This window comes from Eschrichtius robustus, chromosome 13 (genome assembly GCF_028021215.1).
Source record: "Eschrichtius robustus isolate mEscRob2 chromosome 13, mEscRob2.pri, whole genome shotgun sequence".
Taxonomy (NCBI): domain Eukaryota; kingdom Metazoa; phylum Chordata; class Mammalia; order Artiodactyla; family Eschrichtiidae; genus Eschrichtius; species Eschrichtius robustus.
In genome coordinates, this window is record NC_090836.1 from 12,438,850 (window position 1) to 12,510,540 (window position 71,691).

General features: G+C 40.6%; 3 protein-coding genes and 1 non-coding gene across 4 annotated transcripts; 2 read left to right on the forward strand and 2 right to left on the reverse strand.

Annotated features, from left to right (window-relative positions):
- The first annotated feature begins 5,582 nt into the window (after window positions 1-5,582).
- Window positions 5,583-5,657, forward strand: TRNAA-AGC (transfer RNA alanine (anticodon AGC)). The gene has a single exon. It is a non-coding gene; the product is annotated as a tRNA-Ala (tRNA).
- Window positions 5,658-7,841: 2,184 nt separating this feature from the next.
- ERP27 (endoplasmic reticulum protein 27) lies at window positions 7,842-28,818 on the reverse strand. The gene is made up of 7 exons (XM_068561202.1): window positions 28,540-28,818; window positions 28,066-28,163; window positions 26,212-26,349; window positions 14,285-14,401; window positions 10,590-10,715; window positions 9,260-9,457; window positions 7,842-8,455 (listed from the first exon to the last, which is right to left on the reverse strand). The coding sequence occupies exons 1-7, from the start codon at window positions 28,631-28,633 to the stop codon at window positions 8,408-8,410; spliced, it is 819 nt and encodes a 272-aa protein (XP_068417303.1). The 5' UTR covers window positions 28,634-28,818; the 3' UTR covers window positions 7,842-8,407.
- An 854-nt stretch (window positions 28,819-29,672) lies between these two features.
- ARHGDIB (Rho GDP dissociation inhibitor beta) lies at window positions 29,673-47,566 on the reverse strand. The gene is made up of 6 exons (XM_068561360.1): window positions 47,465-47,566; window positions 38,397-38,580; window positions 37,613-37,696; window positions 35,618-35,694; window positions 32,387-32,450; window positions 29,673-30,356 (listed from the first exon to the last, which is right to left on the reverse strand). The coding sequence occupies exons 2-6, from the start codon at window positions 38,572-38,574 to the stop codon at window positions 30,157-30,159; spliced, it is 603 nt and encodes a 200-aa protein (XP_068417461.1). The 5' UTR covers window positions 38,575-38,580; window positions 47,465-47,566; the 3' UTR covers window positions 29,673-30,156.
- Window positions 47,567-59,864: 12,298 nt separating this feature from the next.
- On the forward strand, window positions 59,865-66,762 carry PDE6H (phosphodiesterase 6H). Its single transcript, XM_068561926.1, is given in 4 exon segments — window positions 59,865-59,965; window positions 62,556-62,708; window positions 63,847-63,887; window positions 66,438-66,762. Coding segments are annotated over 4 exon segments (372 nt in total). The 3' UTR covers window positions 66,515-66,762.
- Window positions 66,763-71,691: the final 4,929 nt, after the last annotated feature.

The window sequence follows — 71,691 nt, forward strand, 5'->3', positions numbered from 1 at the left end:
GTCCAATATGTTGGGCTAATTTTGAAGAGCATTTGGATTCCTAAGAGTCACTTCCTTTTTGGACTTTGTTATTGTAAAGTTTAACTTTCCATGTCTAGACTAAAGAGACAGATCCTTTCACATGCTTCTTTGTGGACAATCCATGCCCAACCCTTCTAGTGGAAAATCATTTTACTGTGACAGATGATAAAAGGCTAGATGTCTTAAAAACAAAACCCATGACAGTCTTTTAAGAGCTGAGCAGAGGAGTAGCTCTGGTGGAAGGCACAGCTGCTTGGAGAGGTGACTTTTTCCTTAACGCGATTCCTATTCCCTTGGAGTTTCTTCCTTTCCATACAACAGTGACCACTTCGCTCAGATATTAAAGGCTCGATCTCTCCATAGGAAGAAAAAAAATAAAGCCTTTTATCTTGTTGGATTTTTGAGTATCTGTTTATTTAAGGATAAACAGAAACATGGTGAAGAATTTGTGGAGGTGCATGAGAAATTAATATTGGCTTCACAAATGAAACAGCCTTTGCTGTGGTTTGGGCTCTATTCCATTTTTGGTGACTAAGAGCTGTAACTATTATATGGTCTGTTCTAAATGCATCCCTTTTAAGATCTTGCTTGATGGTTATCACAGCTTTCCTCATTCATTCCTTACTTATCTAGCAACCAAGTCCTTTTAAGTTTATTCTTAAAATTATCTCTTCTTGGAACTTGAGAAAGTTGTGTTTAAAACCGGATGTCTTGAAAACTATGTGAAAATTGTGTTTGTGACTTTTCGGAAATGGCTTGTGCTAAGATACTAAAATGTAACTAGAATCACACAATTAGAAAATGGTGACTTCCTCCCTGAGGAAACGCTGATGAACTTGAATATTTTGTAATTTAGCAAATTGGAAAATGAGACGGTGGAAGGAGAAATAGAGGGTCATAAGTTGATGACAATTCTAAAACTGTCACCCTTGGTAAATTGCCATTTTAACACTTGGTCTAGCTTCCATAATTATATCCAGCCTTAACCTCACTGACTGCCATCCTTTTCCAAATACTAGCTGGCCCCAACACAGCAATAGTTCTCTGACCCTTTAGCCCTTGCCTTACAAATCAACATCCCATCATTGGCGAATACCATTCTTGCATTTCACAATCACGTAAATACCACAAACCACCTGCCTGCCCACAAACACCTAACATTTCCACTTATTGACTGACTTAGCCTCCTCCCCTCTCCAGCCCTGGTATATTACTAGTGGTGTGAAGGGAAAAGAGCAGGTGGAGTGGGCAGAATGAGTCAATCCAGGTAATTATTTCCCATTTTCATTCTGTGGCATGTTTGCCTAAGTGCAGTGGAGTGCCCTATGGGACCAGTAAGATTCTCATGATCATGGTGATAAAAGTGGAGAGTGCAGGACAGGGCCAGAACTTTCAATATACTGTTCAGTATGTATCTGCTTCCTTCTGGATACTTCGTTCCCTGACTATGCCCCTTTGTGCTAACCCCTCATACTAACTCAACCTGCCTCAACATCTCCCCCATGTCATCATCAGGAACAACATCCTAGGAAGAGGTAAAGATGGAGGGAGAAGTAGAGACAGAGACCATGAATTGGTAGGAAAGTCATAAAGGATGGACCTCAGGGTTGGTAATTATTAGCAAGAAAGTGAACATACCAGAGGGAATGAGGAGTAGGAAGTGGAGACAGGAAGGTAAGGCACCATTGACTCTGAACATAAGGGGAAAGATATTTAATAAGTGATATGATAGTGTTTATGAAATTTAGTTGGTATAAATAAGCATTGTGGTCAGAATTGAGAATTAAATCTAATGTTAGCTTTTGCTCACTCACAAATTACTATTCAAGTCTTCACTTTCCCTTTGTTGAGTATACATCATCATCATCATTAAAATATTTGAATACTTACTGAGTACATTAGAAATTCAGACCATGTTGGAAGAAGTCATTGAGAGGACGTTGACCTGTGAGCTGGACCTGGGCAACTGGAGGCTCCTTACCCCCTTGCCTGTCCTTGGAATGTACGTTCTGCCCACTGTTCTCATAGCTGGAGCCATTTCACGGACACGGCCTTGAGAGAGTAACGTGTTGTTGAGGCCATCTGGACAGTATACATGACTGAACCTTGTTAAGATCTCTATATAAACTTTTAAGATTCTGATGGGCAGGTGCAGAGATCTACTAGTATCTCGGCCACCCTAAACAAGCCTTAGATGAAGTCCCCTTGCTGATTAAAACTGCCACCTACTGATCTGGAGTGCTCTCTTTCTTCTGTCTCTCCTTGCTCTTAGTGTGCAGGGGTCAATTTTAGATTTCACCTGGGGAGCTCTCAAGTTTGAGAACCAACAGACCAAATTCCCAGTTAACTTCATATTTGTCCTCTACTGGGAAACCAGATGGCTGGGGATGGGAAGCGGTGAAGTCAACATTACGGGGTCTACTCTGATTCCTGAAACATCTTCACTGCCTGGGAGACACAATAAATGCTTGATGAAAGGATGAATGGGTGAGTGACTGAGAGAATGAGCAGTCTTGTACTGACCCTGGAAGCCTGCTCTAACCCTTTTTGTGAAGATAACATGAGCAAACATTCACCCCCAATCCCAATTCAGTGAAGTAGCTATATATTTTATTTGATAAAATAAATTTATTCTTTCCTCATTCTTTTGCAGAGCATTGGTACAATGATTATGGTAGCCTGAAAGAAGATACTGTGGTGAGCCCATCACCCCCAACTTCTTTAGATCAGAAGCACTCTTCCCGCATGTCTGAGTCCATTCAGGCTGCAATAACAAAATACCACAGACTGAGTGGCTTATAAACAACAGAAATTTATATCTCATGGTTCTGGAGGCTGGAAGTCTGAGACCAGGGTGCCAGTATGGTTGAGTGAGGGTCCTCTTCTGGGTGGCAAACTTCTAATTGTATCCTCACATAGTGGAAGGGGAAGGAAACTCTCTGGGATCTCTTATAAAGGCACTAATCTCATTCACAAGGGTTCCACTCTCCTGACCTAATCACCTCCCAAACAGCCCATCTCCTAATACCATCACATTGGGTGTTGAAATTTAATATATGAATCCTGGGGTCACACAAACACTCAGACTATAGCACCCCAGCTGCTGGGTGTGTTGACAGATGACAGCTCTTAGCAGAATTCCCACTCACTGACTTCAAACCCAGAGATTGTCCTCTGCTAAGGAGAGTCACCTTGCCCACAATCACACCCTTTCCTGTGTGTGGCTTTCATCAAATGATCAACATCAGGGTATAAAGGCCCCACCCCCATTCTCCAATTTGGGATAATTCTGCAAGGACATTTCAGCACCAAATAGCCCCATGGGATGATCTGGATATTGTGTGACTATATCACATCCCAGCTTTTCCTTCTGCCCAATCCTACTTTCTTCATTTCCTCATAGGTCCTAAGAACAACCCCCAATAAACTTTCTGCAAGGAAATTCAGTCTCAGAGTCTTCTTTCTGGGAAACATGACCTGTAACACTACATTTTAAATTAATTAATTAATTTATTTATTTATTTTTGGCTGGGTTGGGTCTTCGTTACCGCGCGTGGGCTTTCTCTAGTTGCGGAGAGCAGGGGCTACTCTTCGTTGTGGTACGCGGGCTTCTCACTGAGGTGGCTTCTCTTGCTGTGGAGCACGGGCTCGATGTGCATGGGCTTCAGTAGTTGTGGCATGCGGGCTCCGTAGGTGTGGCTCACGGGCTCTAGAGTGCAGGCTCATAAGTTGTGGTGCACAGGCTTAGTTGTTCTCCAGGATGTGGGATCTTCCTGGACTAGGGCTTGAACCATGTCCCCTGCGTTGGCAGGTGGATTCTTAACCACTGTGCCACCAGGTAAGTCCAACACTACATATTTGTTAATTTTTAAATTCTTACTTCACTACAGCTGGAATTATGGCAAATCTCATCTATTTTTTCTTCCTCAAGCCCAGGCTAAAACCATGTTACTGTATTAAGACTAGTAGGTCTAATGTAGAAATTGAATCCTGCTATTAAGACTTAGTGCAACTGTTTGGACAACGACACATTAAAGTCTGGATTCCACACAATTTTTCAGAACCTATACATGTAGCTTAACCCCCTCATCCTTCACTCTCCCTTACCTTCTGCTCCTAGAGTCACTCAGATATTTCACTGTGAAACTCACAGAAACAATGACCTCTGGTTGCAGAATGGAAAGAAAAAGAATGACACCCTGGCCTATCTTGGAAATGATTTGAATGAGGGTGAATCTCATGCCTGTTTACAAAGGTATGATTTTAACATTCATTTGTTTCTTTGATTTCTTGAGTACCGTTTCTTCAAAGGTTCAAAACTCAAAAGAAGTTTTAAACATCCTTCTTTTTCTATTCTTAGGTCTCTGTATGTAAAAGTGCTGTAATTAGGAGCATGCGTCAGATATATCCCACTTCCTGTTCTATTTTCCTTGCTTAGGAAACCAGATCCTTCCAGAAAGGTGAAATAAATAGGACTGGTTCCAAACTCAATCGTGAAGTAAAGTTTGTCCATGATGAGCCTCTCCCCTTTTGTGATAGACTCTGTCCCTTTGTTGTTTCTCTTCCCCAACTCCGGGGCTCCTCAGCCCACTGCCAACCTCCCATCCATCCCTCTCCATAGCACCCCGTTCTCCTTTATCCAGCTTTCTCTGTCCTAAAGTTCTCTGAATCAGTCTGATGGCTTCCATGCTGCCTGTTGCCACTACAACTGAAACTTCCCTGTTCTATAGCTCATCACCCAAGGCCAACTTTTCTCTCTTAGGAGGCAATTTTGCCTCACATACTTGTAGTTGATTAGTAAGTATTTAAGTGAATGAATGAATATATGAATAAATGAACTGTTCTCTAATAATGCACCACTTGGTATCCATCTTATCCCTACACACCCAAGGTATACGTGTATTAATAAGGGCCTGATAAAGACAGTATGCCTTCCTTTGTAGCATGACCAAACTAGGTGAGTTGGGAGAGAAATCTCACGACAGGGTGAGTGTGAGAGGATTGTATTAACCATATGTTTCTGATGCTTTGACATCTGGGGCCTTGCTGACCCCAGAGAGATTGCTCCTCCCAGAGCTAGCCAATCCTAGAGGTAGTAAACAACTCGTCTGCTAGAGTTTCTTTCATATGCAAACTAACAAGTCCATGCTCTGTACCCATACCACCTCCTTTACTGAACTCTCACAAGGCTTTTACACTCTAGGACAAAATCCATTTGCCCTAATAACACCAGGGCCATGTTCAAGGCAACTAGGGACAGCTTCTATGGCCCAGAGTCTGCAGAATTTATTCAAACCAGCCAATCCTGCTTACCCTGCCTTGACTGTTCCTTCCCACAAAAGCCACAGTGAAGGCTCTTGCCCATATTTACCCCTTGTTTCTTCTGTCTCCTGACCAACGCTGGTGTTTCCCCATGTGGCCCTTTGTGACATGGCATGTGCCCTCCTCTTGGGCACTGTGAGTAACAAACTATCTTTTCAATGGCCATCATCTCCTGATCTGTTGGCTTCACCATACATGGATAATAATAAAGCCTACATTTAAAAAATTATTTCAAGGAAGGAGGGGGTGTAGCTCAGTGGTAGAGCACATGCTTAGCACACATGAGGCCATGGGTTCAACTCCCAGCCCCTCCATGTTTGATTGATTAACAAAAACACAAAACTTTAAAAGTTATTTCAACTACTTCTCCTGAAGGAAGCCTTTCCTTTGCCATAAGTTCTGACAATTGGAGAAATGACCATTACCCAGAGAAGATAGGGTAGCATTAAACCAAAAAATAAAAGTAATGACAAACTTAATATGTATTATCACTCTGGGATCTCAAAAAATCCTATGAATTATTATTGTATTATCTTCAGTGAACTGAAGTTCTAAGATAGAAAGTGGTTTTTCCAAGGTCACACAGCCACAGGCACAGAAGAGGTGAGACTCAAATACAAACTTTCCTGGCATTCCTCTGACTCATGCCCTCCTCCCACTCCTGCCTTCTGTTGTAGTCTTCCAAACCTTCTAATAGATTTTACAAAGTTCTATTGTATAACATCACCACTTCCTTCATCCTCTAAGGAAAAAAGTACGGCAGTCTTGCCAGCTAGGACCAATAAATGACTCCACAATGAAAAATAGCTGTGATATATCTAGATATTTCAACAATAATATGGCCTTGGGAAAATGAATCTAGCATCTTAGGAAGCTATTACTCAAAGACAGAGAAGATCTAGAGATGACAGAAGTTTATAATACTAAGTCTGATCTTTAGTGAATGAATGAGAACCTTTATAAATCTCTTCTTTTGAAAGAAGTTCTGTTCTTTGGTCATAACTCCTGTACAAAGAACAAGATTGACTGTGAAGAAGACAAACAAAAATATCCTTCAGTTCTGGAGAAACATAAACTGAGAAGGAATAATTAAATTAAATACCATAAAGATAAAAAGGCACATACAAAGTACTATGTATAATAAAATCGCTATTTGAAGGTAATCAGGCAGAAAAATACACTGTAAAAATGTAAGACCTATGGTCAGTGGTGACCATAGTTATTAGGGGGAAGACTTCAAGTAAAATAATTGAAAAATTAACTCGATATTGAATAAAATATAGCTCATGGGAATTTATGTTTTAGCGTTTACCAAATTCCTACGATAGTCTGGAATCCCATTATTTTAAGCAAAGAAAGAGGGAACTTTGAACAAGAGGGAAGAGAGGAAATAATAAAGTCAATCAAATGACTTGGAAATTTTTTTAAAAGGTGAAAAGTTTGGATTATGAGTATGGAGGAAAGAAGATTGGATAAGAGGGCTTAAGACCAACCAGCAAGGAGTTAAAGGTACCATTTAGTGATGGTGATTGGCAGCTGTTAAGAATTTCCACTCAGTACAGGTAAGAAGAAACGAGCTTGTGTGGCTACTGGACCTCAGCTGGATATCAGGAAGAATTTCCTGACTGTAAACGTCAAGAGTTCTGGTTTGCAGTATCAAAGGGAGGCTTCTGGGATGTGCCTATCCCAGGAATATTTTTCAGCCTTAAGCAGGAAACTGTTTGGGTGGTTTTCAGTAGACCTGTGGATGGATGGGATGGGCTTCTCAGAATCTACTGGTCTCGTGTTGCCGAGGGGTGTGCCATACACAGTTGCCTTCACAGAGTCCATGCCAACAGCTGACTCCCAGCTAAGGGGCCATGGAGTTTTCCCCCGAGGAAGGAACAACTAAGTCTTTCAGTCTCTGTTTCAGTCTCTTGGACCAGTCCTTAGGTATACACTGTAGTTTTTCAGCTCTTCAGCACTTAGGTACTTTGCTTTGGAGCCAAGGGCCTCCTGGGAACAATGTCTCATCTGTGTGTTGACAGTAACAGCCTGTGGGCCAGAGACACTCAGCTAAACTCTCCCTCCATCCCACAAGGGCTGGATTGCACACTTCACCTGCAGTAATCCACGTTTAGCCAGCCCCAGCTCGCCCCTGGGGCCAAGTTCCCCCCTACCCCTTCTCCAACCTTTTACCTAATTTGATTCCCATAGCTCCTCTGCCACATTTATACCGATCCTCATGCAAGATGGTCTCTACCAGCTCCCATCCCACCCACAGTGAACGATAACACATTAGTGGCTCATGGCCTGACTCTAACAGTAGATACAAAAGGGGGAGGTCCATTCTGCTGAGTTGGGTGGTAGGGTATTTATAAGAGGTTTGGTCTGCAAAGAGATGCCAGTCTTTTCCTATAACATGATGGCCTTTTATTTATCATGCAGCTGTTGATTTACATGGGGAGTTAAGAACTCGAAACAAGCATAGAGTTTTTACATGGTCTGTTTCTGCTGAGTTCAGAGACTTGGAAATATCATTTGACTTCTGGCAAAAAGACAATTTCAGAAAGGCATTTAAAACCATCTTTTTGTCCTTGGCCCTGAGTCAGAGAGGGACATGGGCTTATGAGGAAAGCAGAGTTTCAACCCTCAGGCAACCCTACAAGAGGTTGTGTGTAAGTCGCGTGCAGTATACGAATTCAATATCAAATGACACACCAGAACAATCTCCCTCTAGGAATTTTGCCCCTTCATAGCAGTAGCGCAGTATTTCTCATAAAGCCTCCATCCAGTTGTATGTATGACAGTGCATGGGCCTACTCAGTATGAATGCAGAAGAGAAAATCGGAAGTGTAGTGAGAGAGTAGAGGAAATTTAAAAGAAAGGGAAAGTAGAGTCAATGAGATTTTAAGGAACAAACTGGGGCTGTGTGTGTGTGTGTGTGTGTGTGTGTGTGTGTGTGTGCGTGTATGTGTATGTGTAAAGCCTGGTGATCCTGTTTACTGTCTCTGAGGTTTCGGTCACCCCTTTTTATTCGGCATAAAGTAGCTACTTGGTCCTACGCAGAAGAAGCAGGGAGAAATCAGAGTTCCATCTTTGATGTCTTTTCTTCTGATTCATGATTTTCTCTCTGAAAAACACCATGAGACTGATATTCAGATGTGGAGTCCACTCTTGTTTTTGAACTCTGAGATTAACAAATTGAGCTATTTAATTCCTCCTGAAAGTCCTAAATCCATCTTCAATTTTTATCCCATGAACTCCTCATATGGAATTTACTTGTTTCCCACTGATGTTGTACACAGAATGGTAAAATCCAAAATTCAGCTCCTTTGAATATGCAAGACATTTCCAAAAATGTTTTTGGAGTTCTGTTCTCATGACTATATCTTAAAAAGCATCCCAACTCTGACCACCATATCCTCCTATCCCTTTACTCTTTTCTTTTTTTACACTGATAACATTTTTTCACCTTTAATATTGATAAAGATCAGGAAGCTTGAGAACACACTGTGTGGACAAAGTTTGGGTAAAACAGACTTTTGTTTATATGATTGGGGGATGAGAAACAGCAAAAAACTGGAAACAATCTAAATGTCTATCAATAAGAGAATAGTTAAATAAATCATGGTCCATCAATACATTAAAATTCTGTGTAGTTGGTTAATAAAGTATAAGAAAGCTTTTCACACAATGAAATGATACTTCATATTAAGTAAAAGAGTCAAGCTGTACAATAATATACAATAGTGTATAATACTCTATCAATTATGCAAAAGAAGAGGGTGAGTGCACGTATTTATATGCACATTTCCTATCCCTTGACCCTTAATCAAATCCAGTGGAGGTCAAAGAATTTTTATTCAACAGGAAATTAAAGGGACCAAGAGGGGAAACAAACTTCAACTTGCTTTACCTGTAGTCTCACACTTACCAACCTCTTCCCTTTCAGGAATCCATCACAAAAGTTTTGCACGTGCTCTACTGAGACTTCCGTTATGGGCAGTGTATCCCACACATCATCCAGAGTCTGGTAAATTGCCAATGCAGGCAGCTGAGACTTCTTTAGTTTGAAAAACGATATCACCTTCCCATTTTGCTTCACACCAGTGTCCACCAGAATAAAAAGAATCTGCAGTAGGAGAAGTTTGAAAAAGAAAGATCTCTCTGAGGTCCTGGGGAGGAAGAGACACCCTGTGATTGTTGGAGTTTACACTGATGGAATTTAGGGTCTGTGCCACACAATTTAAATCTTCATTGAGTTAAAATGAATTTCTTCTTATTTTGCATTGTTTTGGTTTTTTATCCCTTTGATCGGGTTTATTTCATTTTAAGACCATAGAACTGGAAGAGACTTTAGTGGTTAGCTAAGGGAGAAAGTATGGCCTATTGGCTAAATGAAGAGAATTCTTTTTAAATGTTACCTGTAGTATTTTCTAGCTGTGTGACTTTGGGTACATTACTCAGCTTCCCTGAGATTAGGTGTTCTCATTGGAAAAATGGGCTTTTGTTGGGGGAGATTGAATGAGAGAATGGATTTAATATTTCTGGTACAGTTTTTAGCATATAGTAAGTGCTTGAAAACTGTTAACTATTTTATATTATTAAATCAAACCTTCTGCCCAAAGTGGAAATCTTCTTGATAATAGTCTAGAGAGTTATCTACGTTTAGTAACACTGAAAACTTCCAGTGCTAGGGAAACAACCACCAGAAAGTCAGCTTGTTTTATTACCAGACAGCCCTTGTCATCGAGGTCTCTAATTCAATGCAGTAGCCTTGAAGTGGTTGAAGTTTTACTATTTCAGTAACATAAGCAGAACTGCACAAAGTAGGGAAGGGAAAGAAATAAATATTTATTGGACATCCAGTGGGCACTAGATACCTGACAGGTGTTTTAGATGGGAAATAAGCCCTGAGGTCTAAAACTTCAGAGTTTATAGCAAGGAGTAAATAAATCGTGACTAACAGGTGACTTTTATTTTCAGTTTCTTTGGGTCTCTATTTTCTCTGCACCCATCAAGGCATAAAAAAAAGAAATAGACTTACTGCTAATGGAAGATATGATTAAATACATCTTTAATAGTATAAAATACATCTTAAATTTTAACTCAGAGTAATGGGATTTATTATGCCCCAGTTCTCACTTTGTTATCTCTTAACCTTATGCATTTTCCTCATTTATCTCACCTCCCTGGTCCCGTCTCCCTTTTTCTAGTGTCCTGTTGCTGAGTATTCAAAAGGGTATTTCCCAGTCCAGACTTACCTTCCCCTGGAAGAGCTTAGCTGCTTCCTTGTATCTGTGCAAGTTTTCTTCATACTCTGAGGAGGCCTTGTTCATCATCAGTAGAAGATGAATTGGAATCATACTATTAAATAGGCCAATTACAGCCTGGGAAATTGAAATGCATTGAAGTAGAATGAAAGTGAAAAGGAGGGAAAAAAAACATTAGTGACAACCGGTGAATAGGTACACTGGAACATAAATGAGAGCTGTCCATCCATCACACCAGTGGCAACTCCTCCAAGATGGTTCTGAGTCAGTCTCACCCTCTGGTTTTCATGCAACTGTGTGGTTTCCTCCTCCCCACACTGAATAGGGCTGACCTGAGTAACCAAAGGGATATTGCAGTAATGCTGGAGTGTGACCTCCAAGGTTAGGTCATAGAAGACATAGTGGCTTCTGCCTTGTTCTCACTCGTATCACTTACTCTCTTATACTGGTCACTCAAGCAGTCTTATGAGGAGATTCGCATGACAAGGAACTAAGGCCTCCTGCTAACAGCCAGCACTGACTTGTCTGTGACTGAGCCATCTTGGAAGCAAACTCTTCAGCCCCAGTCAAACCTTCCCATGACTGCCTCCCTGACCAATGGCTGCCACTTCACATGAGCCCCCAGATTTGCAGCACCTAGCCCTAGCCACTCCCAAACGGTTGACCCACAGAAACTGTGCGAGACAATCATTTTTTTTCTATTCTAAGTTGTTAAATTTTGGAGTAAGCTGTTATGCATCCATAGGTAACAGATACACCGTGGAACATTTTAGTCACCTTTTAAACCCCTTTTCATGTTGCAAGAGCAACCAGATGCACTTAAAATGTGGACTTTGCATGTTAGTAGTGTATACTTTTGAGTGCTTACGATGTGCTGGGCACTGTTTTCCGGTCTTTACGTGTAATAACTAATTTAATCCTCAAAGTCCCAGTTTTATAAAAGAAGAAATTGAGGCCCAAGATCTCCTAAAGTCATGAAAGTGTTGAGCTGCGGTTCGCAGCAAGCAGTGTGGCTCCAGAGTCCATGATCTTAACCACCAGGTTGTACTGCCTCATACACAGCTGATGGCAAAGCCTCAACAGAACCAATTCAGCCCTCAACATGGTTGAATCAGACCACCTCAGGTCAGCCACAAGGTAAGCTCTTCAGGAGACCAGAAGCATTGGCCCTTTTTTGCTGATTAGAGATGGTCATTCCCCAGGAAGTTGTCGGTGATGGAGGGGAGGGGACAGCTGTGAACCGGAGGGAGGAGAGAAGATAGAGTGTAAGACTATGGCACGGGTTCCCTTCATTTCCCTTTCCTGAAATGGTGCTGCAACTGTCGCTGTTTTAAACAAAATCCCATTCCTTTGCACCCCTCCCTTCTAAATACAGAAAGCACTGCTGTAAAACTAGCATGTGCACAAGAAGAGAGAGTATGGCGTGTTAAGGAATCTTTGGGCAGAGTCCCAGGGTGGTGGGAAGAGGAGCAACTAGGTAGGATCATTCCAGAAGTTACACACTACTCTGTAGAGATTTTTTTCAGCTCTACTGGCCAACATGTAGGTAAGGAGAGTCCAGTGAGTTCTTTCCCAAAACTTTCTCCCTGGACTTTCAAACCAGGTCTTACATTTTAAGTTTGGGAGATTGGATGCTAAATAATTGTCTCTTGTTCTACTAGATCCTGCTACTTAAACTTAGACCATGCATCTACTCTCCTAGAGCGGAGATGGAGAATAAATCTTGAGAGGAGTCAAAAAATCAAAGCTGAGGAGTCAAATGATAATAGTTGTCTTAGCAGAAGGGATTGAACACAGCAGAAGTGATTAGTTTAATTCTAATAGATTAAACAGCTGGATTTTCACCTTGCAACCAAGTATTGAGTGTGTGCCTTAAAAGTGCACAGGAGGCCAAGTACATGGCTGTGAATTTCTGCCCAGTTGCTATGGGTACAAACCTCTGTACCAGCAACAGATGAGAAACAGCTATAGTAGTGTGGGCACGTCACCAGTTGAGAAAAACACTACTTTTCGGAAATGAAAAAGTCACAATAAAAGTTGAACTTGCTTCTGTAAAGAAATTCTTTCCTAATTTCTTCTTGATGTGATTTGCTGTCACTACTAATATGGAACTTAACAAATGTCATTGTTCTATAAGATGAGAGATGGACGAGGCATCAGAACTCAGGAAGGCTAGTCCTTGCCTCTGCCCTCGTTTGCCTGCAGAACTCCAGGACCCTGGATCATAAGCTCAGGGACCGGAAGATCATCTTTTCTGGTCCCACATGCACTCCTGGCAGCTTTATAGACACAATGACCAGAATGATGATGGTCTAGGAGAAAAACTCCTTTTCATTTATTGCTGCCAACACCCCTGCGGTGCGTGTGTTTGGAATCTTAGCAAAAGTGGAAATGGAGTCACCGTTCCATGGAGAAAAACATGGTGTGAGAGGCGGACAGGAACTTAGTCAACAGGAAAAGGGGTATTTTCTGTTGAAGGCTGTGTGGGGCAATGGAAAAACCACAGGACTCAGTCAGACAGACCAGTCATAAAAAAATCAGGGACAAGTGGATAGGGCTGTCACTGAAGCTCAAATTCCTAGTCATATGGCCTTGAGGAAGTTACTTCACTTTTCTGAACTCCCATTTCCTCTCCAGTGGAATAGAAATAGACAATATGAGCGAATACATCATCAGTTAAATTTTCTGACTCAAAAGATGCCTTTTCCACTTACTGTGTAATCTTGAATGTTGTTTGGAACTTGAGAGTTCTCTATAAAATGGACATAATAATTTCCTCTCTCCTACCTCAAAGAATCTCTGTGAGTATTAAATGAGGAAATGGTGTGAAAGGGCTTTGTAAGTTCTAAAAAGCATGACATGCATATAAAGTACTGTTACTAGAGAAGGCATAGCATTTCTGAGCTGATGTAGATCACTGGAAGTCAACACTCCATCAGTCTATGATTTACGTTCAGGAAGGCAAAAGGCAGGACATGTAAGGTAATGCTATAAGCTGTAGAGTGTTAGAAGGCCAGCAGGACAGCTGGACCAGCACCTTCACCCAGGTTTCAGGCAGCATACAACACCCAAGGAAGACAAACCCAGAAAGAAACCTGAGACCCCATGAGGGTCTAGGCCAGACCAGGAAATGTTAGTTACTAGTCGACAAGGAGATAGGCACAGAAAATGGGAATAGGGGTATAAAAACTTTAAAGAAATTTTACATCATTGCGACATCCAAATATGTGATCGGTGGGCTTTGTTTTTAAACATTTCATTTGTCTATTAATTTACTTTTATTGTATTTTACAAAAGTATTGGTCACCAATGCTTTAGGAAAACAAAATGGACCTTCAGCATTTTTGCAGTTGCAGCAAGCTCACAATCTTGTTGCCTTCACTGAACTCTCTCAGGCAACCAAACTCAGAAGTTTTGAATTAGTCACCTCAGCACTGCACTCTCTCTTTCTTACTAGTCATGTGATGTCATTTAACTTTTCTGTTTCTTTCTTTGTTGGGTAGGGACAAGTCTATCAACTTAAGGGTTGTAGAGGGATGGCAGCATAAACTAGGTGTTCAATTAATGGTGGTTAATATTATTATTGGTCAAAAGATCAGAACTCCTGGAGGAAAGGATTTCTGCTATGAAGGCAAGTACCCTCCCTGACATAGCGACTTAAGGGTCTGCAGACAGGGGCTATTTACCATAGGGTTATACTCTGTCACCAAGTGGAGGTTGTTGCTCTGAATGAAATGGCTTAACTTGGTAGCATCCATGCTTTCAATGTCTTCACTCTTTAAATCCAGTTGTTTGTTATCCACCTGGGTCACACAAAAAGGATAACATTGTCACTGTCTTCCTGCATCAATAAATGTTTCTAGACTATTTACCACATGTCAGGCACTAACTAAAGCTCTAAAGACAGAAAGGTAAATAGGAAATGTTCCCTGACCTCTAGGAACACACTGTCCTGTGGGACACAGAGAAATAAACAGAAACATCACACAGAATGTGGCTAGTGTCATCACAGATCCATTTGTCACCTAAGGAAGAGCAGAAAAACTCCCAGGAAGAGGCAGCTCCTGAAGAATGGCTAATAAGACTTGTTCAGATGATTGAGGATGGGGATGGGATTTTAAATAAAGAACAGTATTTGCTAAAGGCAAAAAGATGTGAGATGCCCATTCTAGAAGCTGCAGTTTGTTTAGCTTGACTCTAGCAGTAGATGTTAAGTGCGGGTAGAAGAGAGACATAGACAGCGCGGTACGCAGGGCAAATTCCTAAAGAGCCTTGAAGTCAAGGTAAGTAGATTAAACTCTAACCTGAGGGCAAGGGGAGACACTTACAGGATCAGATTTATGTTTTATTTATGTACCCTTCTAATGTGAAATAAAACACACATATAGAGAAAAGCACAAAACAGAAAATATAAACCTCAGTAAATGATCACAGAGCAAACAACTGTGGAACCACCACTCAGGGAAAGAAATAGAACATTACCAGAATGCCTGAAGCCCTATGTGATCCCTTCTAATCAATAATCCATTAGTTTTCTGCCAAAGTGACCATTATCCTGACTTATGATGACCATCTTCATCCTTTCCTTTATAGCTTTACTGCTTAAAAATGCATCTCTTAATGTTATAGTTTAGTTTCATCTTTTTAAAAACATTATGTAAGTGGAAACAAATTATTTTTTGTACGTGTGTCTCAATTCTTTTGCTTAAAATTTTGTTTATAAGAGCCATCCATGTTATTGCATTTAGCTATAGTTTGTTCATTTTCCTTGCTCTATAATATCCGATTGTATAAATATGCAAAGCATTTATTCATTTTACTACTGATGAAAATTTAGACTGTTTTCAGCTTCTGGTTATTAAAATAAGGCTGCAATGAACACTCTTGTTCATTTCTCTTGGTACTCATGTCTCTATATCTGTTGGGCATGTATCTAGGATTAGGATTTGATTGTAGGATATGTATATTTTTGACATGTATTTTGATGTGTGTTTGGGAGACAATGCCAAGCTATTTTCTAAAATGGACAATAATGTGCACTTGCATCTGTACTGTTGGAAATGTCCCATTGTTCCACATCCTTGCCAACACTTGGTATTATCCACCTTTCTAATTTTATTCATTTTGATGAATATCTGGTAGTATCTCACTGTGGTTTCACTTGTATTTCTCTGATTAACCAGTTGTATATCCTCTTCTTTGAAGTGTCTGTTCAAGTCACTTGCCTATTTTTCTACTGAGTTGATCCTTTCTTTGCTGATTTGAAGATGTTTTATATATTCTGGGTATGAACCCTTTGTGGTTTTATATGATATATCTTTTCTCACTGGGGGCTTCCCTTTTAATGGTGACTGCATATGAACAGAAGGGAATTTCAATGTAGTCAAGTTATCAACCTTTTCCTATAACTCATGTGTGTTTTTGTTTTGTTTTGTTTAAAGTGCTTTGACTACACCACAGTTTTGAAGATACTCTCTTATTTTATCTCCTAGAAACATTATTATTTTGTTGTTCACAATGGATCCAAAATCTACCTGGGACTCATTTTTTCTTCCTTCTTAAAATGATGCTTAGATTCTGATTTTTAGCATTACTCTTCTCTAAAATACACATTAAAATCTCCATATTTCCCTTTATAAGGCTATGGATGCCTTCTAAATTCATAAATTTTATATGTATGTTTTATTATCATTCAATTCAAAATGTTTTCTAATTTCCGTTCTTATTTCTTCTCTAACCTATTGGTTATTTAGATGTGTATTTTTAAATTTCAAAATGTAAGATTTTTGGGTTATATGCTTGTTTTTGGTTTCCAGATTAATTTCTACATTTTATTTTTATTATTTGTCAACTTCTGTATATGTGATATGTGTCCTTAAAATTATGCATATACTATAGTTTTTGAATACAGTATTCTGCATATGCTCATCAGGACACTTAGTTAATTTATAATTCAAATTTTATATATATATATATATTTTTTTTTTTTTTTTTTTGACTAGCTTATTCTCTCAAGAGAGGAGTGTCAGAATCTCCTGGTATGATTGTGGATTTAACCATTTTTTCTTACAATTCTGGCAGTTTCTTCTTATATATTCTCAAGTCATGTATGCAGATTTAGAATTGGTAAATCTTCTGGGCAAATTAAAATTGTTGTCTTTATGAAGTGTCCTTCTTTATCCCTAGGGATGCTCGTTGCATAAAAGACTACTTTGTTCATACTAATATACTTATACCAGCATTCTTTTAGAAGTGTTTACATGGCATATCTCCATCCTTTTACTTTCAACCTATCTTTATACTTTACATATGTCCCTATTTTTTAAAACATTGTATCTCTTGTAGAAAGCACATAGTTTTATTTTTAAATCCAGTCTGATAATCTTTGCCTTTTAATTGGATTATTTTTATGTAATGTAATTACTAATATATTTAATTAAATATGCATTTTTCCATTGGTTCTGCCTGTTCCAAGTCTCATTTTCCTTCATTTTTGGCCTACTTTCAATCCATTGAGCACTTTTTATTATGCCTTCTTTCTCTTTTTTGACTCAGAAGTTACACACGCTATAATTATTCTCCTAAGGATCACCAGCATGCGTTACAACATGCATACTTTACTTACCAGAATCTAATATTAGCTGGCAATTCTACCTTCTTCTTGGATAATGCAGACATTAGAACATTCTAATACACTTTACTTCCTTCCAAATCAGTCCGTGGCCCACACTCAAGACTTACAGGCAAAAAAAAAAAAAAAAGAAGACTTACAGGCGATTATTGTTCTGTGTGTTAATTCTAAATCCCACAAGACATTAATATTATTGTTATATAATCAATATACATTTACATTTATGCATATATTCACATCTTAGTTTCTCTTCATTTCTTCCTGCATTTTTGAGCTTCTATCTGGGAATTTTTCCCCTCTGCCCAGAGAACACATTTAATATTTCCTTTAGGATGAGTTAGATCTGTTGGGTGACATATTCTTTCAGTTTGATTGTTTAAAATATGCTTCTTTCACCTTTACTTTTGAAGGTTATTTTTGTTGGGGGTAGCATGCTTTGTTGAGAGTTAGTTTCTTTCGGTTTTTGAAAGATATAATTATTTGTATTCTGCATTCCACTCTTTCTATTGAGAAGTCATCTGAGAATCTTAGTATTACCCTTTGAGCTTACTTTGAAGGTAATCTTTTTTGTCTGATTTAAGATTTTTCTCTTTTTCTTTGACTTTCTGTTATTATACTATGGCATGGCTACGGGTAAATTATATAGATGAAACATATATATAATTATATATGTGTGCAGGTGTATGTAGTGTGTGTATATATATATGTGTATGTGTGTGTGTGTGTATTTATATATTCATATATGATCAGGGGCTGAGGTGACTCGAATCTGTGCTGCAGCTCTTGGGAGGGCTGATCTCCTTATGGTTCATCTTTGATTTTAGGGTATTTCTCTTTAGGGTCCAAAGTAGAACAAAGGATGTCTTACTAGTTTTACCTCCTACTTCCTCTTGTGGTCCCTGAACTCCAACATTTAATTTTCTGGCTCCTTGAATACTGCAAAAATGCTAATAAACCTCTCAGCGTCTCTGCTGCTCCTTCTAGAACTGGCTAAGCCCCCCAGATGAAAAGCAGTCCAAATACAGGGTTCATCTTTTTGGGTTTCCATTTTATTTTAGATCTTAGCCTAGACATACCCCCTTCTCTTGCTAGTTCTCCAAGGCCTTTCTTTAAAATAATTTTTTTGCTCAGCTTTTTCAAAAAAATTATCTTTAGTGGAAGTTACCTGGTCTGTTATCCCAGATTTGCATTTTAGAGCTGCCTTTCCATGATACTCAGGTATGTTGAAAGATAGGAAGTCATATTGCCAAACATTGTTCCCAGAAGTTTCCCATTCCCCTCCCCCATCTCCTCATGCCTATAAAGACAGAAGATAAAACTTCCATCACCCATAGCAACTATGCCTACAGGTAAAACTGTCAGGGCCAGATCCTGAACAATTCTGCTTCCTGAAATAATTTGGGTCATTTCTGAGATCCTTGGGCCACCAACACTTGAACACCTCCTTAACCCTTTCCCTTTATCTGCTATCTTATATCGGTCCTACCCCATCAGATCTTGCCCTGGATCAGAACCATCCTCTATTTTTCTCTTCTTTTCTTCAAGGTGGTCTCTCACTGGGTTAGTTAAAAGCAATATGAACCTCCAAGAAACCCAATGTACTCTTTATGGTTAATTGTATTAATTCTGAGTCTTTTTAGTCATATCTGGGTATTTCTCTTATAATCCATTTGTGTTCAATTATTTGTTGAGTGCCTGCTGTATGTTAGGTACTGAGGCCCAGAAGTGCTAACCTCACTCAGATGTCAATTTAATCACTTTATTTCATGATTATTTTTCACAACCCAAACTTATGAAAAACATAAATGCCGAGGTACAGCAAATGTTTGTCTTTCAAAAAAAGAATTTTGAAAAAAACTCATCGAAACCACAGGATATTTTAAAAGGTGAACTCCTTTTGCATATTTAATTGTTTTAAAATTCACACAGTTTGAGTAGAAAGCTTGGGGCAGAAATATAAAAGCAGGAGAAAAATGTCTTCCTAGGTGGAGTCCTTGCCCACCCTTCTCCCATCCCTCTCCTCTAGTCGGTAGAGAAGAAAGTGAACACAAGAATCTTAAAAGCTGCTTAAGGCCTGCTTTGTCACCTGGCATGTCTCCTTCCTAAGGCTTTGCTAATTGTGCAACCATCAAAATCATCATTGTAATCACAAAACAGTGTCCTTTTAATCTTTAATACGTTTAAATACTTCCTGATTATTTTTCTGGAAACTTGCAGGCCTGGTGTCTAAGCTCAGGGGACAGAGCTGTGGTCTGAGCCAGGAGTTCCTCCCTTTCTGCTCCCTTTTCCAGGCAAACCCTCACATTTCCCAGAACAAGACGAACAGGAAACGCCAGCTCCTCCAGGTGTTTCTGGACTTAAGGAATGCTGTATACTGGAAGCACCTCGGTTAAGCGGTGCTTAACATTCTCTGAGAAGCAAAGAGCTTTAGTAAAAACCACCCTCCTGAAGGCTTTCCAGTTGGTTGGGCTTCTTTGAACGAAACGTACCCGATTATTTCTCTATTTCTTAAACCAAAAACTCTGGAACGTTCATGTGTAGGGTTCCTGGAAACAACATTTGAAAGGAATTCTTCCTCTGTAAAGGGAATTTATTTGCCTAATGCACTGGAAAGAAAACCCAACCCTGGAACCAAGAGTGGGGGAAAATTTTTTATATATTTTGCCAGTTTTTGGAAAGAATTTTCCTTGAAAAATCATATTATTTTTCTCCCCAAGAAAAGAGGCACCAGAATAAAAACAGTAAACAGTAAACCAGAAGGGTTGTCACCTTACAATATAATTTTGAGGTTCTCCAAGAGAATCAGATGTGGATTATGTTTCAGACACTGTGTCCTACCAATGGATTTCATCACTCCTTTTCTGTTTATTAGTATTCCAGCAATATTCCTTTGAATTCTGCTCGATTTCTCTAATTAACAACCCAGCAGTTCATAAAACATATTAAAGTTGTCTTAGTTTACACCAGTTACAATATTAAATATCTGGGCTATCACGGAGAAATCATTTGTTTAACAAATGCCCTCATGTCTCTGGGTTTGTTTTTTTTGTGTTTTTTTTTTTTTTTAACATCTTTGTTGGAGTATAATTGCTTTACAGTGGTGTGTTAGTTTCTGCTCTACAACAAAGTGAATCAGCTATACATATACATATATCCCCATATCTCCTCCCTCTTGCCTCTCCCTCCCTCCCACCCTCCCTATCCCACTCCTCTAGATGATCACAAAGCACTGAGCTGATCTCCCTGTGCTATGCGGCTGCTTCTCTGGGTTTGTTTTTATAAGCTGCTTAGCTTACCATATACTTGGTAAATATATACTTCAGAAAAAATATTTAAAAATTTGACTTATCTTACTTCTTGCCTTTCTTATCAGTTTATTTTTATGCACTGGTTTCTTCTGATCCTCTGCTTGGAAAGGTGCATTTCTTATAATAGGTTTCCAAGGAATAATTGTGAAAGGCATGAAAGGATGCCTCTACTGTGTTTCCATCACTATCCCATTGGGTCAAAGTTAGGCTAATTATATCTGTTTTCTGGCATGTGGGATCTTAGTTCCCCAACCAGGGATCGAGCCCGCAACCCCTGCACTGGAAACACAGAGTCTTAACCATTGGACCACCAGGGAAGTCCCTATATTTCTTAAAATAGAAGTGATTGAGAATACTGAAAATGAGGTAAACATTCAAATAATATCTGAAATTCCAGTTTAGGACAGGCTCATGGTTTTTTCAACATGGGATTACATCTCTGTTGGGGCAACATTAAGAGTCCTATTGAGAGTGGTGAGGATTACTATCACTCTCACAAAAGACAAGCTCTGTCCTCACACAGACAGGTTGTCATACACAACTTACTAATGCTCCATTTTACGTTTTTCCCAATCACATGTATATAGTTGGCCTGCACTGTTTTTGCAGGTGATGCGTTCCATAAATATAGCATTTGCCAGTCTCTCATCTCTCCAACATAGCTGTCAACTCATATTCCCACTTATTATTTCAGCTTATTTCTAAACACGTTCTTACAATGGAAATTTACTGTAGGGACAAATTCTGCAATTTCTTTGCCAAAATATGCCATGCCTAGATTAGCTCTTGAGAAATAATCCTGGGGTTTGATTAAATAGTGCCATGGAGATAGAGAAATGGTTTAGGAGAAAGTGTGTTTCTTTTCTTTTCTTTTTTTTTTAAGTCTTTAGAATGAGGGGCATTAGAGTAAATAGAATCTAGGAGTAAAAACATTGGTTTTCTTCAGGGTTAAGTACTGTAGAAAGTCACTATAATATGGTAGAAATGGTAGCTTTGGAGTCGGCCATGCTGGGGATGAATCAGGTGTCGGTGACTCTTTAGTTGTGCGAGTCTAGATACTGGAATCAATCTCATGCAACTTTAGTTTCCTTATTGATAATGCAAGGATAATAATAATAATTTCATCAGAGCCTTGTGAGAATTCAATGGTTGAACCTTGGGGAACACCTGGCAGAGCGCCTATCGTAAATTAGGCAGAAAAGCAAACAGATGAAATTCTAGACCTTAGATGAAAGTAGGTACCAGAAGATTGCAACTGGCTCATGTTTCCCAATGTCAAAAAGAAGAGTCTTAACTGCAGACGTAAAAGGGTCTCCTCATGGGCCTACATAGAGTCCACAGTGACCAACTGGCAGGAATCAGTAAAGACCATGTCCATCATGTAAGGACATCCATTAGCTCCCAGACCACCCCTGCAGGACTCAGGAATTGACCATTGTTTTTAAACGCCAGGATCATCTTCTGAAGGGCACGATCGCATTGTGTGATGTTTTTTGAACGTGTTAAAAGCAGAAACTAACACACCATTGTAAAGCAATTATACTCCAATAAAGATGTTAAAAAAAAAAGTTTTTTCAATGCAAAAATTTGAAATACACCACAATTTTAAAAACCCTAAAAAAAAAAAAAAAAAAAGAATAGTCTTGGTTGATGTTTTTAAAAAAAAGAAAAAAAAAAAAGTTATTCCAAACTCCTGAACAATAATCCTAGTAAAATTTGGACTGAATTTTTGAAAGTGTAAACGGAGAAAAAAAATGTTTATCTAAAAGCTGTCACTGCAGAAGCTGATCCTGTCCCAGACCTGCCAGTGGAGTAGGGCAGAAACCGGGGTGCTTGTTTTTGGTATGGGACATAAATAATCTTGTCCCCAGAGGTTCCAAGAGTTCATTCGGAGTACGTCTGTCACTAGTGGGAAACAACAAACAGATTCTAAAGGAGAGCGAGCAGCTCTGGGAAGTCATCAACAGGGCTTTGTAAAGAATAAATTGTAAACAAAGGTAGTGCATCCATTAGAGGTTGTAAAGCCTGCAGAGACGTTGGAAGCAACAGCACTTGTTTTTCTTCCCCACGTGTGTATCTTGGTGGTACTAGGACTTTAAATCAGGCTTTCATAAGATCTATAAACAACAAACTGGGAAAGAAATACTTGTGGATCTGTAGCTAATTAGAATTTTTGTACTGATAGGTTGCTACAAATAGTTCAACAGTACAATGAAATGCATTAGTGTAACCTTCCATATCTTTTTTTTTTTTAATATTTTTACTGAAGTATAGTTGATTTACAATGTTGTGTTAGTTTGTGGTGTATAGCAAATTGATTCAGTTTTATATATGTATATTTTCATATTCTTTTCCATTATGGTTTATTACAGGATATTGTATATAGTTCCCTGTGTTATACAATAAGCCCTTGTTGGTTATCTATTTTATATATAGTCTGTATCTTTCTCACCAAAGCTCTTCACAGAAGAGTTTGATTTCATCCTATTTTACAGTGCAAAGCTGCAACTGCTGTCCAGGTGGGGGAAGAATTGCTGAAGGGACTCAGGCACCTTCAGACATATTTTTTGGGAGTGAGTAAGTTCCTGAAACCCTTTCTGAGTGTCTTCTAGGTACCAGGGACATACTGTAGACCTTGGTAAACAAAGATGAATAAGTCATGGTCCCTGCCCTTGAATAGCTCATGGTCTAGTGGGGTAAAAGGTGAGACAGACACATAAATACATGACATGCCTTATAAAAAGTGGTAAATGAAAACAGAGACATGGACATTTAGAGGAATAGTTAGGCCAATTTGGAGATTCCAGGGAGGCTTTCTGAAGGATAAGCTGCTTGAACGGATTCACCGGAATATGAGGGTGAGGCTGTGACAGGGTCCCTGCCGGGAGCTGGCATTCTGAGCAGAGAAATAGCCTGTGTGACGTGGTGGAACTACACTGTGTATAGTTGGGTATTGAGAGTGTAGAGCCCAGGGTGGGAATGTGCTAGAAAAGGGAATGGAGAAGTAGGTAGTGCCACGTCATAAAAACTACATGTTTAAATATCTTGATTTTGCTCTCTTAAGACATGGGGAATATATTGAAGAGTTTTTAAGAAAGACGTGTCATCGTCAAATTTCCATTTTATATCCATCATTGTGATACCAACCTAGAAACTTTAAGAAGTAGTAAGGGGAGATCTATTAAGAAGGTATTGAAAATATTTATGCCAAAGATGCTAAGAATCTAAGCAAGGAGTGAAATAGAAAGAGTGGAGGAGCGCATAGGCCCAGTAGGGTAGGAGGTATGATTGGCAAAGATTAGATACTGAATGAACACAGCCATTCAGTAAGACAGTGTTTTAGAGGGAAGAACATGATTCAGCAGGTGCAGATGACAAATTCAGTTTTGACAAAGTTAAGACTGCAGTGCTTATGAGGATATTCAAACAGTTATATCCAGCAAGCATTTGAATCACAGGAGAGGTCCAGGCTAGAGGTAAAACATTCCAAATCCTCAACAAACACATAATCGTCAAACGTGAGAAAGAATTATATCACTGAAGGATTACACATTCATTCCGTAATTGATTCGTTCACAGGCAGAGTACAGAGGAATTTAAGGCAGTGAAAATACTGGGATACAGTAATGATAGATTCATGTCATTATATATTTGTCCAAAACCATAGACCACAGAACACCAAGAGTGAACCATGAAGTAAACTATGGAGTTTGGGTGATTATGATGTCTCAGTGTAGTTTCATCAATTGTGACAAAGGTACCACTCTGGAGGGGGATGTTGATAATGGGGGAGGTCATGTATGTATGGGGCAGGAGATAAGAGGAATCTCTATATCTTTCTCTTAATTTTGCTCTGAACCTAAAACTACTCCAAGAAAATACTTTTTCAAAAAGTAAAAAAAAAAAAAATTATTCATTCTCATATTCATCTATTCACCAAACATTTGAGTACCTGCTACATGACAGACACTTTTAAATGCTCGGTGGTTGAAGTAATGAACAAGGCAGCCTTTGCCTCCATGGAGCATGGATTATATAACCTAGATTGGGAAGAGCATTGGGTCAGGCAGTAGTATGGGTGGAGGAAGAGAATATCCCAGGGAGACGAAAAGAAGAGGTAGACCAGGAGAAGGAGGCTCCTAGGTCAAGGAAAGAGAGAATATTAAAGAGAAAAGAGAGGACAACAATGTCAAATATGGCAGAAATGTTCAATAAAATAAGACCTAAACAGTATTCATTGGATTTGGAAATATGGAAGCCACCCTGAACTGGATGAAAGCAGTTTTAATGGAGTGGTACATAAACTAGGCAGTTTAAGTGCTTAAAGAAAGTTGGAGACACTGAGTAGAAAATACATTTAAAAGACAGTTGGATGAGGAATATGAGATAGATAGGATGGAGGTGAGAGCAGAACGGACCTTCAGTCCAGAAATCTTGAAACTTTAACTTTTGCTCAGTTTCTCATTTCCAGTGGACTCTGGTGATTTTCACCTTGGTGTTCCACCAACAATGTAAACTCAACAACAAAATAAAGCATCAGAAATCCCTATTTCTGTTATGCCCTCACTATTCCTAGGTACCCTGGCTTTAAACCTCGCCTTCTTTCCATAATTTTGATATCTAATCCTTGCAGGACCTGCCTTTTCTTCACTTTCTACTGCTACCTCTTTGCTACAGATCCTTAGTACATGATCTATTTTGTCAGCCTAATAAAAGTTCTCTCTACTCTTGTCTTTTTGCCTAACAATCCATCTGACTCATTGCTGCCAAAATAATTTTGCAAACACATTTCTGTTCATATTATTCCCCTGATCTAAAGGCTTGAGGGGCTGCCTAGTGTCAAGCAACTTAAGTGCAAACCCATTTGCTGCTATTCAAATTTCCTCACAATATGGTTCCAATCAAGCTTCTCTGTCTTTTATTCATTCGCCCAAAACATGTTCCCTGAGATCCAGTCAAGTTGGCCTGATCACTGTTTCCCAAGTTTATTTTTTTTTCCCCCATGTTGGCCATGAATTCTCCTCTATTTTGTCCAAATTTTATCTGTTTTTAATCCCAGTTCAGTTGTCTCCTTCATAATTTATTTTGGTCAGAATTCCTACCCTGCCTTTATCATTTGAACCCTTGTAATATTTTATCCATGGTGATGCTCTTTGTATTATAGATACGTGCATATTATGTTTACAATCTCTACTATATCTGTAAGATCTATGAGAGGGGAGAATATACTCAATGTGTTTTTATTATCATTATCTTGCATAGCACACAGAGTAGTTGTTACCACATGTTTGATGAATGTAAGTGAACTCTCAAAGGTATGAAAATATAAAATTTTAGAGCTCACAATGACCTTACTGATGATATGGTCAAACCCTTTTATTTTATAGATGAAAGAACTGAAGCCAAAAAATGTTCAGTGACCTGCCCAAGTCACATGGCTGGTCGGTGACAAAGCAGTGCTCCAAATCTTATGTCCTGACCCTCAGTCCAGGCTTCTTCCCATTTCGTGACACCATCTGTTTAGGAAGCTTGAGTTGAGCCATCGTCCTTGTCATCATGACTCAGGCAGCACCATTAGTGTTCAAGACCTAGACTCCTTCCTGGTCTCAGAGGTCTGTACATCCACAGCCCAAGGAAAAACTGGTAGAAGGCTGGAGCTGCCCACCTGACTTACCAGACGGAAGAGGGAAATGGTGTTCCCAGTAACACTGTAGTGGGCCAGAACCTCGGAGGCAGTGCTGATTCCAAATGACACATCTTGGAAATTTTTCACCACACTGTGGAATAGGGACACTGCTGGTACTTCTAAATCCTAAAAACGAGAAGAAAAAACCCCACAGGTTGTTTTTGGAGGAGAGAGACAGAGAAACAGACTAGGGAGTAGAAATGTGTTCACTCGTATCAGAAATCATAGTGTCCAGTGAGACAACATTGACCTCTAAAAATGCAGGCTGGATTTGCAGCCACATTCTTGAATTTTCCAGGCTGGGTGGGTTAATAGGTAACTATAACATTGTGGCTAAGCCTGGGACTCCTGTCTGGCTTTACCATAGAACTTGCAGTTTATTAGTAGCTGAGAGGGGTCTCAAAATCATAGAGACCTGCAGAGTTGGGCTGCGCTATCATTGATATACCAGAGGGGGCAAATGTTTGGGGAATAATTTTTGGAAGAAAAAAGAAATGCAAAAATCAGAAATAGGTGCTGTCAAAAGGGCCAAAAAAGAAAATAATAAAAATAAGAGAAATTAAAGTGGAAGCTTAGAAGGTTTATTAACAAAGGCTTGTGTAGGATGTAGAGGAACAATCCTCTTTCCACTGTGTGTAAGCCATGAAGATACTGTTCATGCGTTGGTCCAATTCTAGAACCCAGGCCTGCAGGACAGAGCAGGGAAGCCTATTCTGAGTGATGAGTCCAGTCCTTCTATAGCAAGCTGGCATTATTTCCCTGCTGTCATGGGACCTTTGCCCTCAGCAGCTCCAGGCAATAAACTATAGAGTGAATGTATTTGTCCCTGACATCTCTCTAGCTAGAGAAGTAGATGTGCTAAGAGAAAAGATCATGGTTAGCCTTGCATCTGGGGTCAAGCAGAGGGAGTTGGCACCTTGCTCATCCAAAAGGGTGTGTGGAGTTCATTCGAGGTTATGAACGATTGTTCATCAAGGCTTCCTCTTTTTTTATTCTGCTCCTTAGAATGGAATTGCTCGTGAATCAAACAACGACACCCGGTGGTCATTTAAGTTATTGCACCCAACTCCACTTGGCACTCCTGCCTGTCTGAGGGTGGCTGTTTTTGTCTACAGTTCAGATCTCTCATCACTGAAAAATTTGCTCCCTGGTCTTCCTACCCGACTTACATCTCATCAAGGCTATTTCCAGCTGTGTACACAGGATAGACAGGGTGATGATGAGTTGGAATTAATGAATGGAAAGAAGACAAGAAGGTCTGCCAGGAGAGAGCAGGGGCTTGATCAGCTGAGAGAATCTCCAGATGTTACCTCCAGAGAAAGAGAAAAATGATGGAATGATGCCTTCTCCTTTATGGCTGCTTTTCTTAGCCAGGAAGCCAATCTGGAAGATGGAGGCTAACACCTTCAATATATAAAATGCCATCCTTATTCAACATTTCAGAGCAAACAAAGAGAGAGAAGCATGGGGGACTACTTATTTGGTAAGAGGCTCTAGACTGGAGGCAACTATTGACAAATGCGTTGCCTGGATCATAGAAGTTGGGTTACTCTGGCCCCTGCCTCAGAAATTCAGATACCGTCCAAAGCTTCAAAGCATCCACAGACGGGGAGACACAGTCGGCAGTCTCAGAACTCTTGAAGCAAGTGTGAGGAAGACATAATTCAGAGACTGGGAATGTCTAGAAATTGAGAGATCTTGATGGACAAGCTAAAAGCAGACTCTGTACCCTTTGGCTGCTAAGGCAGTGTCATCTGGCCAGCAGGTGACTAACGCGGCTCCCTTAAGGTAGAATATTTCTGGTTCTCTGGAGGGACGACAGCTGGGGGTATCTGGACAAACCTGGAAGAAGCCTATGACAGCCACCTCAGCAGCAGCGACGAAGTCCATGGCGGCTTGGACATCTGTGAGCCGCACGGGTTCCTGGGCGCCGGGACCATCTAGACAGAGACAGAGGAGGGTGGTGGGGGGAGAGTGAGAGAGAGACAGAAGGTTTGGGCGTACAGAGTAGAGAAGAAGCAGCTCTAAATCATAGGGGCATCTCTACTTTTTCTCTTCATACTAAGGCCAATGAGATTTAGGAGTGCAGTTATCATTCCAAGGCTTTATTTATTTATTTTTTACTAACATGGGGAGGGGGATGTCCCCACAAGATAGCCTATTTCTGAAGGAGAATGCCAGACTAGCCAAGGCAGATCTTTGTCCAGCATCTCCTGAGAAGTTTCCTAGGTTTGGAGGACAAATACCCAGAGCCCTAGCATGTTCCCTTCCCTTCTTCCAACAACACTTTCACCCCATGGTGCTCTTTTCTTTTACCTGAGGATTCCTGAACTTCTGCAGCAACTTCCGGGGATAGTTTGCATGTGAAGAGACATAACAGATACAGGCATCTGAACAGCATGGCTCCCATTTTCCTGCTCCTGGTCCTGCTCCAAGCCCTGGCCGTGGTGTCTGAAGCTGCCGATTCAGGGCAGCCCACTCTTCAGTTGACTGTGGTGTTATTCAAGCTCTGGGAACTTTGCAGCTGGCTCTGGGATGGGGGACCTTCAACTTCTGAGATAAGAGATGGAGTTCAGTGACAGGGCCTCAGAACAAAACCAGCTAGAAGAAAGTTAGGTCAGTTCATTTAAATAAAATATTCTATGCCGGGTATTGACCTATGCGCTAGAGATACAATGATACCTGTGACCTGATCACCTCTCCCAGCCTAGATTGTTTATGTGAAAAATGGGCAAATGAACAGATCATTTAAATATAAAATGGAAAGTGATTATAAAATTGGGAAACTCATAGGGTGCCAGGAGAGGATGAACTAAGGACATTTTAAACACTTGTGGGGTCCAGTGAAGGCTTTCTTCCTGCTGGGGATGCCTAAACAGAGTCCTGGGTAAATAAAATTTTACGAAGCAACGAAGGTGGAAAGGGAGTTTCATGTAAAGAGCCAAAGCACAGAGATGTAAACGTGGTGTGAGAGATAATTATTAGTAATTTAGTATTACCAGAAAAGGGAATGATAAATCCAGGCAGAAAGGCACGCTGGGACCAGATCGCAAGGGGCTTTATATTCTAAGTGTAGGAGCTTGTCTTATTTCATAGGTGATGGGAAGCCACTGAAAGATCTTAAGCAGGAGAGAAACAGTGCCTGATGTGGCCCAGGTGCCTGTGGAAATTCAAGAGATTCTCACAGGCAGAGGGATATATAAGTCTCAAGCTTAGTAGAAACTTCTATATGATCATACTATAAAATAAAATAAATTGAGATTTCCTACCATTCCTATCCTGAAAGCTCATTGCCCATCGCACTGGAACAGGGGAACAACACTGCTCCTAATGATGTAACACCACGTGTACTGTGCTCTGCCCCAGTTCCTCTGAGGAAACTCATGAATGGGAACCATCCGGTTACCATATTTGTTTGAAGGAAGAAAGCAAAGAAATGAGGGTCTCAATCTGATCATACAACTGTTTTATTCTTGTACTCTTGTGCTGTTTACAGTGTCTCCCAGTAAAGAAGAACCCCAGTTGGCAGGGAATGTGATTAGGGACCTTCAGTGAACGAGCAGCAACCACAGGAGAATCCAGGGATGGGAGGAGATACAGGGACCCCAGGCAAAAGGACTGTTAGTGCTAGTTTGCCCATTTCCTGGCCTCTAGTTGCTCGAATGGGAATAAAAGAGGGAATATTAAATGATTGTCTGTTGGGATGGAGAACTGGGGAGATCTGGCTATGAGAGGGGATCAGAAGGGTGGGTCAGGATTAAAGCCTGGGTTTTAAGCATCTTGTTCGGGGGACCACTGTGAGAGACAGTGTGGGAGAGGATGCAGCGATAAGAGAAGGTGGAGGTTGCTGGAGAAGGGGCTCAGCTGTGATCAGGGAGGAGGGACGGGGCTCTTCTGGGTGGCAAAGGTAGGGAAAGGGATGGGCAGAGGCGCTCATTCTGTCCAGTCCTTCTTGATGGACAGGCTCCACTCCCAGGTAAGGTGGTCGTGCTTGTCATCATCTGTGAAGAAGGATTTGTTGTGGTAAGTGCCTCGAGCCAGCATGCCCTTGGGGGCCTCCTCAGTTGGAGTCAGAAACTCATACTCCTCTGGCCGAGGTCCGTAGCTGCCAACCATGAATGTTGCTTTATCCACTGGGAAGAAAGAAAAGTTCATTAGGGTGAAAGCCTGGTAGAGGGAAAACAAACTCTGCACACTGGAGAATTTGGAGCACAGCTCACTGTGATCAAAGCCAAGAGCAATGGTTTCCAATTCTGGCTAAACACCAGATTTACCTGGGGCAACTTTTTGTTTTCTCTTGAAAACATTTTTTTTTTTAAATTGGAGTTCTTTTTAATAATACACTATTCTTTGACCCACTCCCAAAGGTTAGTGATCTGCTGGGGGCGTCCCAAGAATCAGTGTCTTTAAAACACATCACAGCTGATTTTGAGATTCAGGAAGGTGGGGAATCAGTGCCCTAAATCCATGGGGATCAAGACTCTTTTTATGGAGATGTAGCAGATTATACCATAAAAAAATCTCAGGTGGTCAAAAGGTACAAACTTCCAGTTATAAGATAAGTAAGTCCTGGGGGTGTAATGTACAGCATGGGGACCATAGTGAACCGTACTCTAGTGTATATTTGAAAGTTGCTGAGAGAGTTGATATTAAAAGTTCTCAACACAAGAAAAAAGCATTGTAACTATGTGTGGTGATGGGTATTAACTAAACTTTTGGTAATCATTTTGCAATATATACATATATCAGATCATTATGCTATAAGCCTCGAAATGATACAACGTTATATGTCAATTATATCTCCATAAAAACATATCTCAAACTAGTTGAGACCTGAGTTCTGGCTTCAGCTCTGCAACTACCTAACACTTTGGAGCCTCTCTTTCTTTTCTATATAATGAACTTTAAGGATCTTCTGTCTACAAACTATCATTCTATGAACAGTTGGAGAAGATAAGGTAACAGCTGGGGATCAGAATGAACAGAATTCATGGATGGAATAATTAAATGAAAAGGAAAAGCCAATAATTTGGTAAAAAAAAAAATAGTGATGAACTGGGACAGATGGTAAAAATAGCCAACCAAAGTTATTAATAGGTAACTGGGATATATATTAAGAATAGTAGGGATTAGAAAGTATAAGTAAAGGTAGGTAGGCAGGCAGGTGACATTTAGTTGGCTGTTGTTTTGAATAAGCTTGGAGGAACAGCTACAGACACGTCATCGACCTCTTGCCCGAGTGAAGCACCACAGCCTTTACGCCCAAAGGAAAATAGGAAACTGAACTATTTTTTCATGAGACTAGGTATTGGAAAGATCAACCAAGATCTTTCAGGTTAACAATCTTCTGTGGCATTTGAGTCACTGAGTGGTTCTCTATGTCATGCAAATTGATCAATGTCTTCCCTAGCCCTCATTGATTGATTTGGAGGAACTGACCTACACATTATTGTTTCACACTTCTGGGGGATGCTGTTTGACACCTTCAGGTAAAAGGGAACTTTACAAGTGCTTCCATCAGCCTTCCACCTTTCTCTTTTCCCTGCCCATATTAATGGAACACAACTGAAGACAGGTTCCCATGGCATGTACCGCTTAGGTACAACTTGTCGAGAAAACTGCACATTAAGTAATGTGATATTATTTGTTTCAGTTACAAAGCTTTTCTCAGTTCTAGAAAGAGTACTTTTTTCTATTTCTTTGTTTATGAAATTGAGCACCGTCCCCACCCCTCTGCCCCACCACCTGCCCCCCGTATGCTGCTCCCACCTCCCATTGGATAGATCTTTCCTATCTTGCATTTCTCTGACACCCAGGTTTTATACTTGTGCACTGCTTTTTTTTTTTTTTAATTTTAAGAGTACATTTATGTACTTTGATTCAAACTTATCTTGGTTACTCTTCCCCTTTATAAGTAATAAAGTTGAATTCCAGAAGCTGAATGCTGAAGGTTAGTGGCTGACGCAGTCTTAACTAAGTTTCCTGAATATAGAACTTGCCATTAGTATGTAGGTCAGAAGTATATGTGTGCCTCTCATAGGGTGAGTGTCCACAGCTGTCATCAGATTCTTAAATGAGTCTAGGACTAAAAATTGCTAATAACCTGAAGTTTAAGTGTAGTGAGAAGCAGAGTTTGGGACAATGGAAAGTGTGGATACTTTACCTTTCACCCCAGTCCGGTAGGTGTGTTGAACATATTTCAGTCCTGACACAATATCCTTGTTCACCTGTAGGTGGGAAGGATCCAAGCGATTCAGATTAGAGGGTCTTTCATTTTTCCTCATCTTTCATGCTGATCCTGCCTAGCTGAGGCTTCTCTGAGGACGAAAGGACTGAAGATTTGGTTCAGAATAAGTTACTACTGTCTTTTAGCGTGGTGATGAGGCAGACATTGGAGAGAGGAGGTCACAAGACTCAACGTTACCAATCTGGTTGTAACTGTCTAATACTGTGATTTTTGGTGTCGGGGAGGGAATGGTTAATTACAACATTGTCTCAATATTCTTCATTACATTTCTCCTTCCTCAATGGTCCAGAGAATGGTCTTGATCTCCCCCTCCCTGATATTACTGGCCAGAAGACCACCCTTGTTTTAGGTTACAAAGGTACCAATGGAAACTATTGTGTAGATACCTGAAAAATCCTAACTTCAGAAATGATCCACCTAGCATATGAAAAACAAACAGAGAAAAGTCGTAATGGAAAATCAGGTCTAGAAGATGATTTTGCCTGTAATGTAACTGTGATTGGAGTCTAGAGATGAGGAGATGGGTCACAGGAAAACATCCCCCTATGTAAATAATGGGTGAAATCCATTTGCATCTGGCAAGTATTTTGGATGGCTGTCATTTTCAGACGTTGTCTGAGATCTTAACAATTTCCCAAGCCTTTCAAAGAAAATTTACTAAAGCAGAATGAAAATATAGACAGCCCAAGCACTTTGTTTTTCCATGATTCATTCTACCTAGGACTGAACTGGTCTCTCTGTTAATTTTATACAGTGGTCATATTTATACAAATTAAAGTGGGCATGGCAGCATTAGCTGGATGGCTTGGTTAATTGTTCACCGATGTAAGAATTAAAGCATCTTAAAAATAGTTTCTCCTCAACAATAGGTAGGACTCCCTTTTTGTTTTGGACAGAATAGTTAAAGCAATCTGTCAGTGCTACATTTTGTTTTGTTGGCAGTGAGGTAGCATAGCAGTGAATACTGCCAGCTGAGGTTTGAAACTGTCACTCGGTAAAATCTGTAGCATAAACCTACCAAAAGCAGACAGAATGAAAACAGCTTCATTGAAGAAACTGTGATGCAACAAAACCCAAACTTTCTAATTCCTCTGACTTCCACATGTGACTCATAGAAATAGGAAAAATGAATGCATCTTTCTAGAAGTCTCTAAGCTGGTCTTCTGGGCCTAGTAGAAGATGTGGTCTGGTGGTTAAAAGACCAAAACACAGGAATGGTGGCAGAGTAGTAAATAAGGGCTTCAAAATAAAGAGACTCCTGTTTTTCTAATGCTGCATAGAGTGTTCATTTAATATAAATATGGTTGAGACAGACAAAAGAAAAGTATAAACATTCCTAGCTAGTCTCTTCCTCTGCCTGTACATCCCTCCCAATTGTCTTTTCCACCCCAGGAAAAGACAGTTTACTGGGGGCATGAATAAAAGCGAGAGCCATGGAAATCACATATACCACATCTCCTTGAGAGGCAGAAGGAAAAGGGGGAGAAACTAAAAGAACCATCCCAGTTTTCGGAGAGTGTTGTTAAGGTTTGAGGAAGAAAGAGAAGAACTTTGAGAGCAACTAAGAGAGATAATGAAAGAGGATTCTAGGATGTGTTGCTGGTGTTATGAATGCAAACTTTCTTGGACATTTTTCAAGAGATATCAGTAAAGATTTAAATCACTTTCCAATTACATATTTTCAGTTTTGGACTGGTGTTTCTTCCTCGATCCATGCTGGGACAGGCCACAGGGCAGTTCGACTTTATGTGGGTTACACATAGAGAGTGATCTTTCCCTGTTAGAGACAAGGCCAAATCTCTGAAGTGGATGGGACTTGAAAACTGCTTTCTGTGCCCACCTCCTCCATCGCCTTCATGTGTAACCCTGACTGCCGAGGACCCAACCCCGGCCTTCCCACCCATGGCAGAAGCCCATGTACCATACCTTTCCTTCTCATCTTATTCACATCAACATTTTCTTTTTGAATTTTATTTATTTATTTTTATACAGCAGGTTCCTATTAGTTATCTGTCTTATACATATAAGTGTATATGTGTCAATCCCAACTGCTTATTAAATTGAAAAATTAAGGCAGTAGCATTAATGATTCGAAATTAGACTGATGTGAAACTCATTTGAAGCATATTTGGATACAATGCCTTACTAAACTCTCAGGTGCTTTAGTAATAAATACAGGAAACAAGTAAGTGACCATTATAGAGTGTCTATTATAGAGTAGGCATCAACAAATATTTTCAGAAGGAAATTATTTTGAGGCATATTTGTATGTGGTGGGGAATGATTGTCCATGGACCCTGAATCATATCCTGAACCTTGGAGAAAGAAGGGCTGGTGTGCAAATAGAGAGGGCAGATGGGGTCTTTGTTGGTGGAGCCCAAGCCCTGGAGGAAGTGACCAAGTGGGAGTGAGGGGCAACCAAGGCACATATAAACAATTAAATGCAGTGAATTTCTAACTCATTTGTTTTCAAAGTCAAGGTTACTTTTCTCCTTGATTTTGGCTGCTCACTGGGATATGGGCCTATTCATTCTATGTCAGTTTATCTCCTATTTAGTTTTGCTCTTACTTGTTTACCTGCTCTACAACTAAGTTGTAATTTCCAGTTATTTACCAAGGACCACACCCCCTGGATTTATATATCCTTGAGCAATTAGAGCTGAGGCTCTAGCTGTTCTATTTTCTTTTCCTATTAATTTATTCATTCATTTATCTATTTCTCAATAAATAGTCATGAAATATCTACCATTTACAAAGTTTTGCTTGAAATAGTGCAAAGAAGGGATAGATAGTCTCTCCCTATCTCAAGGTGTTTAGGCTGAATAGGGGAGAAATGATACAAATGATATAAAACAAAGTAATGTGTGTCTTGTGGATGGGAGTATTAGAAGGTCCCAGGAGAGGGATCCCATTGGCTTCAGTGATCAAGGGAGAGTCCAAGGGAAGGGTCCTGGCTGGAAAAAGGGCATGAAGCAAAGGTGCACCTTTAACAGGTAGAGCCCAGGACTGGGGAGAGGACAGTCTAGGGAAAAAAGAGAAATAAACAAAAAGTATGCCAACGTGATAATGCAAGGAATTTGATTTTTCCTTCCTCTGATTATAGGAAAGATTTAAACTTTATTAAAACATACAAAACCAGATACTTACTTTGAAGTTAATTTTGACTCTATATTCAACACCTTCCTTTAGCACAAAGGTTTCTTTTTTGAGAGCTTCCAGATCCCCTGTAGAAGTGGATTTTGAAACAGTTAATTCTCCTCAGAAGGACATTCACAAGGAGATGAATGAAGTTGAAGTTCCAGAGCCATTTGCTGGGCTCCTCAGAGCAACATGATCCACATGGCCCTCAAGTCAAAGAATGTCTGAGATTAGTTGCTGCACAAACACACATTTGAAATGCCTGAAATCTTGCAGCCAGATGTGAAAGAAATGTGATAGAGCTTTTCCCCAAGTTTGACTGCAACCTTAAGAATATGTAAGACATTATGGTTAAAGACTCTGCCCCCACCCCACAAATAAAGAAATAGGAGAAAAATATTATATGAGTGCCAGCTATTTGTTTTTGGAGATTTGTTAGCATTTGTGGTGTTTTCTAGCTTTAGAAAATTACTCATTTGGTTCCTTTTTATCATTCTAAAAAGAATTCACTTTTGTACTTAATTTTGCTTTTGCATTTGCAATTTCATATCATTTTTCTTAAGGAAAAGGAAACATCACTTAAGTTATAAAAGCTTCAGGCTCCATAAAACAGATCTGCCGCTAATTCCTGTACCCTGGTTAGAGAGGTGATCTTTCTCTGCTCCTCTCCCAATGTGATCCTGTACAATTTGACATTCGGGGTGACTGTGTGTGTGTGTGTGTGTGTGTATGTATGTTTTGCACAGTTCTGTGCAGCTGTTTCATGTACAGAGTTGGTACCAGAATCCTATGTATACATCTGGGATTCACCTCCATAGCTTTTTTGTGACAGAAAACTGAATTTGGTTTTCTTGCTGCTGGGAAAAGAGGACAGAGACCAAGTTTTCCCTGCAATATCATCAAGCCCTTCTGAACAGAGCAGGTTTCCTTAGCGCTAATTCAGACCTTATCTTGCAAAATGACGGTTGTACCTGGTAACTTTACGCAATTTCGCACAGGAAGAGGTCTGAGGTCCGATGAGAGAGAGAGAGAGAGAGAGTTTCTCTCTGGGAGAGATGCTAGAACATGGAGGTAGTTGAATGTGTGCTCTAATGATTTCGGTTGAATAGGAAGTGTGTCTTAGCCTCCAATTTCCTCTCTCTGACAAAAAGCCCATATAAGGTAAAGAGTGGATGTGTCCTGTGTGAGGGGAACCACCTTGTTGCTAAGCCTACAGTTCTAGAGTCATGCTTTATTCTGTCTCATGTGTCCATTTTTTGAATCTGGTAATAATTTTTTGTATTTTACTAAAGACCTGCCTTTCATGCCCCCAACCCCTAGCTCCGTGGCCCTTTCCTCATTCCTCCCAGTTGCCAATTTTCCCCAAATCACCCACCTTCCCCGTCTCTCCTCATTTCCTCCAGACCTAAGTCTCAGGAAAGGACTTGACCCTTGTCACAATAAAGTGAAAGAAAATAACATGTTAATTTGTATATCTTTAGTGGGGGAAGTTGCTTCTTTAAAAGAATCAGAGCTTTAAGTTAAATAATGTGTATTTAACAGTGGAATTCCTAGCATTATTCAGGAGGTCTTAGATGGCTTCCTGTCTTCAGGTAAGTTCTGTAGCTGATGTAAGGTCAATATTTTCTCCGATGTTTAGATTATATAAATATTACCATTTCAGAAGCATACAGCTTGCTTCTTAACATTTCCATCAGCAGTCTTTTTACACAAATAGTAATTCTCCTGCTACCATGTGGAGATAAAAATCTGAAATAAATATGATATAGGTAGCTATATCCAGTACTTACACCTGACCCCTTTTCAATTAGAGACAGAGATTGGGCTTTTCATTAAGCACAGTAAATACTGTGAAAACTATGATTTGTGAACTGGTCTCAGCATACCTTACTAGAATTCACTTTACTAGGATTTTTCTTCTTTTTTGCTGGGACAGAGGACAAAAACCAGTTTACCCAGTAATGCCATTAGGCCCCACTGAACAGAAAAGATGTGTCCACTTACCAGTGAGGTCCATGGTGATTGGTCCTGGGGCACTTTCACAAACCAGGGTAAGACGGGTGACAGTGACATTGGGGGCTGTTGGGTCTGCAGGATTCAAAAGGAAATGTAAGCACAGAGAGGAGGTATTTACATACTCTGTGTGTGTGTGTGTGTGTGTGTGTGTGTGTGTGTGTGCATTTCAAGTAGGAGAGAGAGAAGATAAAAAAGAAAAGGGATATCTCCATCTGGAGGAGAAATAGAAATGGAAGTGGCAGATTCACCATGCTTGGTCTCAGTGGCCTTATAAATTCCAGTGATGCTATTTCTGCTTCAGGTACTTGTAGGTCCATCTCAATCATCAGTAGCAGACATTTCCTGAGTGGCTATGGGTACTCTGTTGGTTAGTCACGGCCCATCCATATCTCTGGGCCATGTCTTAGTCCGCCATTGCGTATGTGTATGTGGAAGAGATGGTTATTTAGGTAAGGAGTGAGAAGGAGAAAGAGAAGAAAAGGAGAGAATGTGAGCAATCGTGGAGAAAATACAATTCTGAGTGGTAGCCTGAAATTCCTTCTAAACCCTCCCTATGTGTTATTTTTATCTACTTCAATGTCAACTTGCACCTTATCTCGAAAGAAAACTTAATTATCTGGTCCATAACTTGATTCGGCACATAGAGATTGCACCTCACTCACTTAACTCTGGAAGCACTTGGTACACTTTCCTTTGCAACTGCTCCTGAGTAGCTGAAATGTCTGCCTTGTCAGTGCCCCTCCACCTGCCCCCCATCTCTGCACACACACACCTGCTACCACAGGACCGTCCCCCAGGAGCGTTTTCTTGTACTTAGTTAGACTTTCATCATCTTTGTCCATCTCCTGCAGCTCCTTCAGGGACTTCTGTGGTGGAGGCTTGTAATTGAGCTTGCCATCCAGCTCCTCCTCCTCCTCCTCCAGGTGTGGTTCTGGGGCCTTTTCAGTCATTTTGATCTACAGAGAGAGGGAGGGAGAGAAAGAAAGAGAGAGAGAGATGACGGTCTATTAGCCAAAAGTCAGTGGATATGAACGATGTTTGTCGGGCTGTTCTTAGCATTATTTTTGCCAGAATGAACTTGTGCAATTGTCAGTGATTTTCCAGATTTTCCGCTAATTCAGCCTCATTCTAGTTCACAAAATAAGAATATAATGCATTCCAGGCTTTCCTTTGACATGCCTGAATGTTACCACACTGTGATGGGTCCCTCCCGTTTGCTGAATGAAACTGACAGAAAATAAGTAACTCTTTGGGAGTTCTGTAAAACAAGTGAAACAACATAGCACAAGCTGCCCCGGACAATAATGAGTGGCCCTAGTTCATATACTTATAGAAATTATCACAGTCCTCCAAATCCAGCCAGCCTTGCCAGTGTCAAAGTGCTCAGGGTGTACAATCCCAGTTATGATGGTTTCAAGTACATGCTAAAAAAAGTTAGCTCTTTCCCATTCATTGAATCTTTCCCTGAACTCCTGCAAGAGCTCAAAGGTAACTCCTGAGAAGTTGTAGGTCCCTGTGATACCTGCCTGAGTGTCTGATTGGTTTTCACCCCACACTGCTAATAATTCCTTGAGGGCAGGTACTAAGTGTTGTGTTTCTCTTGAATTTCCCAAGACACTGGAATAGTTCAGCCATTTTATAAGCGTTCATTCATTGACTTAATAGGTTCTATATATAAAGATCTTCTGTTCTTTGGAAATGACACAAAATAGCAAAGGACTCTAAATTCCTCCAGACAAGTTGTAACTGTGTCTTTAGTACCTTCTATCCATTTCCACTTCCCATTTAGTACCTCTCTACCCTCTCGAGATTTCCCCTGACCTTATGCTCTAAGACCTCGTCCGGGCATACTCTGGGGTCTGTCTTCTTCCATTATCATTTATATTTACTTGTTTTGTGTTAAAACATTGAGGGAAGATCTAATAAAATTATTCACACTTAAGTGTTGATGAATGAATAATAAATTTAAAAATTATTCCTCTTAGGGCATGTATAGTCAGAGCTTTTCGGAGCTGAAATGAACCTTAGAGGTAATATATTCCAAACCCTAATTTAATCATTGAGAACCTTGAAACCCAGAGGTTAAGAGAACTGCCCAAGTTCACATAGCTGGGTGAGATGCCATGTCTTAATAAAGAGGAAGAAATCTCTACTGGAATAATTTCAGGCCCCATGGCTGGCAGCAATGGAGCTATTTGGGGAAACAAGGGAGATATTTGGAGAAGGAGATAATGTCCTGATTTCCTTTTGTTTTGCTCTGAGGGTAACTCTCTTCCCTGTCTTGGGTAAAGGCTTTAGTGCTCGGAAGTGGCAGAACACTAAGAAAATACCTATCACATCTCATCCTGAGTGACTCTTCAAATCTCTATAAACTCCCCTGAGAGTGAAGCTGTGTCTGGCCAAAATCAGTTATGGTTTTGAGTCTCAATGTCACTATTACTGGCAACAGGAAGAAAAATAATTTGGAAGTGAAGCCAAACAAAAGCAGTTTTAACAGAATAAAAAAAGGAAAGGAAAAGAAATCATATCTCCTGGCTCATCAATCCTCTTCCAGCAAAATAACAAGCCAAACACTGTGACTCCTGATCAACTCTGAAAACAGTATTGCAATGCCCAGGTCCACTTCCTGTGTAGGAAGGAAGCGTGTAGGCCTGTTCCTATGGCAACTCTTGCTTCAGCTACAGAACCAGCTCCACTCAGAGTTGAGCCTCTAGAGAAGATCACAATAAACAGAGTGACTAACTCAACTCATGTTACAAACAACACTCAGGGAAAGTGAATGAATTGGTTGGAAAAACAATGAAGGATGCAGTGGGTGGAGGTCGTAGGTTGTGGGTAGTTTAAGGACAACCATTAAGCCACACATAAAGAGCAACCCAGAGGAGACTAATCAGATGAGACAGGTTCTCCTCTGGAGCCTGACCAGATATCCAGGGTAGAGGTCACATAAGAAACCTGCAGACAGAGCATCAGGAAAGCTAAATACAGATGAAAGCATCTCAACCCCCATAGGCAGGACTTTCTGGAATATATCGCTTGGTTCTAACAAGTCATGTGCTTGAAGTTTGACCATGAGATGATGACATCACAGTAGATCAAGGTGACTTTAATAACCTAGGGAATTGTAATTCTGCACCCTCCAATCTCAGTTTTGAAAGGAGAGAGAGAGAGAGAGAGAGACAGAGACAGAAAGAGACAGAGAGACAGAGAGAGAGAAAGATCTGGTCTAGGACAGCATTTGCTAACTTCTCACAGTGTAATCATTGACAAGTCAATTTATCTGTCATCTAGAGCTTGATCTTTTCATTAGTGAATCTGAGACTTGTGTCACTTTTAAATTTCCTTGATTCATTGCAGATACAATAGTTGCTCTATAAAAATGAGCCAAAAATTTATGTAAAGACATTGAAGATCAGAGGATAATGTGGGATTACTATATGAAATTGTGGAAGTCAAAAGGAGGAAATTTGGGACTACATGAAAATAATTTGGTCTAATTAGATAGCATAAAAAAAAGAGATATGAAGTCAGATGACCCCAAACCAGTTCACTCTGGAGAGCTGATTGGAAGAAAAGATGAAAATGCCATAATATGGCAAATAAAGGACTGGAAACCACTTCTCAGGGAAAGGCCTTTTGAAAGCAAAATTAAGGCCACAAATATTTGATGAGCATCTAGTATTTACAAGACACTGTACTTTAGCACATACTGATATTTAAGTTATTCTCCAAAGTGGAGAAAATGTTGGAGGAAGAGCAATCTAGCCATATCAAAAAAGCCCAGCTCGTTTGACTGATGGTTCTTAATCTTTTTGGAGATTACAAAGCTCTTTAAAAATCGGGTAAGGGTCACGGTCCTTATAAAAGGAAAAAAGGAAAAAGTCCATGAAACTGTGCACGCAGTACAGGGGTTCATGGACTCCTAAAGTCCTTCGTAGATTCTACTGAAGTCCATGATTAAGAACATGACCTTGAAACTGTAACTTTTGGAAACAATGAAGCAGAGCGTTGAGTGTTAAAGGGGAAGCTTGCTTGTCTCTGAAGCCTGGCCAGACCAATGGCACAACTCAGCCTCAAGCCAAGGATCCTGTCTGTGAACCTGAAACGTTGGCCCTCAGAAGCAGGAGATCCCAGGTAACATCTGGATCTGACCACAAGCCCAGCAGAAGAGCGACGGTGCACAGGGGGCAGTTTTAGGGAAGAGTTCTGGGTCAATCTATTTGATTTTGGATAATTATTCCCTCACTGAACTAGGCCTCATCATGCATGAGTTCTCATTCTGGCTTTGCCACTAACTAGCTGTAACCCTGTGAGCAAATGTTCCAACTGCTGTGATCTTCCTTTCCTCATCTTGGGAAGTGAGGGGTTAGGGCAGACCATCTCTAGGTGCTTTCCTTTTCTAAGGCCTTTACCTGTAGTTGTGTGAGCTAAATTGCCATTCAGTTACTTTATTTCACCGGTGTATATAAGAGACTACCTACCTCTGTTTTACTATTTCAAATTTATGTGAATTCCCCAAAGATCCTACGTTTTCAATTTCACAATTCATTTCCGGGGAACTTCAGATTCTCCCAAAGCCCCAACTGGTTTATATATCTTGACAATGGTTTCCCAGACTACCTGTGTGTGTATATTGAACTACAAATACAATTTTCCTTTTTTTTTTTTTTTAATAATTTTTACTGTTTTTTTTTTTTTTTTTTTTTTGGCCCCACCGTGCAGCTTGCAGGATCTCAGTTCCCTGACCAGGGGTTGAACCCGGACCATGGCAGTGAAAGCCCGGAATCCTAACCACTAGGCCACCAGGGAACTCCTTCATTTTTCTCTTTTCCATTTCATGGGTGCTGCTGAAGTGAGAATAGGAATTTTATGGAAATTCCAGACTTTTTTCTAATCTCATCATCTAAAGAACAGCTGGTTTTGTAATTGATGATAATAATTCTAACAGTTATCACACATAGTGCTAAATGCTGTCTTGAGGATTATCTCATTTAGTCCTCACCACAACCCTAAGGACGGCCGTTATCATCATTCCCTTCTACAGATCAGGAAACTAAAGGTGAGGTAAGTAACTTGCCCAAGAAGACTTGTTGTGTAAGCGGCAGAATGAATATCTGAGCCCGGGTGGTCTGACCTGAGGCTCTACGCTCTGTCGCTCCAGCTGTCTTTATTAAGAAGTAATAATGAAACTGGAGAGCTCTGGAGAGCTCGTTGGTCATTGTGGGAATCTCCCCGGGGGGTGCACAGGCAGAGGTAAGTGCTGCTTTGCAAAACTCTGCAGGGCGGCTTTAGCAAGTCAGGGAAGTGTCACATAAAGAGGGTTTCGGTGCAACTAGGCTCCGTGTCCCCTTGCGCAAGTCACTGAACCTCTGTTCCAGTTTTGGCCTCTGCAAAATGAAATCGTTGCGTTAAAAGATCTCTGAGACCCCCTTCATAATTCAATGACCCTAATGCTCCTTAAGTTAAAGAAGCCTGTAAAACAAGAAAGGGAAAGAGGAAGCGGAGGTGAGGTTGGGGAGACCCCAGCCCATGAGCATAGAACGTTCTTGTTGGGGTCTGCTCCCCTCCCTCTGCAGCTCACCCCCTGTTCCACAAAGAGCAGGGTTGTTTTGTTTGTTTGTTTCTTTGTAGGTTGTTTTTGACTTTGGTTCTTTACACAGTAGAAGTGAAATGGAGAATTATCAATTTTAGATTTCATAAGGCCCCAAAGCACACACGCTTTTTTTTTTTTTTTTACGTGCTCACCACTCTGGTTATCTATTTCCTGCTTCACAGATGCCTACACATGTGAATTTTCACAGCAAACCCTCACACACCCATGTTTAGTATTCAGTGAAACAGTGCCAAGCTTTAGATGGGCTGAGGCAGGAACTTAATCCTCTCAGGCTCAATTAAAATGCCAAATTAAATTAGGGTGGGTACTCATGGCATGAGTATAACATAGCACAAATCGGTGTTTTTGCTTACAAATTCAGTGAAATTTCCAAGACACCGAAAGTGAAATGCACTTAAGAATTTACTAGTCTCCAGGATGGAGCACACGCTTCTGGTCCATTAATGCAGTTCTAAATAAGTGGAGGGCAAGAAAAGGTAAAACTCTTGAGTTTAGATGAAACAAATCACCTGGTTAATTCATAGAAAGATGACCCTGTATGTCTCCTGGAACTTGAGCTTCGAGACCGATGGAACAGAAATTCAAAATGTGTATCCATGATTGACTTTTTATGGGACTTAAGCCAGTTATTAACCTCATTGAGCCCAAGTTTTTCCACCAGTAAAGTGGGAATAATAATCTTTCTTTACAGGGTGGGAGAAAGCATGAAAAGTTCTTGGGCTATCCTGGTCACTAGTAGATGCTCAATAACACTCTGTTCCCTTCCTCTCCTCCCTTCCTGGTGAAGCTGTCTGTTTTGCTACAGTTTCAGCTTCAGCAAGGTAACTGGCTGCCAGACACCAATGCTTTCTTTTGGATCTGCAGTGTTGACAAGGTCCTCTCCTTCCTTCTTAAAAATAGATTTTGTCTCTTTGAGGAGTAGGAAAGAGACAAGAAGTTCTGGGAATTGCAAGGATTGTTTATGAACTGAGTCAGCCGTAAAATGGGACTGTCACTATTATATTTATTTAAAAAGCAATTTAATTTTAGATTCTATTTATTGCTCTCTTTCATAAGTGAAGCCAGGGGTCACTCTGTGAATGATGGGAAATGACAGGAGACACAGGCGCAGCTAATGGAGAGAATTCCTTCTGGCTCTGGAGCAAAGTACAGTGGAGACTTAACTCATGCCCCAAAGTTGCCAGATCATGCTTCTAGATGCACAGGCTGGGAGTATTAGATAAAAGAGTAAAGTTGAGGGAGAGAGAGAGAGAAATGTGGAAGTAACAGAAGTAGGGTATTCCCATCAGAGAAGTACCTATGTAAGCATCAGCACTCCCTTTCATCCCTGACATCTTCACTTCCCGATGTCCAGGATATGCCCACTTTCCCCAAATCTGGGGTTGTAGCTTTACAGCGGGTCATGGAGAGCTGGACCATCTCAGAGCTAGTTGAGGAGGATTTGGGTCTGCTTTGCTGCCTACGTGGTAATTCAGCTCATTTGGGGGAATCCAAGTTTATCCTTCGGGACACCAGAAGTTGTCTTGGTTCTGGATTCCTTTCTGGTGTGTCACTATTCCCTAGTGACCTAGAGGAATTGGTGCTTCCAGGGCTTCTCAGAGCTGCTCTCTACCACCTCCGCCCCACCAAGACCATCTGAAACTGCAGTGCTGGATAAGAGGAACCAACCCAATGCCTGAGAGGACAGTGTCTTGTTACATACAATAAACATTAAGATCAATCAGAGGAGGGTACAGATTCCTAGAAGCAGAATTCTTTAGCATTTCCCTTGAAATAATTATTTCCCAAGAAATAATACATCATTCCTTCCTGGACTTTCATAGTACAGTTGGTCCTCTGCTGATACTGAGGGCACGGGACTCAGAGCATCCGTGGATTTTAGTATCAAGGAAGAAGGCGGGTGGTCCTAGCGCCAATGCCCCGTGGACACCCAGATTCATATGCAAAAGGAGAGAGAACTCAGCGGATGCATTCAACTTTCCTGAGCCTCTACTGTGTGAAGTCACCCTACTTCCACAAACATTCATTTGAAATAATGCTCAAAGAAAATTGCATTAAGGCAGCCATTATTGGGCAAAAGACTACACTGCAATTACTCGATCCATTCACAGAGGTTGTAAATTAAGCATGAAAAGTTAGACAGAAGTAGACACGATTTTTATAAGCACAGTTGGTGAATATCAGCGCCTCTAAGAAAACCCAAGTGAATTTTTACCAGCTCTGGCTGTGGAAACCAGAGTGTGTGCAAACCAGCAGGGAGGGACTCAGTGATTCTTCATTGAATGGATAAATGTCGAAGCTTCAGGAGTAACATGAGACCCATCTCTGGGGGTGCCAGTACGGACTCTAACGCAAGATCCTGGGTGACAGTAACACTGACCCAGGAACAAGGATGCTCAGAATGTGGGATTAAAGAATATTTCTTCCATGGGCATTTCCTAAAATGTCCCTCTGAGGCATTGTAGCTACTGGTTCTTTTTTGCACCAGTGTGTGACCTTAGCCAAGTCATTGAACACTTCTGAGCCGTCCTGCCCTCACTGTGTCCTCTCAGAGTTCAGATTTATAAATTTCTCATACCAGACCTGACACGTAGAAGGCCCTCCACGTAAGTTGTTTCTCTTTCTCTATCTGCTTAATTTTTACTCCCTCCAAGGCATCTCTCTTCCTGCCTGCTGAAGTCTGGAATTTATTGTGCTCCCATGAATTGGTCGGGGCCCTCATCTTTCCATCAGATTGACTCTGCTGTTCCGAGCTTCCACTGAAAACAGAACCTTGACATTGCTCAGAGGATACTTCCTGAGGGACAAACTCACGGTCTCCCAAATAAGGACCAAATTCCAATGCCTGGAAGATGCCAGCCTTTGTTCGGCTATAACCTGGTTATTCCACGTGTGCTGGATCTGTGCGGTATGGATGGGGAATGAACTATTCTCTCAGAAGTTCACACATCTCAGGAAATAATAAGACGATCTTACTATGCCTGTGTCATATCTGGATTTGGGAGGGATCTTTCCTTATAAATGTAATGAGACAAAGCAATGGCGAGGGTGAATGATGGTTGCCTATGACTGAACTCTCTGGGGCCAGCACAGACCGCTTGATTTCCTTTGCTTGATCATTCCTGTGCTGCGGCTCCAACATGCTAACCCTGAATTCAGTGGTTCTTGGTCTCTACGTGAAGGGGCGAGTATGGGACCTCCATGTAGGAGCAATCTGCTTTCCTCCACCCTGAGCAGAACAGCTCAGAGTTTATCAGACCCATGCCACAAGTTACCCTAGGTCCACAGTTTAATTACAGACCACTTTCTAAAACATGCTGCCTAGGACATCCTCTAAAAAGGAAGAAAGTATTTCAGGTCACACCTAAAGCACTTCTCATGGCTGCCAAATTCAGACCCTGACATTTTGAAGGCCCACTGACTGGGGGTCCTCTCTGAGCCCACTTGGATTTTTCTAGAATGCATCTCTTAATAAATTGTTTGGTGTCTTCTGTGTTTGCTTTTAGTTCTCTCAGAGGTAAAGAGCTGGTCTTTGGCAACAACAGCACTTATCTTTTTGCCCACCTCATTGGCTTTTGCTAGTGGTAGAAATGCTATCCCTGTAGAGGGATGAGTGAATAGCCATGCTCCCCCCCTGGATAATTAAATCCCACTGTACCCTAGGGGAGGCTTTCATTATGCATTTCTCTTATATCCCCAGAAAATTCTTCAGTGGAAAACAGCTTAATATTTGACAACTTTGAACCTTTTTTTTTTTTTTCTTTTCAACCAGTCTCTTTAAAGTCTGCCTATAAACAGGAAACCACACATCTCCACCCCAGCACCAACCCACCATCTACCAACGCGTTTCGTATCAGTTTGGATCTACAGTCTTTTTGCTTCTGAGCTTGGCCAGATGCCGGCTCCAACCTTGTAGGAACCTGGCCAGGCACACCCAGTGGCTACGCTCAGAGCCCTTTTCCAAGACATCCAGAATTTATCTCCTGGGCTGCAGCACTCACCCTCCCTCACCGAGGTGCCTCGCCTGAGTCACTGCTGCCACTCCCTGCTCTGACTTCCCCTTCTCTGCAGCCTCCTTAGTACTTTCTTTTCATAAAGTTTGTTTTAAAGAGGCACAGCCCCTCTCAAAAAAATAAACCGTAGAGGACTGTCGTCTGGTGTAGAGATTCCTCCGTTTGTCTGTGCTCACCTGTAGCCTCCCCTACCCTGAAGGTATTTCAACTTACATTCAGGGGTTCACGTCTCCGTCCTGGGTGCCTCTGTCTCTCAGGGCTGACTTCTGAGTACTGGCAGTTCGAACAGGAAGGAAGTTGTGAGAAAAAAAAAAAAAAGTTTTAAACCTACTTGAAGAGGAAACCCTGGGCTGTCTCAAATCCTGTTCCTCTGCGCTGTGTATCTCTTGATCAGCCAACTCTGAACAGCATTCCTGACAATTCATGGCACATGTGAGAGCACGGCCACCCATGTGAACACGGATATATCTGAGTGTGCAGACAAGGGTCTGGAGCTTATAACTGTGCGTCCTATGAATAATTGTGTGGATATGTCTAAAAATCAAGTCATTTCAGTGCATACGCTTCTGAGGCAAGTAATCTAAAACCAGTAGCAGAAAATTCGCATAGGCCTTACTTTGTATCACTAACTTCTGTTCCTTTGGGGTCTCTGCCAGCTTCCTTATCAGCCAGATATTTTGAAAGTTAGCTGGCAGTGAATGCAGGGTGCTAAGAAATTATGAATTTTAACTACATGTATTTAGCCCTAAATCTTAAAATTTGTCCTCAAACTCAGCTTTAGAGTTTTGTTGGTCATAATTTCAAGATGTAGCGTGTATTCCAGCACAAACCATCAAATGTTATTTATTGTAGTTTTCACTAATTTTTCTTTTAAATTAAAAGAAGCCAAAACACTGTTTTGATTAAACCTAGGAATGTAGATTACAAAATAAAACTTCATTAATTCATAGTCTTCTAACTCAGAACTTGTTATAATTTAACAAGTGCTAAAACTGACTTTGTACCTTATTTGAGGAAATGGCTTGTGAAGTAATTTAAATGGGAACAAGTTGCAGAGGCCATATTTAAATCATTTGAGGGAACAAACAGTTTTTAAAGCACCCAAGCCACATTTTCACTAGACATTTCCATTGTTGCTGCTAATAATAAATGCTTATTTATATTAATATTTCAATATTCAGTATTTACATTGTTCTAATATGTTTAGAGCTGACAAATTACGCAAATATATTTGGAGAAACTGACATTTATTTTGTAGTCATTTAAATGTAGTGCATTTTGTTCACTTCATTTAGTAAATTGATGCCACCAGCTAGATCTTATCCTTAGTCAATGGAACTGAAATAAATAAGGAGGTGGTGGTCGTTTGATGGGAGAAAAGAGATTAATCTAGAAAAATATGAAAAGGAAAACAGTATAGAATTAAAATTAATAAAAGTGAGGAAAACCAAATACAGATTTAGTCTATAAATTTCAAAATGATGTAGATAGAACATAGCCTTTGAAACAAAGTATCTGACCGTATTATAAATAAAAGCAAATATTAATTTACACAGAAGATAGTAAAGTTTGTAGCTCAGAGCTCTCAAGAAGGGACATATTTCTTCTTTCAATAATATTTTTTGAGCACATAATTCCTCCAGGTATTGTTCTAGACACTGCATCTAGATACACTGTTTATAAATACAAGGTATCTAGATACAGCAGTAGGCAACAGACAATCTCAAAATCTCTGCTCTCTTGTGGAATTTATAATAATTTAATAACATAGAATAACATAGGTAGAGCTACCATATGATCCAGCAATCCCACTCCTGGGCATATATCCAAAAAAAGCAAAAACTGTAATTCAAAAAGATACATGCACCCCAATGTTCACAGCAGCACTATTTACAGTAGCCAAGACATGGAAGCAACCTAAATGTCCATTGACAGACGAATGGATAAAGAAGACATGGTATATATATATATATATATAGAAGGTATATATAGACATGGTATATATATATATGATGGAACATTACTCAGCCATTAAAAAGAATGAAATAATGCCATTTGCAGCAACATGAATGGACCTAGAGATTGTCATACAAAGTGAAGTAAGTCAGACAGAGAAAGACAAGTATCATATGATATCACTTATATGTGGAATCTAAAAAAAATGATACAAATGAACTTACTTACAAAACATAAAAAGGCTCATAGACGTAGAAAACAAACTTATGGTTACCAAAAGGGAAAGGAGGAGGGAGGGATAAATTAGGAACTTGGGACTAACAGATACACACTACTGTACATAAAATAGAGAAACAACAAGGACCTACTATATAGCACAGGGAACTATATTCAATATCTTGTAATAACCTATACTGGAAAAGAATCTGAAGAAGGATCTGTACACCTGAAAATAATACAACATTGTAACTCAACTATACTTCAATTAAAAAAAACAACATAGGTAAGATAAATTATTTGGAACAAGAAGGATTTGAAAAATTGAGAGTGGTAGATTCAATGGATGCCACTACCCATTTCTCATGCTATTAGGGAAGCCATCACTTTTCAAACAGGGCATTTTTTTTCTTCTAAACCCAATACATCCTCACAATTTTTCTTAATGCACTGCTTTAGGCACAGATATTGGAAGGTATGGAAACCCCTAAAAGTGTCTGTAAAAGGAATATGTATGTATGCAGTGTGTGTACATTTATTGGGGGAGGAGAGAGAATTCATAGCTTTCATCAAATTTTCAAGGAGGTCCGTGACCTCAAATGAATTAAGAGTTGCTAATGTAGAATAGAGCCTCTTCTTGATGATATAATGATGGATTTTCAGTAAGTAGGAGGACAATTACCATATCCTTCTAAAATATCTTCCAGCATCACAGTCAGGGTTGGGATCTACCTGAAATTGCCATTTCTCGTTTTCTTCTGTTGCAGTTCATTTTTCACATGTATTTTTATCTGATGAGAAAACTGAGATTAAGAGATTCCGTCAAGAAGATTAACATGGCAGACACCCCCCTTCTAGCCCATGCTGACAAAGATGTGTTATGCACCAAGGCTCCCATCTCCATATCTGAGCTTCTGCAAGTGTACAAAAATGCCTGCCATGGTAGTAATATGCTCTTACTCTAAGGACCTTAGCTCTGTAATGCCAAATGAAATCAATGGAACTGGGAAATTTGCACAGGAATTTCCGGAAAACAATCAAAACTTTTAAGTATTTTCCAGCTTTCCTTTGCTGCTATAAGGATACTGAAATGTAAATTCTAGGCAAATTTTCCATGGTACCTTCGCCGTGAGCCTGAAAAAGTGACGGATGACTGCAGACTGTTGAAACTTCCGCTTTCTGCAGACACATATTTCATTCTTTTTTAAATTTAAAAAGCATATATTAAGCATTCTGTTAACCAGCATTTTTAAAGAACCTTCTAGGGGCATCATATGATACTAAATGAGGCCTTCCACAGACTTAAACTAGATGCATTTGAAATTAAATAGATGTAAAGTTCTATATCTAAATAAATAGAAAAAAGAAAAGGAAGTTCTAAATGTTGAGAATAAAGAGAGTTGAGATTGTCTTGGCAGTTACTCCCAAGGCTGTAGCAGACAACAGATTTAGCAGACAGTCAATAGTGTGATGTGTCAGATGGTGGGAGGGTGGACAATTCAACTTTGGACTCTCTCAGTAATACTGTCCTGATCACATGTATATATTGTACTATTAGAATGTGGGCTAGCCATGCTAGATGACACATGGAGTGTTATGTTAATGCAGACACAGTATTTCAAGAAAAATGTTTGCTAACTACATACGTTCTAGATGAGACCAACAAGCTTGGTGAGGATGTGGAGGAGGGCTGACCAGAGGGAAAATTCTAGAAACTATCAGAATAATTACTGAAGAAACTAAGGATGTTTAAGCCAGGAGAAGAGAAGTTCACAGTGTTGGTGAAAATGCTATTGACATTGCAGAAATCACCAAAATCAAGTCTAAATACATCCGTCATGACCAAAAATTGAGCTCAAAACTAGCATTATTCTCTCATCATTCGATGAAGTAAAAACTTGAATGTTTTATTTCCCTCCCTTCCCCCCAAATTAGACCACGCACTGCTAGGTCATAGCACAGGGCCTGGGGTCTAACGGCTTCTTGCCTTCAGAGGTGCCATCAGGATCTGTGTCTGAGGACTGAACTTGTTCTTAGGGAGTCTTCTCTCTTGGCCTGGTGCTTTTATATTACACAGAGAAGAAGAACGACAATTCAGGGGGCTAATCTCCCCTGCAGGGAAGAAATTTCTCTCTGCCAGTGACAAGTTCTGAGAGAGTCACAGAGTGGTCGGCGCTGTCGTTTTGAACCAGAGCTTTTACCTCTTTGGAGCAGTTCCTCAGAGCTATGTGAGAGGCTGACTCCCAGCCTACAGTCCTCAGTAAGATCCCCGGATAAAACTTAACTCACAAATCTTAGGCTGCGCAAATTTTCCTCAGTCGACAGACATCCCAGAGGAACTCTTCAACTTCAGTCCTCAAAGAGATGTGGGATTTGCATCCCACCATTGCCTCCACCCACCTGCACAGATATATTTCTTGGAGGCTACAAGTAGGGAAAATAAACTCTCAGGGGAAGACTTTCTACCCCAAGAGCTATTCATTCTGCAATGTGTCCTTGAGGCCCAAACAGCAGCTGGGGTGGAGGGGAGAGCTGCAGGTCAGGCAGATATGCTGGCTCTGTGTCTCCCTGTCCTTGTATCCTTAGGACAATGGTTTCACTCCTCTGAGCCTTAGTTTTCTCTTCTGTAAAAGAAGGCTGATATCATACTTCGGCGTTCCTGGAAGGGTTGGAAATAATGTGTGAGAAATCATATAGCAGCATCCCTGTTTCAGAGTAAGTGCCCAATAAATGGTCCAGCCTAAGAAAATCATCACCACCATCACATTCTGATCCTTATTACTGCAGACCAGATGTTAGAATAACTAGAAAAGAGTCATTTTCATCTCAGTGCTTATAATCAGCCTGCATGCATATCCAATATTACCCCTTTCGTTGAACCTTTCCACTGCTGATCCAAAACAAGTGTGTAGTTTTTTTCTGAACCCCTAGAGTGTGCACTGTGTATACAAATATAATTTAGTACCTTAGTAAACACTGCCGTGTGTTATTTAGTGATTATTTTATGAATATTAGTCTCATTTCTCCACCCAAATACAAATTGCAGGAGGAAAGGTCTGTGTTTTACATAACTTGTAGTCTTTGGAATGCCCAATGTAAGACTTGACCAAATCATGCCAGAATTGAAGTTCTTTAGTAGAAGTGTATCTATCTAAACTACACAGAATTACCTGCATTCTACCCCTGATTCCATCTCCTTCCTGTGGTGAGAATATTGCCTTGCGGAAGGATGAGTATGAGTATGGTCACATGTCTGCATGGGTCAATGAGACCAACCTTTCTTTTTCTTCCTTTCTTTCATATATATGACATTTTAACTACATTATTCAGGGTTCCATAGCCTTGGCATAAAGACTCATTTTTTTTTAAACATTTATTGATTGATTGATTGATTGATTGATATGTTGGGTCTCCGTTTCTGTGCGAGGGCTTTCTCTAGTTGCGGCAAGCGGGGGCCACTCTTCATGGCGGTGCGCGGGCCTCTCACTATCATGGCCTCTCTTGTTGCGGAGCACAGGCTCCAGACGCGCAGGCTCAGTAGTTGTGGCTCATGGGCCTAGTTGCTGCGTGGCATGTGGGATCTTCCCAGACCAGGGCTCGAACCCGTGTCCCCTGCATTAGCAGGCAGATTCTCAACCACTGCGCCACCAGGGAAGCCCCAAGACTCATTTCTTAATTCAACAAACCCTTAATCTTTCCCAGTCCACACAATGCCACGACCTGTGCACAGGCACAGAGATAAACAAGACACAGAACTAGACCTGTGCAGCTAGTTCTAGTTACCAGCGATGTAATGGGGGAAAACAGAAATAAACAAATGGAAAACTTTTTGTGAGCTTAGGAAAAGTAATATACATGGGGTATTATGAGAGCACTAAGTAAGGGTATCAAAGAAGGCTTCTTGGAGGAAGTGACTACAATGCTCAGCCTCAAAGGATAGTAGGTGTTGGGTTGTTGACATGGGGAGGGTTGGAAGGGGAGGAGAAGGCATTTGAGGAAAGCGGAAACATGAGCAAAGGAGTGGCATCCTAAAATAATGTGGTATGTGCAGGGGATTACAAGGAAGCAGCTCAGGGTGGCTGGACCTCAAAGTGCACATTACATAAGGAGGAGAAGCGTGCCTGGAGCGGGGTAGGTGCAGGTCCAGGTCACAGTGGACCCCTTACACTATGTAAACAAGGAGCTTGGCCTTGATCCTGTCCGTGATTCAGAGCCATTGAAAGTGAAGGAGGGACAGGATCGATTTTGTGTTTTCCTTTGCAGTTTACTCTGGTAGCTGCGTAGATGGATTCGATGAGAACAAAACCAGTTTGGAGACTGTTTAGGCCTGAACTAGAGACAGAGGTGATCAGATTCGAGAAAGATTCAGGTGAAATTGGCATGGCTTGGTGATTAATGAGATGTGAAGGATGAGGGTGAGAAGGAGTGTGGAATCACAGATGACTTATGGGTTTCTTGCTAGGATGAGTGGGTCCTTGGTAGGAATACCAGCTGAGATAGAGAACACAAAAGAATGAACAGAGGTATTGGGGGAGTAATGACTTGAGTTTGGACATGCTGAGTATTGAGTTTGAAAGACACTGGGTCATTTCTAGGAAGTGATTTCAGACAGTAAGTGTGATGTATGAAACTGGATTTCAACCTTAAGTTAATGATTTACACTTCATCAGGCTATGGGCAGTAGTTTAAACCAGGTCACGCAAAGTGCGGTCTGAAGATCAGCAGATCAGCATCACCCAGGAATTTGTTAGAAATGCAAATCCTTAGGCCTGATTTCAGAACTATTGTATCAGAATCTCAGGGGTTGGGGCCAGGAAGCTGTTTTTAAAAAACTGCAGGTAAATTGTAAAGTTTGAGAAACACTGGTTTAATTATGTAAATGGATGAGATCTCCCATTGCTGAACTCACTTATTAGTTTTAGGAAGGTTTTAAAATATAGAGTCCTTAGGATTTTCTAATCATGTCATCTGTGAATAGAAACAGTTTTTTTCCTTTGTTTCCAGTCTTTGTGGTTTCTATTATTTCATGCCTGATTGCACTGGCCAGAACTTTCAGTACCGTGTTGATAGGAGTGATGAGAACAGACATCCTTGACTTGTTCCCGATCTTAGAGAGAAAGCATTCAGCCTTTCATAATTAAATATGATGTTAACTGTAGGTTTTTTGTAGATGGTCTTTATCAGTTTCCCTCTATTTCTAGTTTGTTGAGAGTTTTTATCATGAATGGCTGCCGGATTTTGTGAAATGGTTTTTCTGCATCATTTAGTATGATCATAGAATTTTTCTTCTTTAGCCTGTTGATATAGTGAATTATGTTGATTGAGTTTTGGATATTGAACAAATCTTGCGTATATGGAATAAATCCCACTTGGTCTTGATGCATTAGTATTTTTATATATTGCTGTATTGGATATGCTAATATTTTAAGGATTTTTACATCTAAATTCATGGGAGATATTGGTCTGTATTTTTCCTTTTTACTGTTTTTGTTTGATTTTGGTGTGAAAAAGTTTCATGAGGGTATGGGTGAAGGGGTCAGTTGTATGGTGATAGATGGTAACTAGATAACTAGACTTGTGGTGATCACTTTGTAGTGTATACAGATGTTAAACTATAATCCTTACACCTGAATCTTACATAAAAATAATTTTAAAAACTCATGAGGGTAAAACTGGCCTCATAAAATGAGTGGGGAAGTCTACCTTTCTTTCTATTTTCTGAAAGAGAATATTGCGTTTTTAATGAAGTTATTTTTTCAAGATTAATAACGTTGTTCTGGAGAATCCCTTAGCATGGTAGGGTGTTGAGGGAAGGAGGGACCGGCCTTGTGCATACCTCCTTCACATTTAGAGTGTTCCTCTCTAGGGTCCATTGTGCATTAGTAGAGTGGGAAGCTCAGTCTAGAAGATTCAAAATGTGGAGGAGATGCATTTTTGACGTGTGTCTTCCGACTCACTGGTATTTTAAGAAACACTAAAGAAAGATTCGAGATTAGCACTTGTGTAAGCAGCTTATAGGACAGCTAAAATCTTAATTACTTTCTAATTACTTAGTACCTGCCCTTTAACTCTCTTCCTGTATATAATTAACAAGACTTTCCCATCCATCAGAAAGGATTAAGTACCAAAGATTATAGAGCTATGGAACAAAGATTATTTTTTTAAAAAGTATTTTATGATATTTAGATTTAAAATTGACATATAGGAAGACTCACTCTCTGTGGTGTACAATTCTATAGGTTTGGCCAAATGCATAGAGTTGTATATCCACCACTATGATCTAGATACCAAATCATTCCATAACCCTTCAAAAATTCCTTTCATTTCCCTTTATAGTCAACTCCTCCTCTCAACCCCTGGCAACCACCAATCTGTTCTCCAGCCCTATAGTTTTGCCTTTTTGAGAATATCATAAATAAAATCAGACAGTATAGAGTCTTTTGACTTTGGATTCTTTCACTTAGCAAAATGTGTTTAATATTCATCTATTAAATAATGTTATTCCATTTATGTCACTCCATCCATCTATAAATCTTCTCTCTCTTTTTCTTTTCCCCCAGCAAGGTTCCTGCTGGCTTTGTTTCTTTTGTCTGTGAAATCCAGGCACACCCAAGTTTCTTCCAGGAAATTACTTGGTTATTGATCACCTTGTTTATAGCTGTGTGACCCTATTACCTGATTGATAAGATCTGAGATAGATAACTGACCAAAAGTTCACCACAGTAGGCAAGGCAATGACCAATGAAGTGACCTGGTAGAAGAGCTCTGTCCAACAGAGGCAGGGGGTGTTGATTGACTGGCTAGTCTACTCCAATCCTCTAAGACTCAGTAGAAGTAGAGTCTACTCTACTTCTACAGTGGAGGCAGAGCAGAAAGTGCAGCCACTTGGAACAGGGAAACACGATGCACCTCCTGAAGATACCAGGTGACCAGGTCTTTAGAACTGCAGGGTCTTGAACAATGTTTCATTCTCCACATAACCTTGCTGAAGCTGACTGTGTTCCTTGTCTTTCATACTCCTCCTTGTATCCCATACTTTTACTCTTTTCATCCTTGTTTCTTTCTAGATGTTCAACATTTTCTTCTTCTGTCATTTCCTTTCTGTTTCAAGAACTTCCTTTATTATCCTTTTAAGGTATTTTGATGACAGATTCTTTTAATCTTCCTTTGTCTGAGGATGTCTTTATTTCCCCTTCATTCCTGAAGGATCAATTCACTTGATAATAGAATTCAGAGTTGACAGTTCTTTTCTTTCAGGATGTGAAAAATGTGCCACTTCCTTCTGGCTTCCACTGTTTCTGATGAGAAGTCCTCTGTCCTTCACCAAAGAAATGGAGAATGTGGGAGGGTTTGACAGATAAGCATCAAGACATCCATGGGTCTGGTGTGTAGGGGTAGAGAAAGATGTGAGAAGTAATGGAGACAAAGGAGGGAGTGGAAAGACCCATCCAGAGACAAAACACCCTGCTGGCTCTGCAAGGTGTTTGCTGTCTTCAGAATTCCTCTAATTTTGGTAAATACCAAGGGGAAGATTACTGAAAAAAACCCTTAAGATGGTTAGCTGCCTATGTAATCTGCTTGGGGCTGCAGGTTAAGAATCATCCCCTGCCTAGAAAGGATAAATTGACCTTCTTTCTCTATAATCTCATGAAGTGCAATTCTCCTATAAGTAACAATTTAGAGAAGCGCACTGTAGTTCACTAGCAATGCATGAGAGTAACCAGCAACACAGGCATCTCGGTCCAGGTCTGCTTTGCTGTAGTAGAGTAGAAAGATAGCTGAATAAACAAGATATTTGCAGGGTTGGGCCTTGCTCCTGGCTCCCCTACTCACTTTATATGCAATCTTGAATAAATCATTTAATTTCTTTATGACAAATTTGTCAAAAGAGCTTAATGATGCTGGCATATTAGTTAAGGTCTATTCAAAACTGTATAAAGTGATGTACAAATTCATATTAGTGGCTCAATGCAATTGGAAGTTGTGTGTCAAGTGTCCCACTGAAGGGGATTGTAGTCTGGACCCTACACCCTGAAGCATTTGGTGTGAAAGATCCAGCAATCAATTCTCAAATAAATATCATCAGTTAAGAGTTCCCAGCTATCACTTGTGCTCTTTCTCTGTCACGTATCACTGAATTTTAGGTTATTCCTGATTTGTGGTTTCATCTGTCTGAGAAAATGCATACAACACTGATTAGGGAGAGATACTGGTATTTCTCAATGGCACTGCTCACATGATCAATGTCTCCAATGAAGCAGGGGACACTGTGAGAATTACGTGATCATCTGTGTGTGTATATGTGCGTGTGTGACAGAGAGAGAGAGGAGAGAGAGAGACAGTATGCAAGGGCTTGTGTGTGTCAGGAAAAGGGAAGAATGGGGGGTAGGGACTAAAGGTAACAATGGAGAAGGAAAAAAGATTTTGAACTACAATCTGCAAGTCTCCCCTTGGAAATCAACACTTTGTGTGTGTTTGTTAATTCAATACCTATTTATGGGCAGGAGAGAGCCCAAGTCAGTTTGTAAGAACATCCAATTAACAGAAAAGCCTGTCCCAGTCTCACCCCACACTCTTCCAGCTTCTTTGCACCTGGGCTTATGCTCCTAAGCCTATGATGATGCACTTAGATAGCATGAGTGTATTACAGAGAGATAAATCAGGATGCTCATTGGAGAAACACGCAGCTCTGTGAGTATTCCTCAACTTCTGGAGAGTTTAAGCAGGATATAATCAAAGGGCTTTTGTTTGTGGGGGCAGGGAGGGGTTTGATTTGGCTCTAAAACAAAGAAATGGAAGAAAAGAACACGCTGAACCTGTGGGCCTGGACCAGGGCTGGGGATGGAAATGGGAGAAAACATGGAGGAAATGCACCAAAACTTCCTTATAATGCCATGTGACAAGCTCATAAGTGAAATTTGATTATTACAAGGTCATTGCAAACCTTGATTACTAAATTCACTTAGAAGCAACCCAAAACTGACCCTCCCTTTTGGTGGCTCCATAGCAAACAGTTTTCTCGGAAAAGAGGGATCTGGGGCACTAAATGACCACAGAGCAAACAGTTCTTTACTCCCAGGGTGTGCTTGAAAACTTAGTCCAGGCACCAAGAGGCTGATGTGGGAGCGTAGGATGAGGGGAAGGAGCCCGGAACCAGGAGGGGAATGACCGCAGTGCAGGGCAGGTGTGCTAAACCTTCTCCCTCCGAGCTTAAAATGTTTGTTTGTTCCTAGCTGAAGCAAGGTACTTGCTGGAATTTTGTTTTTGTTTTTTTCACGGCTTTGGTTTGGGTCTTCCTTGGCTCTCCAAATTATTAGATTCTCTCTGCCTCAGTGGGACCCTGGGTGACGTTTATAGGTCCAACCACATCAGTGGAGGAAATTGCTCCTTAGCCTATATTCTCCCCATCCTCATCCATCAACAATGGAATCGTCTATCTGCCCATATCTATGCTGAGAAAGAGGGAACTCGAAGCCTAGGGCGATAATAGTAGCATTAGAGAATCTGACTCAGGAATCTTCAGAAACTGCCCTTCCTTAGCTGGAATTTATGAAGTATCATCTGTAGCTTCCTACAGCTGAGCTCTGCTGCCTGGGGTCTAAGGCAACAGTAACCTCAGTTCCCTCAAACCTATGCCTTGAAAGCTTACATTGCTGCATCCACTTTCTGCAGAGGAACAGCTTGTAATTTTCAAAAGGGGAAGGGCTAACAGTGTTTTAAAAACAGGGAAAACATTCTGTCTCACAAAGGAATGAATTACGTGACACTTTGGGAGGCAAAAATGTGAAACCTCTGCTTGCAGCTAAAATCAAGTCTGATACTAGATTCAGGATTATTCAGCTTCCAGGGATGCCCTTGGAGGTCTTAGGAAAGCACGGTCAGAATAAGTTCAGCTGTAGGTGATACCTGTGGCTGACAGGACTGATTTCCAAGGCAGGACAAGGTCATATTTGTTCTGCTCATCCCAAAGATGTTACAGGGAACACTGGAGGGTAAATCTATGACAGAAACACCCTAGGGATTGGTTGACTGTCCTAGGTACTCAAAGATGAAATATTGTACACGAAATGCACAGTAAATGTAAAAACAGTTATTATTCATAGTGCAAATCCCGAGGGCCATGAGGATTCAGGGATTAGCCAGGCAACTGTTACGTAACTCTTTCCAAGGACAATTCTTTTATGTAACGCATCACACTTGGAATTAGACAGGAACTTGGTCCAAGCCTAGAGAAACTTGCAAGTGCAACTTCAGAATTATATAAACATGCAAAAGAAACTCGCCAGAGAAAAGGGGAAGTGTAATCAGGGGTATATAGAAGTCAAGTGTGAATTTTAAGTTCTTTGGGGTTGCTGTTAGGGTTGTCAAAGGGATCCAAAGAAGTCTTCTTAAGACAGAATTTTGAGAGCAAAAATAAGTTAATAGTTGGGACATTTGAAGGATGCAGAGGATTACCCAGCAAGTGCAGGTAGCAATTACCTCTCTGGTGCTTGACAAGGACCCTTCAGCAGATGGCCTGGAGGAAAGGGTGTGGGAGTCCAGGTGAACCTATGTTGAAACCATAAATTTGTTTGCAGGGCTTCCTTGTCTGCCAGAAGGTCTACTATAAAAAGGTTACTCCTTTTTGAGTATTTTTCACCAAACACTCTATATTATTCCCTCTTATTTTCCCCATTACCCTAAAAAGAAGATATTATTTGATTCATTTTATAGATGGAGTGAGACCTAGAGAGGTTTTGCAACTTATCCAAGGTCACATAAACAGTTTTGTGGAGCAGGAATTTGAGATTATTTCTATTTGATTCTAAAGCATCTACTCTTTACACTGTTTTGCCCCCTGAAGGGTGATTTGACTGATTAAGGTTACCTTAGACTCTCACATTACAGACTTTGGATGTAACATAGTAGGATTTCAGTTAGAGTTGCCAGATAACATAGAAGATGCCCAGATAAATTTGAATTTCAGATAAACAACAACAAGACAAGTTTCTAAGTATAAGTACGTACCATGAAATATTTGGGATATACTTACACTAGAAAAAAAATCATTTGTTGTATAGCTGAAATTCAAATTTAACTGGTCGTCCTATATTTTTATTTGCTCAATGTGGCAATCCTAAGCCTAGGAGGCTCTCTAGATGAAAGAATTGGGAAGTCCAAAAGCTTGATCTGAGGGAAATTCTCCAGTTTTCCTCTGTGGCTTTGGCAGAGCTGGGATGTGTCAGTTACTGGTGGCACAGTCAGAGAGTAACACTGCTATTGGCTGCCCGCCAAGACATTCCCATGGTCCCAACCACACTTGGGAGAGGCACAAACTTTGCCTGTTTACCAGGGAAGGAGAGGGCCCGCAGCACAAGAACTGGATTCAGTGAGCAGAGGAGTTGGCAGCATATTTTCTAAAGCCACTGAGGGCTTTATGAGGTGAAGATCAGCTGATGCTTTACCTACGGTTTGACGGAGAAGGTCACAGGGTCAGGATCTCAGGACCCAAGTTTCAAAGCATTAGTTCTCTTTATTTATTTATTCACTCATCTGACAAATATGTATATGGCGTACCTACTATGGGCCGGGTACTGTTGTAGGTTCTGAGGCTACAGAAATGAACAAAGACTGAAAAAGCAGCCTCCTGGAGCATATTCCAGTGGGGGATTAAGACAAGGTCCATTGCATGTGAAGTTGATCCAGGACCCTGGCCAGTTTCACCATCCCTGGTTCCAGCTCACAGAGTAGTCAATGTGTTTTTATTGAACAAGTTGAGGACTGGCCAGGAGAGAATTAAAATAGTAATTGGGGAAGAGAAAATAGGGAAAAATACCTTGGAGGCAAGGATTTATTAATAATTTTACATGATTTTGAGAGTAATAAGAACAAGTTGATAAAGTTATACAATATAAGTTTTGAAGGATGTGCAGTGTGGCAGAGAGAGAGAAAAGATGGTTAGCGTGAGCCAAACATTGTTGGGAACAATTGAAGTTAAGAATATTAGCATAAATCTATAATGAATGAAATACGGAATTCTATGAAAACAAGCTCCCAGGCAGTAGATTATGGACGGTTTGGCTCCAGGTGGGAGATTAAGGCTGTTTGGAAGTTCTGTGGGGTTTTTTCAGAATCTTCCTTCCCAGATTAAGTGCTATCGACTTTTGTGATAGAAAAGGAGAAAGAAGAATATTCTTTAGCTTAGCATAAATCATGCTAATTTGTTATTACATGTTATTGTAACATGTAATAAAAATCTGTTATGTTCTTTTATTTGTACTTGAAGAATGACTACGTACATTTCTGTAGCTAAAATGAAAGTCTGGGAAAATCATATTGGATAGCTCCTTGATTTAGATAGGAGAAAATGTTGAAGATTTCTGAGAAATATGTGGCTAGGAAACTTTATATCTGGATGTGGAGTTAAAGCACACACTTACTACTTAATCACCCCACACTGTCTTCTGTGTGTTTGTGTGTGTGTGTGTGTGTGTGTGTGTGTGTGTGTGTATTGGGATGTATTGAACACTTCTGTGGTGTTGGTATACCAGGTTCAGAGTTTCCCCTATCCAGACTACTACACTGTCATCTCTAGAACTAGGAAAGAAGTCTCTGGATCACATGAGAAGTAAATAAAATAAGGAGCATAAAGAACAAAGGCCATAAAAAATGGGTCAGTAAACATTTAGAGTCAGGTTATTTTATAGCTAGATGGAAAAATATGTAAAGCTTAAAGAATTTTTCAGTGCTGCAAAGACTATAGATATTCTTTAGTTCATTTCTCTCCCTTTATAGATGGTGGAACTGGTGATCAAACAGAAGGACATCATTATAATAAATTCACATAGAAAGTTAGTGGCAGATTTATTGGAACAACAAATCCACCTAGATTTTTGAACTCCATCAGTTGCCAGTCTATATCCCACTATACTGAGCGCCTCCCTTGATTTATACCACATTCTCTTAAAAATCCCTTTAAAAGGTGATAACTTCTCCCTTTTGGTGTCAACACAAGATACTGAGCTTCTTTATCAAGGTGCTTTTCTCCCCACCTCCAGTTTATCGTCGGGGTCTAATATGTAATGGTTCTCATACCTTGAAGGGTCTTCTTTTTTTCTCTTACTGTCTAAGGAGCCTGAAAGAAAACCATCAGCCCCCCAAGGACCAGCAGAATAAGTGACAATTCTACTTTGGCCCCTCCAACTTCAAACCAAGGTCCCACCACCCCACGCCACGGACCCCCCAAGTTCAAGCAGAGGCAGACTCGTCAGTTCAAGAGCAAGCCTCCTAAGAAAGGTGTGAAAGGGTAAGACCAAGATTAAAAAGAAGACTTTCTATTGTTTTTATCCCTCCATATAGCTGATTCACTTTGTTGTACAACAGAAACTAACAGAGTATTTTAAAGCAATTATACTCCAATAAAGGTCTATTAAAAAAAAAAGAGTGCTTTGGTTTTAAGAAGTTAATGCTCACAATATTAAATAGACTTATAAAAATTTCCAACCCCACCCTCTGTTTTCCTATCTAACAGAATCTTTGCTGAATCATGTTTTCAGTCCTGGAATCCTTTCTCCGTCAGCTCCCAGATCTACAGTCAGAATTAACATGGAAAATGGAAACTTCACAGTGACCTTCGACTTGACCTTTCAGACTTTTCTTGACCACTCTCCTTCGTTGATGTAACCTGTGCTTTAATCTGGAACACAGAAACACTGGCCACTTTTAGAACACACCGTTTATTTTTATGCCTTCAAATCTTCTCTCTTCAGTTCTTTGTTTTTCTCTTTCTCTTCTTGGCAAAATCTTGCTTATTTTCAACACACACTCATGTTAATTTCTTCTGAAAGCCATTGCTGACTCCCTTAGACAAACATTATCATTACTTCCATGTTTGCATTTTCTACATTCAGCGATGGTAACTTGTGTTATTTTATATTATATTTATTTCTTGTCATCTGTTCCCTGAGACTGAGATCCCTCAGAGAAAATTCGTGTGTTTGTTTTTTTCCTTAACTCCCAGGGCCTAACACAATGCCAGGGACATAGTAGATGCTTAATATGTACTTTTGGATAAACTAAACAAATGGATAAATTAATCATTTTTATGACTTTCATATTGCTTTCTCATTCCAATTTCTATTTTAAAAAGTGGAGCTTAACTAAATTGCCCCACTGATCTCTTTTTTTTTTTTTTTCTGGCTCTCAATTGTCTTGAGTTAAATTTTTACAGAGGAGAAACTATCCCTCCTCTGGGATACATTGTCTAAAACCTGCCTGAGTGCCATTTCCTTTGCCCCAGTTCAATGCAGACAGAAGGGGTTTCTCAAATACAAAAACTTAAACTTCTTCTTCTTTCCGTTCGAATCTGGAAACTCTTCACATGACTTATTCCAGGATCCTTTGGCTCCGATATCAGCTAATTTCTCTTGTATTTTTTTCCATAGGTTTGGAGATGACATTCCGGGCATGGAGGGACTAGGAACAGGTGAGCCACCCAAAGATTTCAGTGAATTTTACCCTTGGACTTTCACCCTTTTTTCTACTTCAGGCCACATGGGGCAGTTGAAAGTTACCAGAAATACCTCAGGCAGCAGGTTCTTTAAAGACCTAGAAAAGTGGGGTTTTAATTTAGCTTCCTAAATAAGTATGTGTGTGCCCAGAGGCTAAAACTCTAAAAGAAATCAGACTTGCCCCAAAGTTTAATGAATCTTTGTGTTTTGTTAAATACTCTTGAGGGCGTACAGTGATGAATTGTGGTCTTTCACGGTAGAAGGATTCTTCGAGTGAGTCTAGACCAACTTTATTTTTCAGAAGAGAAATCTGAGACATAGAGGAATTAAGTGACAATCTGAGGCCACGGAGTGAGGTACTGGAAACAAGGGTGGGGCCAGGAGAGCCTTTTCACTCTACCGGGCCAACGACTCCCTCACCTACTTCCTTCTTTCACACATCCTCTGGCACCCAGAACAGGGCCCTGCATACTGAAAGTATCCGGTACAATATTTTTGAATTGGCTAGAATTTTTATTTGTTGGATAATGCATGCAAATTACTGCATATCCTTTTTAAAAAACTTATTTATTCTATTTATTTATTTTTGGCTGCAGTGGGTCTCTGCTGCTTCACACGGGAGCTCTCTAACTGCGGCGAGCAGGGACCACTCCTCGCCACGGTGTGCGGGCTTCTCATTGCGGTGGCCTCTCCCGTTGTGGAGCTCGGCCTCTAGGGGCGCGGGCTCAGCAGTCGTGGCTCGCGGACTCCAGAGCTCAGGCCCAGCAGTTGTGGCGCAGGGGCCCAGTTGCTCCACGGCATGTGGTGTCCTCCCAGACCAGGGCTCGAACCCGTGTCCCCTGCACCTGCAGGCGGACTCCCAACCACTGCTGCAGCAGGGAAGTCCCCTGCAAATCCTTTTAAAAATTAATAGACGTTATTTTTTAGAGCAGTTTTAGGTTTATAGGAAAATTAAGCAGAAAGTACAGAGTTCCTATAGACCCCCTCTGCCACCTTCCTCCCCCTGTACATCGTTTCCCCTATTATTAACATCTTGCGTTATCGTGGGGCATTTGTTATACTTCATGAACCAATATTAATACGTTGTTATTAACTGAAATAGCTTGTTCATTCCTTGTGTTGTCCAGTTCCATGGGTTTTGACAAATGCACAATATCCTGTATCCACCATTACAGGTTCACACAGAATACCTTCACTAGCCCCCCAGATCTCCTGAGCTCTACCTGTTCATCCCTTTCTCCCCGTAAACTTCTGACAACCACTAATCTTTTTACTGTCTCTATAGTTTTGCCTTTTCCAGATGGTCCTACAGTTAGAATCATATAGTATGAGTTCTTTCACTTAATAATATTTATCTAAGCTCCCTCCATGTCTTTACATGGTTTGATAGTGCATTTCTTTTTATCACTGAATATTTCATTATCTGGTCGTATCACAGTTTATTTATCCTATTGATAGGCATCTTGATTGCTTCCAAGTTTTGGCAATTATGAATAAAGCTGCTATAAACTTCCTTGGGCAGGTTTTCGTGTCACCACATTTTCCCAGCTCATCCAATACGCTTTTGATAAATGGTGGCACTCAGAGCAATCAGTGTCCTTTCCGGGCAACTCTCAGCATATCTACTTTTTATTGTCTAATGCCACTCCTCGGATCTCAAATAGAATTTCTAGCCACTTTTATAAAGCTCATATGCTACTCTTCTAAATCAAATGCTTCTCTATTTTGGCCAGGTGTGTATAAGACCAGCAAGTTCACTTTTGACTCTGGAATATATCCTTAACTCTGCCAATGTATTTGGAATAGTGGCAAAAGGTTTATACTGATGGAAATTCTGAAGTCTTTGATCTGGTTCTAGTTCAATCTCTATAACTGTGAGATTTTTTGCTGGGTGTTTAATCACTCTGGGTATCAGCCAGCTTCCTTGTAATTCAGGAACAATAATATCTTATTGCTGATGCAAGAGACTGGATGAGATGATGCCTTGAGATCACTTCCCAGTAGGCGGTGGGATATAGGCATTTCAGAATGTAAAGGAGCTTAAGAGCAGTCAGAGAAGCCCAAGGAACACGTCTGGATTGGTAAAGAGTTAGGAGACTGGATTTCCAGACCATGGGAATTTAAAGCGCCCCTATTTCTTTCTTACTTTAACCCTTGGCCTAACTAGAATTCCACCTCTGTTCCCTCTTTAGTGGTTTTGTGAGACTCCGTGTGATCAGAGAGCTACACTCCCACAGGATAGCCCCAGTCAAAAGCCTTGGATTATCTCCCCAAAAAGGATGCAGAATAAAACCAACACAAATACCTTGGGAGCCTGTTCTGGGGGAATCAGAGCCCTGCAGAGGATTAAACAACTGGTCTGATCCTTCCTGGGCTGAAGGGCCATTCTAGACAACTTCCCCGTCATCTGGACAGCATATGGAAGGGAGGGGTGAGGGGTCTCTGCCTGAAGGATGCCCTTTTGAGCAGAAGAGGCTCTCCTAGGGGTGAGACTGGCTTATAAGTTCTTCTTTTTTCCCTTGCAGATATCACGGTGATTTGTCCTTGGGAGGCATTCAGCCACTTAGAGTTGCACGAGCTCGCTTAGTTTGGGATCATCTGAGGCACCAGAGGTTCTGCCACTCTCAACAGCATCTGCTGTAACTTTGGTTACTTCTGCCCTATTGATCTGCCAGAGTCTTGACATACAGCTGTCGGAAATGGTTTCTTTGGCTTACGCAGTCATTTCCCTTAAGTTACTACTAAGAGTTCTCTTAGTGTCAGACTCTCTCATGCAGTATAGTTTAGCTCAGAATAGTGGGTGAAATCAACTTTTGATAGGGCCTTTCAAACATTACCACTTTTTCCTATCAGCTGGTTAGAAGTCATCCGTATTTCTCTAAAGTTTAAGTCCTTCAAATCTGTTTTTGCTAGGCATCCATTATGATTGGTATTAGGCTTTTAAGATACCATTTATGTCACTCCTCTACCTTTTTCTTTAATAAAGGAGATACCTCGAATCTCATGATGAAGTTCTATTAAATGCTATATGCAAGTATCTGATGCCCTGTTCTGAGACCCAACTAAACAAAGAAGGCACAGTCACACAGGAAATAAGCACAGTGCATGCAAAAGAGCATAGGATTAAGAGTCAAGTTCTGATTCTGCTTTGTAACTTTGTAAATCATGGCCTCTCTGGGTCTAAATTTTACTGGACTAGGTTATCCCTGAGATCTGATGCAGCTTTAAATTGTACAGTTCTGAGTTGTTGGCAAACTGGAGATTTAAACTCAAGACTCTGAGCCTTCTGAGTGCCTTGATTCAGTTGATTGAAAAGATTTGTATCCTTTAAAGTTTAGACTCAGATGCAAAAGATAGGTAGTGGAATCGGAAAAATAAAATAATGGTTTGCTTCACCGCTGAAGTAGTGTCAAATGTAATGTGCACATAGCTACCTTTCCCCAATGCTTTCAAGGCAATTGTGCAATTCAAGGGCTGCCTCTGTCTGACTTGGTTGCTTTGGGTACTAGCAGTATTAACTTCTTCATTTCAGTTTTGTAATTTGTGGCAAAAGAATGGAGTAAATTAACTGAAAAGAGAGGCAGCATGATAGAGGGGAAAGAGATTTGGGTTCTAATCCTGGCGCCATCATTTTGGGCAAAGATCTCACTCTTGGGATCCTCCAGTTTGCCTGAATTAAGTAATCTAAGGTTCACAGTAGCAATAAATCCTGTGACTTTGTCTGAGCATGGGAATGAGAGATGCTCAGCCCTGGAGAACATTTCTTCGGCTGCAGGCTCTGCACTCACTGTTTTGCACAAATGACATTGTTGCCTTCCGGCCAGAAATCTAAAAGCCCAAGGGACACATCTGGATGGGAATGGGGTAAGGAGACTGGGTTTCCAGATCATGGAAATTTAAAGCATGCCTATTTTTCATTTTAACCCTTGGCACAACTAGAATTCCACTTTGTTCCCTCCTCCTGTTACCGAGTCCAAGCTCGTGTCGCTCACTGCATGACAGGCCAAAAAAGGAGCAAGGAAGAGCAACTTTATTCAGAAAGCCAGCAGACCTAGAAGATAGTGGACCAGTGTCCCAAAGAACCAAATTGTCCAGGTTTGGATGCTAGTTTCTTTTAAATTGGGGTATAGTTGTTTTACAAGGTTGTGTTAGTTTCTACTGTACAGAGCACTGAAGTGGAGTTCCCTGTGCTATACAGCAGGTTCGCATTAGTTATCTATTTTATACATATTAGTGTATATATGTCAATCCCAGTCTCCCAATTCATCCCACCTCCCGCTTTGCCCCCTTGGTGTCCATACGTTTGTTCTCTACGTCTGTGTCTCTATTTCTGCCTTCCAAACAGGTTCTTCTGTACCATCTTCCTAGATTCCACGTATATGGATGCTAGTTTCTTTTCTAGAACAAGGTGGGGGAGGTGTGAGGAGGTAAAGTAAAAGAGGTGATAAATTGTTGCAAATATTTTCTGGTCCTGGCCAGACTCTGGAGGGGATTGTTAATTTCTTCTTTCCTGTAGCCATTCACAGGTGGCCTAGTCAGGATGTTTCCTCTGAGCTTAAACAAAGGCATTTTAGCCTAACATTCAGGCATGGGAGCCAGGGTTCGGAGACGGGCCATTATGCGTACTTTAAGTTATAGGCAACATCCCTTTAGTGATGAACTTGTAGCAAAAGCAATAAAATACAAAGGTTAAAGTAAAAGAAACAGATCCAGTATGGAGTCAGATTTGTTCTTCCCTATAACACTTAGTGAAAAATAGAATGTATAAAAGAAAAAGTAGGGTATAAATTCAAAAATGAAACCATGACGTGCAAGGAGTGTAGTGGTAAGGATGTTTTCCCCCCAGCAGGAGCTCACGCCTCCACCCATGTGCCTGTCTTTGAGCAGCTGCTCCGTTTGGCAGCCGGAACCTTCAGTCTGCCCTCGCTCATCCCAGTGGAAGGGTGTGCCTTTCACTTAGGGATGCCTGTGCTCTTCTCCAGCTGGGGAGATCTGTCCACATTTGGCTTACTTTGCAAATGTTTCCTGAACATCAAGCAATAATGCTGACACAATAGAATTCACCCAAAGGAATGTAGCCAATGGCCAGGATGGAGAAGGATCTAGAAACCATGCTATGAGAAGAACTGTTGAAGAATGCATAATATTTAGTCTGAAAGAGAAAATGTTCATTGCCAATAAATTTTTTAAAAGTTGCACTGAACAAGATGGAACAGACCTATTTCATGTAGGATTCTAGTATTTAGCAGTAAGCTAGAATAGATATAATTTATTTATTTGTTTCCAGTTTTATTGAGATATAACTGACATACAATAATGCATAAATTTCAGGTGTACAGCATAATGATCTGACTTACATACATCATGGAATGATTATCACAATAAGCTTAGTGAGCAGCCGTCATCTCATATAGATAGAAAATTAAAGGAATAGAAAAAAAATGTTTTTCTTGTGATGAGAGAACTCTTAGAATTTACTCTCGTAACAATTTTCATGTATAACATACAGCAGCATTAATTATATTTATTATATTGTACCTTACATCCCCAGTACTAATTTATCTTATAACTGCAAGTTTGTATCTTTTGACCACCTTCATCCAATTCCCTCTCCTCCCATCTCCCCACCGCCCCCCCCTTGGTTACCACAAATCTGATCTCTTTTTCTATGAGTTTATTTGCTTGTTTGTTTGATTTTGAAGTATATTTGACCTACTACACTATGTGAGTTCCTGTTACGAAGCATAGTGTAGAACAGACATAATTTAAAGCTTATTCAAGCACTAGAATTTCGTTCTTTCTATTCCTAAATTCTAATTCTATCTTTTCTATTATTTTTAATAAGATACAAAAAACCTTTATTACACAAATAGCACATGTGAAAGAGATAAAGGTAAATTATTATCCCCATCAAAATCCCGGGAGCAGAGATACCATACTCAAACAGAGTAATTGGGGAAATTTTAACAAAGGCTTGGGAAGGATTAAGGAGAATCTACAAAAGCTAATAGAGTAACTTGGGGCTAGCAACAATTCTGGGGCTACGTGACCAACCTAGATCTGGAGGAACCCTAAGAGGTCAGCTCTAGTCATAAGGAAGTGCACCCCCCAACCCCGAGAGGGAGGTGGTCTTCAGTAGTAAGATACAGCCAACCCACCGTGATCCCATGGGTAATCAAGAGGGGTGGGAGTGAGGCTAATTAATACCCCAATGTTGTTCTCCCATTCTCTACTTTTCTGTTGATGCCTTCCATTGGATAAGCCTAACTTGAAGTCAGGAGGCAAAGGAGCCCATTGCTGTGGTGAGTAGGGTTCACCTTCAACACCAAAGATCAGGTGGAGAAGGGTGGAGAATGGATGTAAAGGGGCAAATTGGACATAGCCAGCAGAGCAATAGTATCAAAGAACAGACACTCTTTGTCAACCAGTGATCTTTACTTAGAGCTGGGAAATAGCATGGATACATTTAAAACCTCCAAAGTTGATTCTAATATAAACCCCAGAAGTGGAAGAAGCACAATGTCAAATAGGAAGAACACAATAGATGAAAAAGAGCAATTGCAGAAGGGAATTCTCGTAGAAGTTTAGGGTTTGGAGGACTTTTTGAAATCTCTGACACTTCCTTGATAATAGAGCCACTGAGAACCTCTTGTTACAAACACATGCAATTTGGACCTCACACCAGGTTTTCTGAATAAGAATCTCCAAGGAAAAGACCATAGAATCTGTATTTTTAATATGGGTCCCCAATGATTCTTCATTTGTGTCAGTTTGAAAACACTGATGTGGTCCAAGCCTATATTTTAAACATTGGGAATTAGCGAATTCTTAGCGTATTGCCACCCAGTGGCTGATTTAACTGGCTCTGAGGTAGTAGGTAGATGTGCCCCTGGGCTGAACAGCTGGTGTTTGTCAAGTGGAGTAAAATTGAAGCTTTGTTCGCACCCAGGCACTCCAAGGACAAAGCTAGTGGCAGAAGCTGAGCTCTGCTGAAGTAAAGAGATAAGGCGCCCACACCTGAGGTCAAGGAAGACTCCCCCGTCTGCCCATGCACAAGAAGCCTCCTTGGGGGTCAAAAAGGGAGGGAGCGCCACTCCATAATAAGTGTGGACATGCACCCACAGGCCTCTGCGGTGGGATCCATCCTAGCAAAAAGTTGTGCATGCATGTTGGGGAACATCCTAGGGCAGGTCAGGTGTGAAAAAAGAAACAGGATAATTGGCCAAAGGTAAACAAAGACCTGGAAGAACCGTCCTATATAAGCGATTTAAATCACCTCTTTACTGCCCTTCTCCTCATTAGGAAGGACGCCCATACCCTTTCTCTCTGGGTGTGTATTTCTGCCTAGCTTCTGACTTTAAATAAATAAACTGCTTCTCTGTGGGCTCTTGTGTATTTCTGCCTAGCTTCTGACCTTAAATAAATAAACTGCTTCTCTGTGGGCTCTCCCATACGTTGTGCTGTGTCTCTATTAATATACTTTGTACCTGTTTTTACAGTTTTTGCCTTCTTGAAATATTCTTACTTTCACTGGGGGTAAGAGCCAGGGGAAGTTTGCTTCAAGCCTCTTGCCCCTGGTGGTCTAGTGGCTAGAATTCCTGGTTTTCATCCAGGCTACCCAGGTCCAATTCCCAGGCAGGGAACTAAGATCTCTCTTCAGGAACGCTCACTGCTTTCTCTCCGAGATCAGTGCCACTTGCCCCCCAAAACATATGTAATATGTGTGAGAACAGGGGCTAACAGTCGTGTGTTCTGACTCTCAGACCGTTGTGTGGACTA

Excerpts from the sequence above, each read along its gene's own strand:
- ERP27 (XM_068561202.1), bottom strand. The coding sequence starts at position 28,633 with ATGGGAGCCATGCTGTTCAGATGCCTGTATCTGTTATGTCTCTTCACA. Across the intron at positions 28,164-28,539 it reads AGAAGTTCAGGAATCCTCAG|ATGGTCCCGGCGCCCAGGAA; the intron begins GTAAAAGAAAAG and ends GTCTCTGTCTAG. Across the intron at positions 8,456-9,259 it reads TCCTGAAAGGGAAGAGGTTG|AGAGAAAATCATGAATCAGA; the intron begins GTAAGTGTGAGA and ends GGTGTTTTTCAG.
- ARHGDIB (XM_068561360.1), bottom strand. The coding sequence starts at position 38,574 with ATGACTGAAAAGGCCCCAGAACCACACCTGGAGGAGGAGGAGGAGGAG. Across the intron at positions 35,695-37,612 it reads AATCACCATGGACCTCACTG|GGGATCTGGAAGCTCTCAAA; the intron begins GTAAGTGGACAC and ends CCACTTCTACAG. Across the intron at positions 30,357-32,386 it reads CTACCGGACTGGGGTGAAAG|TGGATAAAGCAACATTCATG; the intron begins GTAAAGTATCCA and ends CTTTCTTCCCAG.